The sequence below is a fragment of the Pristiophorus japonicus genome, chromosome 25 (assembly GCF_044704955.1).
Source record: "Pristiophorus japonicus isolate sPriJap1 chromosome 25, sPriJap1.hap1, whole genome shotgun sequence".
NCBI lineage: Eukaryota > Metazoa > Chordata > Chondrichthyes > Pristiophoridae > Pristiophorus > Pristiophorus japonicus.
Genome location: NC_092001.1, coordinates 7,671,716 through 7,743,804, shown reverse-complemented (window position 1 = coordinate 7,743,804; position 72,089 = coordinate 7,671,716). Strand labels below are relative to the sequence as shown.

General features: G+C 45.9%; 1 long non-coding RNA gene across 2 annotated transcripts; it reads left to right on the top strand.

Annotated features, from left to right (window-relative positions):
• The first annotated feature begins 37,763 nt into the window (after positions 1 to 37,763).
• Positions 37,764 to 68,690, top strand: LOC139238072 (uncharacterized). Of its 2 annotated transcripts, XR_011588560.1 has the most exons (5): positions 37,764 to 37,911; positions 40,319 to 40,407; positions 60,069 to 60,232; positions 62,354 to 62,478; positions 68,617 to 68,690. It is a non-coding gene; the product is annotated as an uncharacterized lncRNA (long non-coding RNA). The 2 variants fall into 2 exon arrangements; XR_011588561.1 differs by lacking the exons at positions 60,069 to 60,232; positions 62,354 to 62,478; positions 68,617 to 68,690 and adding an exon at positions 51,641 to 52,329.
• Positions 68,691 to 72,089: the final 3,399 nt, after the last annotated feature.

The window sequence follows — 72,089 nt, the reverse complement described above, 5'->3', positions numbered from 1 at the left end:
GTTCACGGTCACTGAATCACTAAGATCTCCAGGCATGCTTTCCTCCCTCCAGATGAGAGAAAGAAGGTCATGTATTCGCGCCAGCAGTGCCTCACCGCCATACTTTAGTGCCTCAGCAATGATTCCGTCAGCCCCCGTAGCCTTGTTATTTTTTAGCTTTCTTATGGCGTTTTCTACCTCGTGCAGCGTTGGGTTCTCATTGGGGTGGTGGCCGGTAGCATTCTGCGGAATGGAGTCAAGTACACTCATGTCAAGCATTGGATTACATCGGATATACAGCACTGAAACAGGCCATTCGCCTCAGCCAGTCTTTTATGCTCCACTGGAGCCTCCGCTCAACATTCCTCAACAGCCTAGTGCTCTATTTCCTTCTCTCTCATATGCCTGTCCAGCCCCTCCTTAAATACTTCCATACTATTCTCTTCAACCACTCCCTGTGGTACCGAGTTACACAATATCACCACTCTTTGTGTGAATAAGTTTCTTCTGAATTCCCGATTTTGATTTCATGGTGACTATCTTATATTGATAGCGTCCAGTTATTCTGTTTCCCACAAGTTGATACATTCTAACTGAATCCACTCCATCAAAATCTTTCATAATTTTAAATGTCTGTATCATGTCACGCCTCAGCCTTCCTTTTTCAAGAGAAAAGAGACACTGCCTGTTCATCCTTTCCTGATTTGTATACGCTGTCTGTTCTGGTATCATCCTTGTAAATCTTCTCTGCATCCTCTGAAATGCCTTTATGCCCTTTTTATAATATGGCGACCATAACTGTACGTAGTACTCTAAGCGTGATCTAATGAAGGTTAAATACAGGTTTAGCATAATGTCGCTAATTTTCAATTCTGTATGTCTAGAAATAAATCAACGTGTTTGGTTTGCTTTTTATGGCCTTGCTAACTTATGCCGTTATTTTTTAGAGTTTTTATATTTGTACTCCGATATCCCTTTGTTCTTTTACACCACCCAAACTGGCACCTGCCAATAATAAGTGACCTCACTAAGTCTCCTACTTAAATGTAACACCTCACATTTATATGGTTTGAAATTCATTGGCCAATTATATGCCCATTCTGCAAGTTTATTAATGTCCTCTTGTAAGTTGTTGCAGTGTTCCTCCGTATTGACTATCCCTCCTAATTTGGTGTCACCCACACATTTAGAAATGTTGTTTTTGATTCCGAGGTCTAAATCTTTAATATAAATTTTGAAAAACAGTGGTCCCAGCACCGATCCTTGCCTTCTGTGGCTAAGAAACGCTAACTTTTACAGCTACTCTTTGATTTCTGTCTTGAAGCCAGCTAGCTATCCATTCTGCCAGTTGTCACCTGACTCTGCATTCTCTGACCTGGCTTGAGGCTCTTCTTGTTCCGATGTAACAATCTATTTTTTTTATTTTATTAATTCAAGCTTGTCAACATCGCTAGCAAGGGCCGGATTTGTTGCTCATCTCCATCTGCCCTTGTGAAATTGTTGGTGAGTCACTTTACGCAACCGACTGGCTCCACAGGCCATTTGAGAGGTCAGTTAAGAGCCAACGACATTGCTGTGGGTTTGAAGTCCCATATAGGCCCAGACCGGTAAGGACGGCAGAATTATTTCCCGAAAGGAGACAAGTGAACCAGATGAGGAGTTTGTTACAATGGTCATCATTATTGATACTTTTAAAATTCCAGATTTAATTAATTGAATTTAAATTTCCGCACTCTCGTGGTGGGCTATGATTTCTTCTCTCTGGATTATTAGTCCAGTGACATAACCATCATGCTACTATGATTGACCTCCATCTGTGTAATGCGCTCAAGGGCTGAATGACACCTCATATTCCATTGCAACAGATTGAGGGAAGGAATGGTGTGCCCTGTTCCTACGCAACAGGATCGGGAGATTAATTAGCCTCCTCCTGTTCCTGTATAACAGGTTCGTGAATCGCAAATACCTCAACTTCAACCTTTCGAATGGCTAAATGGACTTCTAGTCTTCTTATAGATAAGTCTCAAGGAGCTGAATGGCTTCCGCCAGTCCTCTGCCTCAGGCCCGAGAGGTTAATGGCCTTCCCCTATCCTTGTGCAACAGACTGGAGAGCCTCAATGACATCCTCCTATTTCTGCTCAACAGCTTCGTTGGTTTGGCATTGCCTTCTGGTCAACTATGCGAAAGGTTCGAACGACCGAATGGACTTTACATTTCTTGTAAAACAGGCGCACACAGCTGAATGGCTTCCTCCTGCCCTTTGCAATTGGTTTGAGGGGTTAAGTGACTCATTGGCCTCCACCTGTCCCTGTGTAACAGGCTCGATTGCTTGCATCCGTTACTGTGCAAAATATTCAGATGATACTTGGGAAGGACTGGACCCACTTGTGCAACAGAAAGTGCAGGGACCACAGTTAGCCTTCTCTGAAGTATTGCTTTGATGCAAAGTTCACTGTGCGGCCCAGGCTCAAATCCTGACTCTGGTGGGAGTCGAGCACAAAAACTTTGAATGTTTAATATGCCAAGAATTAAAAATCTAACGTGCTATCCATTGCGCCACAGAGTCGCCAAATTGTGCATCAATACAAAAACAAAATAATGTTGATGCGTAATCTGAACTAAAAAAAATCTGGAAACACTCAGCAGATGAGGCAGAATCTGCGCAGAGAGAAACAGAGTGAATGTTTCAGGTTGATGAAATTTCATCGCCACTGGATCAACCTCCGCCATGTAAAACGGATGCCCTGTCAGACCCGAATCATCATGTTTGAAAGCAATGTTTTGTCATGGACTCGTAGAACCTTTCAGCACGGAAGGAGGCTACTTCGGCCCAGCGTGTCAGCACAGTCCGAAAATTGCTATCCCGCCTTATCCCACTTTCCAACTCTTCTTGTCACCATGTAACAATCTATTTTTTTATTTTATTCTTTCAAGCATGTTGCCATCGCTAGCAAGTGGCTAATGGCCTTCTCCTGTTCTTGTGCAACAGACTGGAGAGGCTCAATTGCCTCCTACTATTTCTGTGCAACAGGTGAGTTGGTTTGGCATTGCCTTCTCGTCATCTATACAACAGGTTTTTGCGATCGAATTTGTTGCAGTCATCCTCATTATTGAATATCCAACTAATTTGGCGTCATCCGCAAATTGAGAAATTGTGTTTTTGATTCCTAGGTAGAAGTCATTAATATAAATTGTAAACAACAGTGGTCCCAGCACCGATCCTTGTGGAACAGCACTACCCACCTTCTGCCACTCTAAAAAGCTAACTTTTACCCCTACTCTCTGCTTTCTGGCTTAAAGCCAGCTAGCTATGCATTTATCTAGTTGTCTCCAGACTCCACATTTTCTGACCTCTCTTGCGGTTCTTCTTTTTCCTGTGTAACAATCTAGAGAACCTTTTGTTTCTTTTATTCATTCTAGCATGTGGACAATTCTAGCAAGGGCAGCCTTTGTTGCACTTCCCTAATTGCCCTTGTGAAGGTGATGGTTAGCAACCTTATGCAAATGAGTTTCTCGCTAGGCCTTTTCAGAGATCCGTGAAGAGCCAACCACATTGCTCTGGATCAGGAGCCACATTTGGGCCCAGACCAGTAAGGACTGCAGATTTCCTTCACTAAAGGAGATTATTGAACGAGATGGGTGTGTTGCGTCAATGGTCTTTTAAAATTCTAGATGTATTTAAATGAATTTAATTTGTCCTACTCTCTTGGTGAACTGTGATTTTCTCTCACTGGATTACTAGTCCAGTTCCACAGGCCTCCGGCTGTGTAATGTGCTAGAGGGGCTGAATGACTCAGGCTGTTCCTGTGCAATTGTTTGAGGGACGGAATGTCATCCCCCGCGTCCTATGTAACAGGTTCTAGGGGTTGATTAGTCTCCACCTGTTTCTGTATAACAGGTCGGTGTGTCTGAAATGCCTCGTCCTAATCCTATGCAACATCTTCTATTAAGGGGAGAGCGGTGTGGGGGAGGGGAGGCGTTGGGGAGGACGGTCGCAATGAAGAGAAATCTAGAATACTAAAGAGAAATGAAAATGAAGCAATGCCGGAAAGGGATTGTTGTAATGTAAGCACATTATGTCAAGAAGGGACAGAGTATACAAACAAAAGAGTGCACTAAAAATAGGATCCTGATAAGAAAAAAAGCGATAAGATAAATCGAGCTATAGTGCAAAAAAATGTTATGATCTCTAATAATGTTAAAAAGACCAATCCAAAAGCATTGTATCTGAATGGACGAAGCATCTGTAATAAGATAGAAGAATTAACAGCGCAAAAAGATGTAAACAGATACAATATCGTTGCAATTACAGACATATGGTTGCACGGTGACCAGTGTTGGGAACTGAATATCAACCATTATCCGGTATTTAGGAAGGACAGGCAAAAAGGAAGAGCGGGTTGTGTTGCGTTGTTGCTAAAGGATGATATCAGCGTAATAATGAGTAAGGTATTCGGCTCAGAAAGACACGATGTAGATTCAGTTGGATGGCGTTAAGGAGAACGAAGGACCAGAAAAGATTGGTGTGAGTTGTCCATCGGCCTCCAAATAGTTGTGGTAGTGTAGAGGATAATATTAACACGAAATTAGAGCTGCATGTAACAAGGGTACTACCTTCATCGAAGGTGACTTTAAACTACATATAAATTAAAGTAATAATAATGTGGCTGATGAATTCCTGGCGTTTGTACCAGTTGTTTTTTTAGCCCAGTATTTTGCAGAGCCTACTAGGGAACAGAATATCCTAGATTGGGTCTTGTGTAATGAGAAGGGGTTAATTAAAAGTCAAGTTGTCTGGGGTCCTTTAGCGAAGAGTGGCAATAACTCGATTAAACTCGTTATTAAGATGGAAAGTGAAGTAGCCCAATCCGAATCTATGGTCCTAAATCTAAGCAAAGGAAACTACCAATGCATGGGGAATGAATTGCATGGGGTATGATAGATTGGGAAGAATCAATAAACGTTATGTTGGTGGATGGGCAAGGACAAACATTTCAGGAACAAATGTATCAATTGCGGCAGTTATACTTTCCTTTCTGGTGTAAAAAAAAGGATGCTGAACAACCATGGTTAACAAAATCAATTAAGGATAGTATTAGATTCAAAGAAGAGTTATACAACGTTGCCAGAAAAAGTACAAGCCTGAGAATGGAGAACAATTTAGAATTCAGCAAAAATGTGCGAAAAGATTGATTGAGAGGCGAGAAATAGAGTATAAGAGTGAACTTGCAAAGAACATAAAAACCGGCTGCAGTAGATTCTACAAGTTCGTAAAAAGAAAAGATTAGTGAAGACAAATGTAGGCCCTTTACAGACAGAAACGGGGGAATTTATAATGTGGAACAAGAAAATGGCAGGACAATTAAATAAATACTTCGGTTCTGTCTTCACGGAGGACATAAATAACATCCCAAAAATGCTTGTGAACCAAAGGTCTAGTGAGCAAGAGGAATTAATGGACATGATTATTTGTAAGAAAATAGCGCTAAGGAAACTAATGGGAATGAAGGCCGATAAATCCCCAGGGTATGATGATCTGCATCCCAGAGTACTAAAAGAGGTTGCAATGTAAACAGTGCATTCATTGGTTGACAACTTCCAAATATCTGTAGATTATGGAACAGTTCCTGCAGTTTGCACTGTGGCAAATGTAACCACACTGTTGAAAAATGGAGGGAGAGAGAAAACAAGGAACTACAGACCGGTTAGCCGAACACCAGTTGTAGGGAAAATGCGAGAATCTATAGTAAAGGATATTATAACGGAATACTTAGATAATACCAAAGGGATTAGACAAAGTCAACATGAATTCATGAAAAGAAAGTAATGTTTGACAAACCTACTCGAGTTTTTGAGGATGTAACTGATAGAAAAGTTAAGGGAGAACCAGTGGATATAGTGTATTTGGATTTTCAGAAGGCCTCTGAAAAAATCTCACGTAAGATGTAGTGTGCAAAATTAAAACATATATGATTGGGGGTAATATACTAGCATGGATTGAAAATTGGTTAATGGACAGGAAACAGGATCGATGGGCAGAGGGACCTGGTGTCCTTGTAAAATAGTCTATTGAAAGCATACATGCAGGTGCAGCAAGCAGTTAGGAAGGCAGATGGTATGTTGGCCTTCATTCCAAGAGGATGTGAGTAAATGAGTAAAGATGTGTTACTACAGTTCTACAGTGCCTTGGTGAGACTGCACCTGGAGTATTGTGTGCAGTTTTGGTTTCGTTAGCCAATAAAGTATATACTTGCCACAGAGGGAGTGCAGCGAAAGTTCAGCAGATGGATTATTGGGATGGCACGACTGTCGTATGAGCAGAGATTGGGTCGACTCGGCCTGTATTCTGGAGAGTTTAGAAGAATGAGAGAGGATCTCATTGAAACGTATACCATTCTGATCGGGTTGAATAGACTGGATGCGGGGAAGATGATTCACCTGATTGGGAAGATTATAACAAGGGGTCACAGTCTCAGGATACGGGGTAGGAAATTTAGGAAGGAGAAGGTGAGATTTTTTTTTCATTCAGAGAGTGGTGCAGCTGTGGAATTCCCTTCCACAGAAGGCTGTGAATGCCGAGTCACTGAATATATTTAAGAGGGAGTTAGATTTCTAGACACAAAAGACATCAAGTGATATGGGGGAAAAGCGTGAATATGGTGTTGAGATAGAGGATTAGGAATGATCTTATTAAATGGCGGTGCAGACTCGAAGGGCCGAATGGACTATTACTGCTCCCGTTTTCTATGTTTCTATGTTCTAGGATCTAAATGGACTTATACTCTTCTTGTAGAGCAAGCTCAAGGAACTGATCGGCTTCTGCCTCTCCTAATGCTCAGATTTGAGGAGTTAATGGCCTCCTCCTTTCCCTGTGCAACAGTGCAGTGCGGCTGAATGGCCTCCAGCTAATTCCGTGTAACAGGAAAGTGTGCCTCCTCGTCATCTATGCAGCAGGTACGAGCGGCCGAAGGCGTTCTACTATTCTTGTATAAAAAGCCCAAGGATCTGAATTACTTCCTCTTGTCCTTTGCAACTGGCTCGAGGGGCTAATGGAACCCTGCTGTCCTTCTGTAACAGGTTCGATCGCTTGCACTTGTTCCAGTGTAATAGACTCAGGTTCTAAGAGAACTCAATGGAAAAGTGGGTGGGATTGGAGCCAGTTGTGTAGCAGTAATTGCAGGGAACGCACTTTCCCTTCTCTGAAGTATTGATTTGCTGCAAAATGCACTGAGCTGCCGAAGAACCACCAGATCATGATCTAAATTCCGACTAAAATCCGGCCTATCCAGACTAATGCCACTTTCCAGCTCTTGGTCAATAGCCTTTTAGGTTACTGGAATTGAAGTGCACATTCAAGGACTTTTAAAAGTGCTGAGGACTTCTGCCTCTAAATCACTTTCAGGAGTGAGTTCCAGACTCTCACCACCCCTGGGTGAAAACAGTGTACCTCAAATTCCGGAAAACCTCCTATCAATTACTTTAAATCTATGACGCCTGGTTGTTGGCCACTCTGCGAAGGGAAATAGATCCTTTCTATGCACTCCATCTCAGCCACTCATAATATTATTCACTTCAATACGGACCCCCTTGGCCTCCTCTGTTCCAAAGAAAACAAACCCAGCCGATGCAATATTTACTCAGAGCTAAATTCACCATCCGCCTAAATCTAACCTGTATGCTCACGTGTGCTGCCTGATCATTCGTGTAATGCGGTGACCAGAGAAGCATGCAATAATCTAGCGGTGGCCCAACCAGAGTTTTATACATTTGAAGCATAACTTCCCCGATCTTATATTCTATGGCTCATCTAATGAAGGCAAGTATTGCGTGTTGCTTCTCAACATAGAAACATCGAAAATAGATTCAGCAGTTCGCCATTCGACACTTCGAGACTGTACCACCACTCAATAAGATCATGGCTGATCATTCCATCAGTACCTCTTTCCTGTTTCCTCCCTACCTCTTGATCCTTTTAGCCTTAAGGGCCACAATAACTCCCTGTTGAATATATCCAAACAACTGGCATCAACAACTCTTTGCGGCAGGGAATTCCACAGGTTAACAACTCTCTGAGTGAGGAAGTTTCTCCTCATCTTCGTTCTAAATGGCCTACACATTATCCTAAGACTGTGTCCCCTGGTTCTGGACTTTCCCAACATTTAGAACATTGTTCCCGCATCTAACCTGTCCAGTCCCGTCGGAATCTTACATATTTCTACGAGATCCCCTCTTATCCTTCTAACCTCCAGTGTATAAAGGCCCAGTTGATCCAGTCTCTTTTCATATGTCAGTCTAGCCATCCATGGAATCAGTCTGGTGAAACTTCGCTGCACTCCATCAATAGCAAGAACTTCCTTCCTCAGATTAGGAGACCAAAACTGAACACAATATTCCAGCTGATGTCTCACCAATGCCCTTTACAACTGCAGTAAGACGACCCTGCTTCGATACTCAAATTCCCTAGCTATGAAGGCCAACATACCATTTGCCTTCTTCACAGCCTGCTGTACCTGCATGCCAACTTTCAATGACTGATGAATCATGACACCCAGGTCTCGTTACACCTCACCTTTTCCTAATCTGTCGCCATGCAGATAATATTCTGCCTTCGGTGTTTTGCCATCAAAGTGGATAACCGCACATTTATCAACATTATACTGCATCTGCCATGTATTTGCCCACTCACCTAACCTGTCCAAGTCAACCTGCAGCCTCTTACCGTCCTCCTCAGGGCTCACACCGCCAGCTAATTTAGTTTCATCTGCAAACCTGGAGATATTACATTCAATTCCTTCATCTGAATCATTAATGTATTCTGTGAAGAGCTGGGGTCCCAGCACTGAGTCCTGAGGCACTCCACTAGTCACTGCCGGCCATTCTGAAAAGGACCAGTTTATCCCGACTCTCTGCTTCCTGTCTGTCAACCAGTTCTCGACACTTTGGTTCTGTCTTCACAAAAGAAGATACAGATCACCTTCCAAATGTAATAGGGGACAGTGGGTCTAGTGAGAATGAGGAACTGAAAGATATCCTCATTAAGTGGGAAATTGTGTTCGGGAAGTTGATGCGATTAAAGGCCGATAAATCGCCGAATTCTGATAGTCTGCATGTTAGAGTACTTAAGGAAGTGGCCCGAGAAATAGTGGATGCATTGGTGATCATTTTCCAGCAAGCTATCGACTCTGGATCAGTTCCTATGGACTGGAGGGTAGCTAATGTAACGCCACTTTTTTTAAATGGAGGGAGAGAGAAAGCAGGTAATTATAGACCGGTTAGCCTGACATCTGTAATGGGGAAAATATTGGAATCAATCATTAAGGAGCCCATTTGGAAAGCAGTGACAAGATCGGACCGAGTCAGCATAGATTTATGAAAGGGAAATCATGCTTGACGAATCTTCTGGAATTTTTTGAGGATATAACCAGTAGAGTGCACAAGGAGAACCAATGGATGTGGTGTATTTTTGCTTTCAAAAGGCTTTTGACGAGGTCCCGCACAAGAGATTGTTGTACAAAATCAAAGCGCATGGTATTGGTGGTAATGTACTGACGTGGATAGAGATCTGGTTGGCAGACAGAAAGCAGAGAGTCGGGATAAACGGATCCTTTTCAGAATGGCAGGCAGTGACTAGTGGAGTGCCGCAGGGCTTAATGCTGGGACCCCAGCTCTTTACAATATACATTAACGATTTGGATAAAGGGATAGAGTGTAATATCTCCAAGTTTGTGAATGACACTAAACTAGCTAGCGGTGTGAGCTGTGAGGAGGGCGCTAAGAGGCTGCACGGTGATGTGGACACATTAGGTGAGTGGGCAAATACATGGCAGATACAGTATAATCTGGATAAATGTGAGGTTATCCATTTTGGGGGCAAAAACACGAAGGCAGAATATTATCTGAATGGTGGCAGACTGGAAAAAGGGGAGGTGCAGCAAGACCTGGGTTTCATGGTTCATCAGTCACTGAAAGTGGGCACGCAGGTACAGCAGGTGGTAAAGATGGCAAATGGTATGTTGGCCTTCGTAGCTCGGGGATTTGAATATAGGAGCAGGGAGGTCTTACTGCAGTTGTACAGGGCCTTAATGAGGACTCACCTGGAATATTGTGTTCCGTTTCGGTCTCCTAGTCTGAGGAAGGAAGGTCTTGCTATTGAGGGAGTGCAGCGAAGGTTCCCCAGACTGATTACTGGGATGACTGGGCTGTCATATGAGGAGAGACTGGATCAACTAGGCCTTTATTCACTGGAGTTTAGAAGGATGAGAGGGGGTCTCAAAGAAACATCTAAGATTCTGACGGGACTGGACAGGTTAGATGCGGGAAGAATGTTCTCGATATTGGGGAAGTCCAGAACCAGGGGAGATAGTCTTAGGATAAGGGGCAGGCCATTTACGACTGAGATTAGGAGAAACTTCTTCACTCACAGAGTTGTGGACCTGTGGAATTCCCTGCGTAGAGAGTTGTTGATGCCAGTTCATTAGATATATTCAAGAGCGAGTTAGATATAATCCTTACGGTTAAGGGGATCAAGGGGTATGGGGAGACAGCAGGACAGCGGTACTGAAGGAATGGTCAGCCATGATCTGATTGAATGCCGATGCAGGCTCGAATGGCCGAATGGCCTACACCTGCATCTATTTTCTTTGTTTCTCTGTTTCTATCCACGTAAGTACATTACCCCCAATACCATGTGCTTTGATTTTGCACACAAATCTCTTGTGTGGGACCTTATCTAAAGCATTTTGAAAGTCCAAATACACCACATCCATTGGTTCTCCCTTGTCCACTCTGCAAGTTACATATTCAGAAAATTCTGGAGCTTGATTTTCCCTTCATAAATCCATGCTGACTTGGACCGACCCTGTCACTGCTTTCCAAATGCGCTGCGATTTCATCTTTAATAATTGATTCCAACATTTTCCCCACGACTGATGTCAGGCTAACCGATCTATAATTACCCATTTTCTCTCTCCCTCCTTTTTTAAAAAGTGGTGTTACATTACCAACCCTCCAGTCCATGGGAACTGATGCAGAGTCGATAGACTGTTGGAAAATGATCACGAATGCATCCACTATTTCTAGGGACACTTCCTTAAGTACTCTGGGATGCAGACTATCAGGCCTCGGGGATTCATCGGTCTTCAATCACATCAATTTCCCCAACACAATTTCCCATCTAATCAGCATATCCTTCAGTTCCTCCTTCGCACTGGACCCTCGGACCCCTAGTACATCCAGAAGGTTATTTGTGTCTTCCATCGTGAATACAGAACCAAAGTATTTGTTCAATTAGTCTGCCTTTTCTTTGATCCCCATTATAAATTCACCTGAATCCGACTGCAAGGGACCTATGTTTGTCTTCATTAATCTTTTTCTCTTCACATATAGATAAAAGCTTTGGCAGTCATTTTTTATGTTTCTGGCACGCTTCGTCTCGTACTCTTTTTTCCCTCTCTTAACGAAACCCTTAGTCCTCCTTGGTTGAATTCTAAATTTCTCCCAGTCCTCAGGTTTGCTGATTTTTCTGGCCAATTTATATAACTCTTCCTTGGATTTAACACTATCCTTAATTTCCCTTGTTAGCCACGGTTGAGCCATCTTCCCCGTTGTATTTTTACTCCAGACAGGGATGTACAATTGTTGAAGTTCATCCATGTGGTCTCTAAATGTTTGCCATTGCCTATCCACCGTCAACCTTTTAAGTATCATTTGCAAGTCTATTCTAGCCAATTCACGCCTCATACCATCGAAATTACCTTTCCTAAAGTTCAGGTCCCTAGTTTCTGAATTAACTGTGTCACTCTCCATCTTATAAAGAATTCTACCATGTTATGGTCACTTTTCGCCAAGGGGTCTCGCACAACAAGATTGCCAATTAGTCCCTTTTCATTTCACATCACCTAGTCTCCGATGGCCAGCTCTCTTGGTGGTTCCTCGAAATATTGGTCTGGAAAACCATCCCTAATATACTCCAGGAAGTCGTCCTCCACCGCATTGCTACCATTTTGTCAGCCCAATCAATATATAGATTAAAGTCGCCCATGGTAACTGCTGTACCTTTATTGCACACATCCCTTATTTCTTGTTTGATGCTGTCCCCAACCTCACTACTACTGTTTGGAGGTCTGTACACAATTCCCACTAGCGTTTTCTGCCATTTGGTATTCTGCAGCTCCCCCCATAACGCTTCCAAATCATCCAAGCTAATGTCCCTCCTTATCATAGCATTAATTTCCTCTCTAACCAGCAACGCCACCTCGCCTCCTTTTCCTTTCTGTCTATCCTTCACAAGCATCTTATCTACCTGCCCTGCTACCGTCAAGGATTCTGTGGACATGCACTCCAAGGTCATTTGCACCTCTACACTCATCAGTGGCCTAACATTTAAAGTTTATTCGCTTTCACTATAAGCACTCCCCAAATGCATTATCTAACACTTCTCCGGGTTGAATTCCATTAAACCCCTGACCAGTTCTTTGATATCTACCTTCAATGTACAGCTTTCTTCCTCATTATCAAGCATACCTGGTTGACCAATATTTTAGTCACCTGCGCTAATTTGTATTTAGTGGCTCGGTGTCAAATTTGTATCGCATAATACTCTTGTGAAGCGCCTTGGACGTTTCGCTAATTTCAAGGTGCTAATTATATCTAAGTTGTTGTTGTTTAAAATGTGTGGTACATAACGTTATATAGAGATTGCATCACAGAAAGAGACAATTGTACCTAACTGGTGTTGCTAGAGTTAATGCTGCACACTACCCTACTTCACTTGATCCGATCAGCATATTATTCTCTTGCTTTCTCAGTCATGTGCTTAGGTAATTCCCTTTAAAATGAATCTGTGCTATTCGCTTCAACTACTGCTCATGTAGCATCTTCCACATTCTAAACACTCTTTGGTAAATAAGTTGCTCTTGAATTGTCTACTGAATTTATCGGTGACCTCCCGTTCTGAACTCCTGCACAATAGCAAACATTTTCTCCACATCAACTCGATCAAATACCTTCATAATGTTAAAAATCTATCTGACTTGTTTTTCGAGAAAGAAGCTCCCCAGACTGTTCAGTTTTTCCCGAAATGTAAATTCTTTCAGTTCTGACCGAAATTTTTCCTTCTTTGCTGTGAGATTCTGTGATTCGACGATTTCATTTTCACATCGTCTGGGAGATCCAATCGGGCAAGCATGCAGGCGGTCTCTGTGATAAATTGCACCGACGATTGGACTATTAAAGCAGCTCTACTGTGTAGCTGCGATGGTCGAGTGGTTAAGGCGTTGGACTCGAAATCCAGGTTCGAACCCTACTCGCAGCGATTCTACAAGTGCTCTTTTTTTATCGACTCACGGGGATCTCATTGGAATCTGATCACAATTCCCTCCACTGCCCTTTATTACACTGATTGACGCGAAGCTCTTGTTCGAACTGGAAACATTAATAGTTTATTAATTGTTGGTTTGTTGGACACTATCTGCAAAAATCAGTGAGCAATATACACAGCATGAAAAAATGCCTTTTAATAAAGATCAGTGCATTGTTTGGGAGGAACTCACCTTTAGTTAATGAGTGCGAACGAGGTTTGGTTTTATAAAGATGAACAAGTTTTGCCAAAATGACCACGGCAGCGTTTGACGTTGCAATTTTCTGATAACATCAGTGTTTGCATCAAAGTAGATGCCTTATCCATTAAGCGACGTGGCCCCTGCAGTTTGCAGCAAACTAATGTACAGCAAAATTCTAAAGGGTCAAAGTGCAATAAAAAGGCAAGCATGAAATCTCGGTGCCGCAATGCAAGGAGTATTCGGAACCCAGAAGATGGCTCTGAGCTAGTTAGAGTGGGTGAGAGCTCAGATCACAGGACCCCAGGAAAAAATGCAAAAGGCAGGAGGCAACAGAGCAGAGTAGCACTGGGGTAAGTGTAAACGACAAGGTGATAGGAAGGGACAATATGTATGAATATAAATGGGCTGCAGGAGGGGTCAAAACTAAAAATCATGGTTTAAAAACTAGTATTAAAACACTCTACCTAACGGCACGCAGCATTCGAAATAAAATTAATGAGTTGATGGCACAAATCATCATAAATGGGTATGATTTGCTGGCTATTACAAAAACGTTGCTGGTTGGTCAGGACAGGGAATTAAACATACAGCGGTATCTGACAATTCGGAAAGATAGACAAGAAGGGAAAAGAGGTGGGGACGCTCTGTTAAGAAAGGATGATATCAGGGCAGTTGTGAGAGACGATATTGGCTCTAATGAACAAAATGTTGAATCATTGTGGGTGGAGATTAGAGATCGTAAGGGGGAAAAGGCACTGGTGGGCGTAGTTTATAGGCCCCCAAATGATAGCTTCATGGTGGGGCGGGCAATAACCAAGGGAATAATGGAGGCATGTGAAAAAGGAACGGCAGTAATCATGGGGGATTTTAACCTACATATCGATTGGTCAAATCAAATCACACTGGGTAGCCTTGAGGAGGAATTCATAGAATGCATACGGGATTGTTTCGAAGAACAGTATGTTACAGAACATACAAGGGAGCAAGCTATCTTTGATCTGGTCCTGTGTAATGAGACAGGAATAATAAACGATCTCCCAGTAAAAGATCCTCTCGGAATGAGTGATCACAGTATAGTTGAATTTGTAATACAGTTTGAGGGTGAGGAAGTAGTGTCTCAAACGAGCGTACTATGCTTAACCAATGGTGACTATAGTGCGATGAGGGCAGAGTTGGCTAAAGTAGACTTAAAACACAGACTAAACGAAGGCACAATTGAGGAACAGTGGAGGACTTTTATGGAGCTCTTTCATAGTGATCAACAAAAATGTATGCCAGTGAAAAAGAAGGGCGGTAAGAGAAGGGATAACCAGCCGTAGATAACCAAGGAAATAAAGGCGAGTATCAAAATAAATACCAATGCGTATAAGGTGGCCAAGGTTAGTGGGAAACTAGCAGATTGGAAAATTTTAAACGACAGCAAAAAATTACGAAGAAAGCAAGGAAGAAAGGAAAGATTGATTACGAAGGTAAACTTGCACAAAACATAAAAATACTTAGTAAAAGCTTTTACCGATATATAAAACGGAAACGAGTGACTAAAGTAAATGTTGGTCCCTTAGAAGATGAGAAGGGTGATTTAATAATGGGAAATGTGGAAATGGCTGAGACCTCAAACAATTATTTTGCTTCGGTCTTCACAGTGGAACACACAAAAACCATGCCAAAAATTGCTGGTCACGGGAATGTGGGAAGGGAGGACTTTGAGGCAATCACTATCACTATGGGGGTCGTGCTGGACAGGCTAATAGGACTCAAGGTAGACAAGTCCCCTGCTCCTGAAGAAATGCATCCCAGGGTATAAAAAGAGATGGCGGACGTTCTAGCAGATGAATTCGTTATAATCTACCAACATTCTCTGGACTCTGGGGAGGTACCAGCGAATTAAAAAGCAGCAAATGTAACGCCTCTGTTTAAAAAAGTGGGCAGGCAAAAGGCATGTAACGATAGGCAGGTTAGTTTAATATCTATAGTGGGGGAAATGCTTGAAGCTATCATTAAGGAAGACATAGCGGGACATCTAGATAGGAATAGTACAATCAAGCAGACGCAACATGGATTCAGGAAGGGGAAAGCATGTTTAAATAATTTATTGGAATTCTTTGAGGATATAACGAGCATGGTGGATAGAGGTGTACTGATGGATGTGGTGTATTTAGATTTCCAAAAGGCTTTCGATAAGGTGCCGCACAAAAGGTTACTGCAGAAGATAAAGGTACGCGGAGTCATAGGAAATCTATTAGCATAGAAAGAGAATTGGCTTGCTAACAGAAAGCAGAGAGTCGGGATAAATTGGTCCTTTTCGGGTTAGAAATCGGTGGTTAGTGGTGTGCCACAGGGATCGGTGCTGGGACCACAACTGTTTACAATATACATAGATGACCTGGAACAGGGGACAGAGTGTCGTGTACCAAAATTTGCAGATGACACAAAGATTAGTGGGAAAGCGGATTGTGTAGAGGACACAGTGAGGCTGCATTGAGAATTAGATAGGTTAAGCGAATGGGCTAAGGTTTTGCAGATGGAATACAATGTCGGAAAATGTGAGGTCATCCACCTTGGGGGAAAAAACAGTAAAAAGGAATATTATTTGAAAAGGGAGAAATTACAACGCGCTGCGGTGCAGAGGGACCTGGGGGTCCTTGTGCATGAATTCAAAAATGTTGGTTTGCAGGTGCAGCAAGTAATCAGGAAGGCGAATGGAATGTTGGCCTTCATTGTGAGAGGGATGGAGTACAAAAGCAGGGAGATCCTGCTGCAAATGTACAGGGTATTGGTGAGGACGCACCTGGAGTACTGCGTGCAGTTTTGATCACCTTTCTTTAGGAAGGATATACTAGCTTTGAAGGGGGTACAGAGACGATTCACTAGGCTGATTCCGGAGAAGAGGGGGTTACCTTATTATGATAGTTTGCGTAGACTGGGTCTTTACTCGTTGGAGTTCAGAAGGATGAGGGGTGATCTGAAAGAAACATTTAAAATAATGAAAGGGATAGATAAGATAGAGGCAGAGAGGTTATTTCCACTAAGGGAGACTAGAACTAGGGGGCACAGCCTCAAAATACAGGGGAGCCAATTTTAAACCGAGTCGAGAAGGAATTTCTTCTCCCAGAGAGTTGTGAATCTGTGGAATTCTCTGTCCAAGGAAGCAGTTGAGGCTAGCTCATTGAATGTATTCAAATCACAGATAGATACATTTTTAACCAATAAGGGAATTAAGGGTTAAGGGGAGCGGGCGGGTCAGTGGAGCTGAGTCCATGGCCAGATCAGCCATGATCTTGTTGAATGGCGGATCAGGCTCAAGGGGCTAGATGGCCTACTCTTGTTCCTAATTCTTATGTACTTATAATGAGGGATTACGCAGTGGAATTGTATTTAGATCAGTTCCATACTTTGCACTACAAACCAATCAGCGGCAGTGAGCCTTTCACTGATTGAAATACGAGAAGTCACAAATCCCCGGAGGATATGGAATTGTTCATTTAATGCTGGAAATACTCCGCAGGGCCACCAGATCTCGGCCGAACTAATGGTTTGCAGCATTGCTTCAATGTATTACAGGTTTGGTGTGAGTTTCGTCCCTGAATGTTAAAGCTGCTCTAAAATACTTGCAGCCCAGCCGCACCACCAAAAATAAAATAAATGGCCCGTAATGGGTTCGAACTCGCCAATTTGGCGTTAGTAACACCAAGCGCTAACCAAGTGAGGCAACCGGCCTTCATGCTATGTACTTTCTTATGGCACTCTTACATTAAAATGATAGCATTCCTATAGCGACTTTCACTTCAGCACTTCCCAAAGCGGTTCAGAGCAAATTAATTACTTTTAAATTGTGATCACTTTGCAGTGTAGGAAATTCAAAAATGTACAGCATGGCAGGAGGCCATTTCAGCCAATAGTGCCCGAGGAGGCCGATCAAGGGCTTTCCAGCCTAATTCCCACTTCCCAGCTCTAAGTCCATCCTATGGGTTACAGCAATTTAAGTGGCATTCAAGTATTTTTAAAATGTGTGAGGATTTCTGCCGCATTGAGGCATTGAGTTCCCGACCACCATGACGCCCTGGGTAAAGACATTTATCCTCACAGCTCGCCTAACTCTCCCCCTAATTCATCATCATAGGCTGTCCCTCGGAATCGAGGAAGACTTGCTTCCACTCTTAGCATGTGTTCTTAGAGGGCTGTACAGTTCAATACGGGAACCACAGTCTCTGTCACAGGTCAGACAGACCGTCGTTGAGGGAAAGGATGGGCAGGGAGCCTGGTTTGCCGCAGCTCCTTCCGCGGCCTGCACCTGATTTCTGCATGCTCTCGGCGACGATACTCGAGGATCTCAGCACACTCCCGCATGCACTTCCTCCACTTAGGGCGATATATGGCCAAGTACTCCCAGTTCACAGTGGGGATGTCACACTTCATCAGGGAGGCTTTGAGCTTGTCTTTGTAACGTTTCCTCTGTCCGCCTTTGGCTCATTTGCCGTGACCTCAAAGAGCTCAACGCCCTCCCGGATGGATTTTCTCCACCTCGGGCGATCTGCGGCCAGGGTCTCCCAGGTGTCAGTGGTGATGTCGCACTTTACCAGCGAGGCTTTGAGGGTGTCCTTATAACGTTTACGCTGTCCTCCTTTGGCTCGTTTACCATGAAGAAGCTCCGCATGAAGCATTGCTTAGAGAGTCTCACATCTGGCATGCGTGCTATGTGGCCTGCCCAGCGAAGCTGATCGAGTGTGGACAGTGCTTCAAAAGTGGGGATGTTACCCTGGTCGAGGACACTGATGTTGATGCGCCTGTCCTCCCAGGAGATTTGCAGGATCTTGCGGAGACATCGTTGGTGATATATCTCCAGCGGCTTGAGGAGCCTTCTGCACATCGTCCATGCCTCAGATCCATACAGGAGGGCGGGTATTATTACAGCCCTGTAGACCATGAGTTTGGTGGTAGATTTGAGGGCCTGGTCTTCAAACAGTCTTTTCCGCAACCAGCCGAAGGCTGCACTGGAGCACTGGAGGCGATGCTGAATCTCCATATCAGTGTCTGCCTTTGTTGATAAGAGGCACCCTCTCATTTCCAATGGAATTCTTCCAGTCACACAGCCTTCGTTCAATCAAAAAATATCTAGATTATGAATCAATTATTTATTTATTTAAAACAAATCAAATTAAATTTTTTTTAAATAAAATTTAAATGTATTTATTTTGTTAAAATGTTAAATATATATATATTTGTAAATTGGCTGTCAGTCTGGGCTGGTTTTACGTCCCTCCCTCCCTCCTTCCTGCCTGTGGCTATCACCTGTGGCTTCAATAACTGTCTCTGCCCCGCGTGGTCCTGAGCCCCACTGCACAATTGCCTTCAGTGATGATAGAAATCTCACTTTATTCATTTAAAAGGGAACTGCGGTCAGTCAAGGGTGATTCTGCATCTGGGTAAAAGGGATGTTCTTGCAGTCCCCGATCATTTTGTATCTCTTTAAAAGGGCTGGTTGTCAGTTCCGGTTCATAATCTTTCCCTTTAAAACGGATTTTCTCATAAACCCGGGTCATCCTGTATAGTTTGAGAAGGTGTATGATTTCAGCTGCAATGACCGAATTGTTAAACTGTTGTGTTCCAATTTATATTGGGGTTTCCTTTGCCGGGTGCGCACCCAGATCGCAGTGCATCTGGTCATTTACTCGAAATATGCTCATCTTTTCCTCAATCCACTCCTTGATTTTGCTCGCAATATACACAACAACACATTGGGTGATGGGGGCAGCGGCCGCGTGGTCTAATGGATACAGCGTCTGACTTCGATTATAACCGCGAACTTATCAAAACATTACAGAGTCGTATCTTGCCGCGGTCAATTAACTCGCTGCCTGAAATTTTATATTCGTTGTTGTGATTCTGCCGAGAAACCAACCATCACTTCGAGTCACTCACCTGAAGTAAATGCAGGCTGTTTGCTTTAGGAATCCAATGGCACGTTTTCATCATTGCCGATCTGCATGCACGGGCGCAGCAAGCTGTGAAGTGGACTTTCTTGCACATTATTTCTGTTGGGTTACAAAAAGCAGGAGATTGAAAGGCTGACGCTTGGCTGAATACGAGACGAGGTGGCCGAGAACTTAAGGTGATGAACTACTAATCAATTTTGTTCTACACGCATGGGTTCGAATCCCATCCTCGTCGTATTTTGTTCAGCTTTGACTCCCCTGGTCACTTTGTCAATCACATTAACCTCATCGCCGAGTTTCCCTTTCACTGACAAGGATGCTGCACTTTGCTCATGTTGTGTCTCAAATTAATAATATATTCGTCAAAAGGATAACATTTGTAGGACTGCGGAGAGGGGGACTAATTAGATAGGTCTCTGAGGGACAGCACAAGCACCATGGGCCGAATATCTTTTCTCACTACCGTCAGAATCTGAGAGCTGCGCTTTTCACTGTCGGCGGCTCGTTGGTCTCGGGGTATGATTCTCGCTTAGGAATGATCACATTTGAAATGCGAGAGGTCTCGGGCTAAATCCTGAACGAGCCCGGCATTTTTTATTCAAAGTTCCGCTTCTCACAGCCGCTTGACATGTGAGAAAACAGACATATTTCACATTAAAACGTGTAATTTGCGCCGATTGTTCCCACAGCGTCCAAATCCCAGAGCAAAGTGAAAGTCACACAACTGAGTAAAGTTAAAGTATCTCAGAGGTACTCGGCTCTGTGACTCGTTGGATAACCTAAACCCGTGTTTAGTTCCGGCCAATAATTGATCAGTATATCCTCCTTTCTGTCCGCATACATTCAGCGTTAATCTCCACCTCTGCCCTGAATATGAAGGCGTCTTGTTTCTCTAGAGCTGAAAAGATGTGAGAAGCTAGCTTTTGAATTAGTCTCTTGGTTGACGGATTCAGAGCGGACAGGAAATCAATCCGGGGTGGCCAAGCTACCTGGTCTGATGAAAAGGCGTTGACACCTAATATTGCAGGCATGTTATAGTCTTCTGGCCTCAACATTAGATTCAACGTATCGGGTGATAAGCACCGCTCCCATTGTCTGGTAATGGTTCTGCTATTCCCACTAACACCTCCTCTGGACCATCCTTTGTAACCTTATTACCCGATTACCACCCACTTTGCCTTCTCCATTGTGCCATTTATTATTTAATCACTCCTGCGTTCCACTATATCACAGACATTCCCATTTGACCTTTCTTGCTGCTTATTATTTCCAGGCGCTATTTTTGTTGAAAAAAATCTGTAATCTTGAAATGTTTCCTAAAATATAGAAATATCCGATAGAACGTGAAACCGGGTTCGTCATCCACAGAATCTGCACGACCTGCTGAGTTTTACATATTTATCTGTTTTTATTCATTCTATTTCCGTGTCCCTTTTAAGGGGATGTGCTGTCTGTCCGAGATCATTCTCTGTCTGTTTAAAATGGTGTGCTATCAGACCCGCATCATTCTGTGTCTGTTTAAAAGCGATGTGCTGTCTGTCCCGGAGTTCACATTTCAAATTTCAAAAACTGCCTTTAGAGGGTGCAGGAATTTTAGTTTGTTTGTGTGTTTGTGTAAGCCAGAGTGTGTGCAAACGTGCTGTGCGATCGTACTGTCATGTGAGAAAAATGCATTACATGCAGCTTGAAACCGTACTGATTTGATTGAACACTCCTTCGTGGATTCTCGGACGGTAGAAGAATCTGCTGTGGGATTTTGCTATTCCACATCTAAAAGAAGGGAAAATACACAAGTTAGAAATATAGCGATTTCATCGAGGGCTTGCGTGTGGGCTGTGTGACATGATGACATCCTCCACCCTTATTTTCAAATTCAAATCAAATCAATTAAAATCAAGAAAAGACGAGACAAGACAAGACATGACAGACTGACTGACTTTGTATATTTAAATATATGTTTATTTATATCCAATCCCAACTTTTTAACTTCCAAAATAAATGTACTTTTTCTGTTCTGCCTGCACGGGGCTCGATTACATTTGACCTCTTTCACAGCACAAGCAGCTGCTGTCAGATCCAGCAGAAAGACACACGCGACACATACTGGATCAGTCTAAAGAGCAATTGCAGTGGCTAAATTTTACTCATATTTAGCACAGTGGTACTGAGGACAACTATAACCCGTGAATTGCTGCCTTGGCTGAGATCAACTAACAGCCCAGATCAAGGACCGAACTTGGCACCTTCCCAGTCAGTATTGCCGAGTATTCTAAAATTTGGGAGCTGAGGGAGGGTGAGAAAGAATACTTTGAAACAAATTTTACTCTACCTTTAAACAAAACCTTTGTCAAACGGCACAATTCTGAAATTTTGACAAATAAGACTAGCAAGTCAAATGGATTATAAAAACAATGTGACATTTTAGAAAGGCTCAAATCACTGAAATAGACAGCTTTACAATCACAGCACAGTACAGAAGGGAGCGAATGGTAATGGTAGCTCGGTTCGTGAAGTCCGCCAACACTCTGAGATGAACTGGACTGTTCCTTTAAGTTTAAATAGGCAGAGAAATGAGAGTCCCTGTCCGTTTAAATAGCTACCCGATTCCCCCGGGCAGTGGGAGGAGCAACTGCGCGCTATCTCTTGAGATACTGAAACAGCAAACACCGCCTGATGGCTTCCCGCGGTTCCTAAAGTCCGAAGAAATAAAATTGCATCAGGTTAAGTCGAACAACTGAAAAGAATGCACACAGAGTCATTGCTGTGTGTGTGTGTAAATAAAACACATCATTCTTAATGTTTGATAGAGATAAGCTATTATCTGCAACAGTTATTTTCCAGCATTTTATTTCCTATTATTTACAATGTAATTGAAGAGTGTTCAATTCATTTACCATTTATTGATGACGCATTGTCTTGTGTGCTATTGGATAGAAAGTGATGTCACAATGACCATTCCGTTACAAAGGTGACCGTCTGTCCAGAGTATTCAGTGGGAAAGGGGATTAACTATCACCGAGGGTAATGAGCAGCCATCCATCAGTCTCTGCACTTTATTGTCCAGTGATCACCTCACCATCACACAGAAGATCCTAGATTTACCTCCAGTGTAGATGACTTGTGTAAGTGATGTTGAAAATGAAACTGTAGGGATGAAAGAGGAGTTGGAGGAGGTGGGTTTGGAGAGTAGGGTGAAAGAGGAGTTGGGGTGAAGGTTTGAAAGAAATGGGGTGATAGAGGAGTTGGGGTGAGGGGTTTGGTAAGTAGGGGTGAAAGATTAGTTGGCGAGGGGGAGTTGGAGAGTAGGGGTGAAGGAGGTGTATGAATCAGTGGGATTTACTGCCCATTAATTGCTTTTGTTGAACTATGATGGGTTTATTTTTCTTTTAAAATGTTTTGCACTGTGTTCCACTGAAGCGAAATGCGGGGCAGCAGTTCCTTGAAGGCACTGGGCTGTTTCTGGTGAATTAGTATGGGTAGTGTTAATTGGGAATAGATTTTAATGATATTTTTCTGTGCTGAATGCGCTGCAGGGCTGCAGGTTTGTCATCAGTCCCAATGACGAGGTGCTGTTGACAACAAATCCAAGATTCCCTTACATTGTGACACCAAATCCAGGGACCACAGGAACAGAGGCATCAAATCCAGGGACCCCTTACACTGAGGCATCAAATCCAGGGAGCCCTTACACTGAGGATCAAATCCAGGGACCCCTTACACTGAGGCACCAAATCCAGGGACCGCTCACACTGAGACACCAAATCCAGGGACCCCTTACACTGAGGCATCAAATCCAGGGAACCTTGAAACTGAGGCACCAAATCCAGGGACCCCTTACGCTGAGGCATCAAATCCAAGGAACCTTTACACTGAGGCATCAAATCCAGGGATCCCTTACACTGAGAGACCAAATCCAGGGACCTCTTAATCTGAGGCACCAAATCCAGGGACCCCTTACAATGAGACACCAAATCCAGGGACTCCTTGCTCTGAGGCACCAAATCAATGAACCCCTTACACTGAGGCACCAAATATAGGGACCCCTTACACTGAGGCATCAAATCCAGGGACCCCTTACACTGAGGCACCAAATACAGGAAACCCTTACACTGAGGCACCAAATCCAGTGAGCCCTTACACTGAGACACCAAATCCAGGGAGCCCTTACACTGAGACATCAAATGCAGGGGCCCTCACACTGAGACATCAAATCCAGGGAGCCCTTACACTGAGGCACCAAATCCAGGGAACCTTTTACACTGATGCACCAAATCCAGGGACCCCTTCCACTGAGACACCAAATCAAGGCAGCCCTTACACTGAGACATCAAATCCAGGGACCCGTTACACTGAGACATCAAATCCAGAGACCCCTGACACTGAGGCATCAAATCCGGGGACCCCTTACACTGAGACACCAAATCCAGGGACCCCTTACACTGAGGCACAAATTCTAGGGACACCTTACACTGAGTCACGAAATGCAATGACCCCTTACACTGAGGCATCAAATCCAGGGACACCTAACACTGAGGCATCAAATCCAGGGACCCCTTACACTGAGACACCAAATCCAGGGACCCCTTACACTGAGGCACCAAATCAAGGCAGCCCTTACACTGAGACATCAAATCCAGGGACCCGTTACACTGAGACATCAAATCCAGAGACCCCTGACACTGAGGCATCAAATCCAGGGAACCTTTAGACTGAGGCACTAAATCCAGGGACCCTTTACACTGAGGCATCAAATCCAGGGACACCTTTAACTGAGGCACCAAATTCAGGGAACATTTATACTGAGGCACCAAATCCAGGGACCCCTTACATTGAGACACCAAATCCAGGGACCCCTTACACTGAGGCATCAAATCCAGGGACCCCATTACACTGAGACATCTAATTCAGGGACCCCTTACACTGAGACATCAAATCCAGGGAGCCTTACACTGATACATCAAATCTAGGGACCCCTTATACTGAGGCATCAAATCCAGGGACCCCTTACACTGAGGCACCAAATCTAGTGACCCATTACACTGAGGCATCAAATCCAGGGACCCCTTACACTGAGACATCAAATCCAGGGACCTCTTACACTAAGGCATCAAATCCAGGGACCTCTTACACTGAGACATCAAATGCAGGGACCTCTTACACTGAGGCACCAAATCCAGGGATCACTTACACTGAGACATCAAATCCAGGGAGCCCTTACACGGAGACACCAAATCCAGGGACCCATTACACTGAGGCATCAAATCCAGGGACCCCTGACATTGAGACATCAAATCCAGTTACTCTTCACACTGAGACATCAAATCCAGGGAGCCCTTACACTGAGACACCAAATCCAGGGACCCCTTACACTGAGACATCAAATCCAGGGACCCCTTACACTGAGACATCAAATCCAGGGACCCCTCACAATGAGACATCAAATCCATGGACCCCTTACACTGAGACATCAAATCCTGGGACCCCTTACACTGAGACATCAAATCCAGGGACCCCTTACAATGAGACATCAAATCCAGGGACCCCTTACACTGCGGCATCAAATCCAGGGACCCCTTACACTTAGGCATCAAATCCAGGGACCCCTTACACTGAGGCATCAAATCCAGGGACCCCATTACACTGAGACATCTAATTCAGGGACCCCTTACACTGAGACATCAAATCCAGGGAGCCCTTACACTGAGACATCAAATGCAGGGGCCCTTACACTGAGACATCAAATCCAGGGAGCCCTTACACTGAGGCACCAAATCCAGGGAACCTTGTACACTGATGCACCAAATCCAGGGACCCCTTCCACTGAGACACCAAATCAAGGCAGCCCTTACACTGAGACATCAAATCCAGGGACCCGTTACACTGAGACATCAAATCCAGAGACCCCTGACAGTGAGGCATCAAATCCGGGGACCCCTTACACTGAGACACCAAATCCAGGGACCCCTTACACTGAGGCACAAATTCTAGGGACACCTTACACTGAGTCACGAAATGCAATGACCCCTTACACTGAGGCATCAAATCCAGGGACACCTAACACTGAGGCATCAAATCCAGGGACCCCTTACACTGAGACACCAAATCCAGGGACCCCTTACACTGAGGCACCAAATCAAGGCAGCCCTTACACTGAGACATCAAATCCAGGGACCCGTTACACTGAGACATCAAATCCAGAGACCCCTGACACTGAGGCATCAAATCCAGGGAACCTTTAGACTGAGGCACCAAATCCAGGGACACTTTACACTGAGGCATCAAATCCAGGGAAACCTTTAACTGAGGCACCAAATTCAGGGAACATTTATATTGAGGCACCAAATCCAGGGACCCCTTACATTGAGACACCAAATCCAGGGACCCCTTACACTGAGGCATCAAATCCAGGGACCCCATTACACTGAGACATCTAATTCAGGGACCCCTTACACTGAGACATCAAATCCAGGGAGCCCTTACACTGATACATCAAATCTAGGGACCCCTTATACTGAGGCATCAAATCCAGGGACCCCTTACACTGAGGCACCAAATCTAGTGACCCATTACACTGAGGCATCAAATCCAGGGACCCCTTACACTGAGACATCAAATCCAGGGACCTCTTACACTGAGGCATCAAATCCAGGGACCTCTTACACTGAGACATCAAATGCAGGGACCTCTTACACTGAGGCACCAAATCCAGGGATCACTTACACTGAGACATCAAATCCAGGGAGCCCTTACACGGAGACACCAAATCCAGGGACCCATTACACTGAGGCATCAAATCCAGGGACCCCTGACATTGAGACATCAAATCCAGTTACTCCTCACACTGAGACATCAAATCCAGGGAGCCCTTACACTGAGACACCAAATCCAGGGACCCCTTACACTGAGACATCAAATCCAGGGACCCCTTACACTGAGACATCAAATCCAGGGACCCCTCACAATGAGACATCAAATCCATGGACCCCTTACACTGAGACATCAAATCCAGGGACCCCTTACACTGAGACATCAAATCCAGGGACCCCTTACAATGAGACATCAAATCCAGGGACCCCTTACACTGCGGCATCAAATCCAGGGACCCCATACACTGAGGCATCAAATCCAGGGACCCCTTACACTGAGGCATCTAATTCAGGGACCCCTTACACTGAGACATCAAATCCAGGGAGCCCTTACACTGAGACATCAAATGCAGGGGCCCTTACACTGAGACATCAAATCCAGGGAGCCCTTACACTGAGGCACCAAATCCAGGGAACCTTTTACACTGATGCACCAAATCCAGGGACCCCTTCCACTGAGACACCAAATCTAGGGACCCCTTACAATGAGGCAACAAATCCAGGAACCCCTTACACTGAGGCACCAAATACAGGGAACCCTTACACTGAGGCACCAAATCCAGGGACCACTTACACTGAGGCATCAAATCCAGGGAGCCCTCACAATGAGACATCAAATCCACGGACCCCTTACACTGAGACATCAAATCCAGGGACCCCTTACAATGAGACATCAAATCCAGGGACCCCTTACACTGAGACATCAAATCCAGAGACCTCTCACAATGAGACATCAAATCCACGGACCCCTTACACAGAGGACATCAATCCAGGGACCCCTTACACTGAGACATCAAATCCAGGGACTCCTTACACTGAGACATTAAATCCAGGGACCACTTACACTGCGGCATCAAATCCAGGGACCCCTCACACTGAGGCATCAAATCCAGGGATCCCTTACACTGAGACACCAAATCCAGTGACCCCTTACACTGAGACACCAAATCCAGGAACCCTTTACACTGAGGCACCAAATCCAGGGAGCCCTTACACTGAGGCATCAAATCCAGGGACCCCTTACACTGAGGCATCAAATCCAGGGACCCCATTACACTGAGACATCTAATTCAGGGACCCCTTACACTGAGACATCAAATCCAGGGAGCCCTTACACTGATACATCAAATCTAGGGACCCCTTACACTGAGACATCAAATCCAGGGAGCCCTTACACTGAGGCACCAAATCCAGGGAACCTTGTACACTGATGCACCAAATCCAGGGACCCCTTCCACTGAGACACCAAATCAAGGCAGCCCTGACACTGAGACATCAAATCCAGGGACCCGTTACACTGAGACATCAAATCCAGAGACCCCTGACAGTGAGGCATCAAATCCGGGGACCCCTTACACTGAGACACCAAATCCAGGGACCCCTTACACTGAGGCACAAATTCTAGGGACACCTTACACTGAGTCACGAAATGCAATGACCCCTTACACTGAGGCATCAAATCCAGGGACACCTAACACTGAGGCATCAAATCCAGGGACCCCTTACACTGAGACACCAAATCCAGGGACCCCTTACACTGAGGCACCAAATCAAGGCAGCCCTTACACTGAGACATCAAATCCAGGGACCCGTTACACTGAGACATCAAATCCAGAGACCCCTGACACTGAGGCATCAAATCCAGGGAACCTTTAGACTGAGGCACCAAATCCAGGGACACTTTACACTGAGGCATCAAATCCAGGGAAACCTTTAACTGAGGCACCAAATTCAGGGAACATTTATATTGAGGCACCAAATCCAGGGACCCCTTACATTGAGACACCAAATCCAGGGACCCCTTACACTGAGGCATCAAATCCAGGGACCCCCATTACACTGAGACATCTAATTCAGGGACCCCTTACACTGAGACATCAAATCCAGGGAGCCCTTACACTGATACATCAAATCTAGGGACCCCTTATACTGAGGCATCAAATCCAGGGACCCCTTACACTGAGGCACCAAATCTAGTGACCCATTACACTGAGGCATCAAATCCAGGGACCCCTTACACTGAGACATCAAATCCAGGGACCTCTTACACTGAGGCATCAAATCCAGGGACCTCTTACACTGAGACATCAAATGCAGGGACCTCTTACACTGAGGCACCAAATCCAGGGATCACTTACACTGAGACATCAAATCCAGGGAGCCCTTACACGGAGACACCAAATCCAGGGACCCATTACACTGAGGCATCAAATCCAGGGACCCCTGACATTGAGACATCAAATCCAGTTACTCCTCACACTGAGACATCAAATCCAGGGAGCCCTTACACTGAGACACCAAATCCAGGGACCCCTTACACTGAGACATCAAATCCAGGGACCCCTTACACTGAGACATCAAATCCAGGGACCCCTCACAATGAGACATCAAATCCATGGACCCCTTACACTGAGACATCAAATCCAGGGACCCCTTACACTGAGACATCAAATCCAGGGACCCCTTACAATGAGACATCAAATCCAGGGACCCCTTACACTGCGGCATCAAATCCAGGGACCCCATACACTGAGGCATCAAATCCAGGGACCCCTTACACTGAGGCATCTAATTCAGGGACCCCTTACACTGAGACATCAAATCCAGGGAGCCCTTACACTGAGACATCAAATGCAGGGGCCCTTACACTGAGACATCAAATCCAGGGAGCCCTTACACTGAGGCACCAAATCCAGGGAACCTTTTACACTGATGCACCAAATCCAGGGACCCCTTCCACTGAGACACCAAATCTAGGGACCCCTTACAATGAGGCAACAAATCCAGGAACCCCTTACACTGAGGCACCAAATACAGGGAACCCTTACACTGAGGCACCAAATCCAGGGACCACTTACACTGAGGCATCAAGTCCAGGGAGCCCTCACAATGAGACATCAAATCCACGGACCCCTTACACTGAGACATCAAATCCAGGGACCCCTTACAATGAGACATCAAATCCAGGGACCCCTTACACTGAGACATCAAATCCAGAGACCTCTCACAATGAGACATCAAATCCACGGACCCCTTACACAGAGGACATCAATCCAGGGACCCCTTACACTGAGACATCAAATCCAGGGACTCCTTACACTGAGACATTAAATCCAGGGACCACTTACACTGCGGCATCAAATCCAGGGACCCCTCACACTGAGGCATCAAATCCAGGGATCCCTTACACTGAGACACGAAATCCAGGGACCCCTTACACTGAGACACCAAATCCAGGAACCCTTTACACTGAGGCACCAAATCCAGGGACCCCTTACACTGAGGCATCAAATCCAGGGACCCCTTACACTGAGGCATCAAATCCAGGGACCCCATTACACTGAGACATCTAATTCAGGGACCCCTTACACTGAGACATCAAATCCAGGGAGCCCTTACACTGATACATCAAATCTAGGGACCCCTTATACTGAGGCATCAAATCCAGGGACCCCTTACACTGAGGCACCAAATCTAGTGACCCATTACACTGAGGCATCAAATCCAGGGACCCCTTACACTGAGACATCAAATCCAGGGACCTCTTACACTGAGGCATCAAATCCAGGGACCTCTTACACTGAGACATCAAATGCAGGGACCTCTTACACTGAGGCACCAAATCCAGGGATCACTTACACTGAGACATCAAATCCAGGGAGCCCTTACACGGAGACACCAAATCCAGGGACCCATTACACTGAGGCATCAAATCCAGGGACCCCTGACATTGAGACATCAAATCCAGTTACTCCTCACACTGAGACATCAAATCCAGGGAGCCCTTACACTGAGACACCAAATCCAGGGACCCCTTACACTGAGACATCAAATCCAGGGACCCCTTACACTGAGACATCAAATCCAGGGACCCCTCACAATGAGACATCAAATCCACGGACCCCTTACACTGAGACATCAAATCCAGGGACCCCTTACACTGAGACATCAAATCCAGGGACCCCTTACAATGAGACATCAAATCCAGGGACCCCTTACACTGCGGCATCAAATCCAGGGACCGTTTACACTGAGGCATCAAATCCAGGGACCCCTTACACTGAGGCATCAAATCCAGGGACCCCAATACACTGAGACATCTAATTCAGGGACCCCTTACACTGAGACATCAAATCCAGGGAGCCCTTACACTGAGACATCAAATGCAGGGGCCCTTACACTGAGACATCAAATCCAGGGAGCCCTTACACTGAGGAACCAAATCCAGGGAACCTTTTGCACTGATGCACCAAATCCAGGGACCCCTTCCACTGAGACACCAAATCTAGGGACCCCTTACAATGAGGCAACAAATCCAGGAACCCCTTACACTGAGGCACCAAATACAGGGAACCCTTACACTGAGGCACCAAATCCAGGGACCACTTACACTGAGGCATCAAATCCAGGGAGCCCTCACAATGAGACATCAAATCCACGGACCCCTTACACTGAGACATCAAATCCAGGGACCCCTTACAATGAGACATCAAATCCAGGGACCCCTTACACTGAGACATCAAGTCCAGAGACCTCTCACAATGAGACATCAAATCCACGGACCCCTTACACAGAGACATCAAATCCAGGGACCCCTTACACTGAGACATCAAATCCAGGGACCCCTTACACTGAGACATCAAATCCAGGGACCACTTACACTGCGGCATCAAATCCAGGGACCCCTTACACTGAGGCATCAAATCCAGGGATCCCTTACACTGAGACACCAAATCCAGGGACCCCTTACACTGAGACACCAAATCCAGGGACCCTTTACACTGAGGCACCAAATCCAGGGACCCCTTACACTGAGGCATCAAATCCAGGGACCCCTTACACTGAGGCATCAAATCCAGGGACCCCATTACACTGAGACATCTAATTCAGGTACCCCTTACACTGAGACATCAAATCCAGGGAGCCCTTACACTGATACATCAAATCTAGGGACCCCTTATACTGAGGCACCAAATCCAGGGACCCCTTACACTGAGGCATCAAATCCAGGGACCCCTGACACTGAGGCATCAAATCCAGGGACCCCATTACACTGAGACATCTAATTCAGCGACCCCTTCCACTGAGACATCAAATCCAGGGAGCCCTTACATTGATACATCAAATCTAGGGACCCCTTACACTGAGGCACCAAATCCATGGACCCTTACACTGAGAGACCAAATCCCGGGACCCCTTACACTGAGACATCAAATCCAGGGACCCCTTACAATGAGACATCAAATCCAGGGACCCCTTACACTGCGGCATCAAATCCAGGGACCCCTTACACTGAGGCATCAAATCCAGGGACCCCTTACACTGAGGCATCAAATCCAGGGACCCCATTACACTGAGACATCTAATTAAGGGACCCCTTACACTGAGACATCAAATCCAGGGAGCCCTTACACTGAGACATCAAATGCAGGGGCCCTCACACTGAGACATCAAATCCAGGGAGCCCTTACACTGAGGCACCAAATCCAGGGAACCTTTTACACTGATGCACCAAATCCAGGGACCCCTTCCACTGAGACACCAAATCTAGGGACCCCTTACAATGAGGCAACAAATCCAGGAACCCCTTACACTGAGGCACCAAATACAGGGAACCCTTACACTGAGGCACCAAATCCAGGGACCACTTACACTGAGGCATCAAATCCAGGGAGCCCTCACAATGAGACATCAAATCCACGGACCCCTTACACTGAGACATCAAATCCAGGGACCCCTTACAATGAGACATCAAATCCAGGGACCCCTTACACTGAGACATCAAATCCAGAGACCTCTCACAATGAGACATCAAATCCACGGACCCCTTACACAGAGGACATCAATCCAGGGACCCCTTACACTGCGGCATCAAATCCAGGGACCGTTTACACTGAGGCATCAAATCCAGGGACCCCTTACACTGAGGCATCAAATCCAGGGACCCCAATACACTGAGACATCTAATTCAGGGACCCCTTACACTGAGACATCAAATCCAGGGAGCCCTTACACTGAGACATCAAATGCAGGGGCCCTTACACTGAGACATCAAATCCAGGGAGCCCTTACACTGAGGCACCAAATCCAGGGAACCTTTTGCACTGATGCACCAAATCCAGGGACTCCTTCCACTGAGACACCAAATCTAGGGACCCCTTACAATGAGGCAACAAATCCAGGAACCCCTTACACTGAGGCACCAAATACAGGGAACCCTTACACTGAGGCACCAAATCCAGGGACCACTTACACAGCGGCATCAAATCCAGGGACCCCTTACACTGAGGCATCAAATCCAGGGATCCCTTACACTGAGACACCAAATCCAGGGACCCCTTATACTGAGGCATCAAATCCAGGGACCCCTTACACTGAGGCATCAAATCCAGGGACCCCATTACACTGAGACATCTAATTCAGGGACCCCTTCCACTGAGACATCAAATCCAGGGAGCCCTTACACTGATACATCAAATCTAGGGACTCCTTACACTGAGGTACCAAATCCATGGACCCTTACACTGAGAGACCAAATCCAGGGACCCCTTACACTGAGGCATCAAATCCAGGGACCCCTTACAATGAGGCACCAAATTCAGGGACCCCTTACACTGAGACACCAAATCCAGGGACCCTTTACACTGAGGCATCAAATCCATGGTCCCCTTACACTGAGACATCAAATCCAGGGACCCCTTACAATGAGGCACCAAATCCAGGGACCTCTTACACTGAGGCATCAAATCCATGGTCCCCTTACACTGAGACATCAAATCCAGGGACCCCTCACAATGAGACATCAAATCCATGGACCCCTTACACTGAGACATCAAATCCAGGGACCCCTTACAATGAGACATCAAATCCAGGGACCCCTTACACTGCGGCATCAAATCCAGGGACCCCTTACACTGAGGCATCAAATCCAGGGACCCCTTACACTGAGGCATCAAATCCAGGGACCCCATTACACTGAGACAGCTAATTCAGGGACCCCTTACACTGAGACATCAAATCCAGGGAGCCCTTACACTGAGACATCAAATGCAGGGGCCCTTACACTGAGACATCAAATCCAGGGAGCCCTTACACTGAGGCACCAAATCCAGGGAACCTTTTACACTGATGCACCAAATCCAGGGACCCCTTCCATTGAGACACCAAATCTAGGGACCCCTTACAATGAGGCAACAAATCCAGGAACCCCTTACAATGAGGCAACAAATCCAGGAACCCCTTACACTGAGGCACCAAATACAGGGAACCCTTACACTGAGGCACCAAATCCAGGGACCACTTACACTGAGGCATCAAATCCAGGGAGCCCTCACAATGAGACATCAAATCCACGGACCCCTTACACTGAGACATCAAATCCAGGGACCCCTTACAATGAGACATCAACTCCAGGGACCCCTTACACTGAGACATCAAATCCAGAGACCTCTCACAATGAGACATCAAATCCACGGACCCCTTACACAGAGGACATCAATCCAGGGACCCCTTACACTGAGACATCAAATCCAGGGACTCCTTACACTGAGACATTAAATCCAGGGACCACTTACACTGCGGCATCAAATCCAGGGACCCCTTACACTGAGGCATCAAATCCAGGGACCCCTTACACTGAGGCATCAAATCCAGGGACCCCATTACACTGAGACATCTAGTTCAGGGACCCCTTACACTGAGACATCAAATCCAGGGAGCCCTTACACTGATACATCAAATCTAGGGACCCCTTATACTGAGGCATCAAATCCAGGGACCCCTTACACTGAGGCACCAAATCTAGTGACTCATTACACTGAGGCATCAAATCCAGGGACCCCTTACACTGAGACATCAAATCCAGGGACCTCTTACACTGAGGCATCAAATCCAGGGACCTCTTACACTGAGACATCAAATGCAGGGACCTCTTACACTGAGGCACCAAATCCAGGGACCCCTTACACTGAGACATCAAATCCAGGGACCCCTCACAATGAGACATCAAATCCACGGACCCCTTACACTGAGACATCAAATCCAGGGACCCCTTATACTGAGACATCAAATCCAGGGACCCCTTACAATGAGACATCAAATCCAGGGACCCCTTACACTGCGGCATCAAATCCAGGGACCGTTTACACTGAGGCATCAAATCCAGGGACCCCTTACACTGAGGCATCAAATCCAGGGACCCCAATACACTGAGACATCTAATTCAGGGACCCCTTACACTGAGACATCAAATCCAGGGAGCCCTTACACTGAGACATCAAATGCAGGGGCCCTTACACTGAGTCATCAAATCCAGGGAGCCCTTACACTGAGGCACCAAATCCAGGGAACCTTTTGCACTGATGCACCAAATCCAGGGACCCCTTCCACTGAGACACCAAATCTAGGGACCCCTTACAATGAGGCAACAAATCCAGGAACCCCTTACACTGAGGCACCAAATACAGGGAACCCTTACACTGAGGCACCAAATCCAGGGACCACTTACAATGAGACATCAAATCCAGGGACCCCTTACACTGAGACATCAAATCCAGGGACCCCTTACACTGAGACATCAAATCCAGGGACCCCTCACAATGAGACATCAAATCCACGGACCCCTTACACTGAGACATCAAATCCAGGGACCCCTTACACTGAGACATCAAATCCAGGGACCCCTTACAATGAGACATCAAATCCAGGGACCCCTTACACTGCGGCATCAAATCCAGGGACCGTTTACACTGAGGCATCAAATCCAGGGACCCCTTACACTGAGGCATCAAATCCAGGTACCCCAATACACTGAGACATCTAATTCAGGGACCCCTTACACTGAGACATCAAATCCAGGGAGCCCTTACACTGAGACATCAAATGCAGTGGCCCTTACACTGAGACATCAAATCCAGGGAGCCCTTACACTGAGGCACCAAATCCACGGAACCTTTTGCACTGATGCACCAAATCCAGGGACCCCTTCCACTGAGACACCAAATCTAGGGACCCCTTACAATGAGGCAACAAATCCAGGAACCCCTTACACTGAGGCACCAAATACAGGGAACCCTTACACTGAGGCACCAAATCCAGGGACCACTTACACTGAGGCATCAAATCCAGGGAGCCCTCACAATGAGACATCAAATCCACGGACCCCTTACACTGAGACATCAAATCCAGGGACCCCTTACAATGAGACATCAAATCCAGGGACCCCTTACACTGAGACATCAAGTCCAGAGACCTCTCACAATGAGACATCAAATCCACGGACCCCTTACACAGAGACATCAAATCCAGGGACGCCTTACACTGAGACATCAAATCCAGGGACCCCTTACAATGAGACATCAAATCCAGGGACCCTTTACAATGAGACATCAAATCCAGGGACCCCTTACAATGAGACATCAAATCCAGGGACCACTTACACTAAGACTACAAAATTACACAGAAATGAGCCATTCGGTCTAACCAGTCCATGCCGGTGTTTTTGCTCTGCTCGGGAATTAGAGTGCTTCAGTATGGGGAAGGGTTATGCCGGTGAAAGCAGCTATACTTAGGGGGAAAGGTGGTTAATGAATGAAGAGACGACGGGGGAATCAGACGGTGACTGGTGAGGCCTGGTGACAGATTATTGTCAGAAGTCCTTTTCAGGCAGGCTGATGATTAGATGTAACCAGCGCAACAAATGTATCCATCTGTTATTGGCCCAAAATACCCAAATCTAATGTCACTCATTTATTTTTCCATGAGAAATGTCGAGATTACGATGTGCTGTTGACAGAAAGGAGCGAGTAAATGAGGCTTGCACTGAAAAGAAGGTTACTTGAATGAAGACATTGTGAGGCTGTTTTGTGACTCGGCACTGTGAGGTTAAAAATTTGAAATGGAAAAGGGCATGTCCAGTAACACTTATATTGGCAATAGTTCTTTCTAAGTTCATAATTATATCCTAAGCCAAATATCCCATTGACTATCCCAATCACTAATCCCAATCCTAACAAATAACCACAAACCACAACCACTAAACCTTCATCTAAACCCAGCCCGGTTACCAAGGCTAATAACATCTGAACTAGGATTAGCAGTGGGCCATCTGGCCCCTTGAGCCCACCCCGCCATTCAATAAGATCTTGGCTGATCTGATCTTGGCCTCAATTCCACTTCGCTGCCCTTTCCCCATAAACCTTGACTCCACCATCTTTCAAAAATCACTCTATCTGCAACTTAAATATTTTCAATGACTCAGACTCCACTGTTCTCTGGGGTAGAAAATTTCAAAGATTCACGACCCTCTGAGAGAAGAAATTCCTCTTCATTTCATTTTAAATTGGGCGCCCCCTTATGCTCAGGCTTTGCAACCTAGTTCTCGATTCCCCCACAAGAGGAAACAGAGATCAGTGGGGAAGCTAAAGACCTGATAAAGGAAGTAGTTAAACAATTATTTTGATGCAAAAAATACTGCAAGGTATGTTAGTAACAAGAAATTGTAATCAACTAACCCATCAAAATAAGCAAAGGTAATTACAAAGGTCAGAACATTTCAAAGTTGATCACAAGCAGTATGTGTGGAGATCTATTAACCGCATTCAAAAATCGTTAAATACAGGAAATAACAGATTTACAGTCTTACGAAAGATAGTTCTTTCAAGGGTTGGTTGAAAGGAACGTTAAATGAGTGTAAAGTGAGACACGCCGGTTCAGTCTGAGACATCCACAAGCCGGATACTCAAATGAAACAAGTTTGGGATTTGATGTGGTAAAAGATAAATTACGTGAGAAGTGAAATAATCTAGAGTAAGAAAAAGCCCCAAAATGGAAGTGACGGGAACATTAATGAGTCTATTTTTATGGAGAAATCCAATATTGGACACAGGGTGTTTGAAACAATCCTGAGACAGAACATTACTGTCCAGCTCAGGGACAGGGTTATACAGAGCAGCAGGAACAATGACTGAGTGCCAGAATGAACATGTTCAGTGCCCAATGGGGGCCCAGTAAATCCTGTCCCAGTCACTAAAGTGGTCTTGGGTATTTACCCAGCATTCCTCGCGATGGAGAATGTGCCGAGCCCAGACTACAGGGGCCCGGTGCGCAGGCGCGAGACCTGGCTGTATTTGGAGCATGCGCGGTGCGTGTAATGGCGGAGCGGTTGTGGTGAAATGTGTTCCGCAAAACAGCTCCTACTCCGCGGGGCGGAGGTGAGTAAAGGACCAGCGGGGAGCCGGGGAGGCTTCAGAAACACCTGGTGCCCGCCGGAAGCCCGGAATAACAACCGGAATATCGGCGGCTGCAGCCTCGATGCTTTATCCCGGTCACAGGCCCGGGGTAACGGCGGCCACCTTTGTACAGGAAGGCAGGGTCAGTCCTCCGCCATCTTTGTTCAGTGAGCAGTAATGCGCATGCGCGGCCATCTTGGTAAAGTAAGAGCTGAGTTATTTTATTCTCACACCTCGGATTTCTCTCATTGTTCTGAACTCCAAAGTGTATCGTCCCAACCTTCTCAACCTGTCCTCATCAGAGAACCCCCTCCTCGCCGGAATCAACCTCTGAACAGCCTCCAGTGTAAGTATATCCTTCCTTAAACACACAGTATTCCAGGTGTGGTCCCACCAATACCCTGTACACTTGGAGCAGGACTTCTCTGCTTTTTATTCTCTCCCCCTGACAATAAAGGCCAACATTACATTTACCTTCCTGACTACTTCCTGAACCTGCAGACTAACTTTTTGTGTTTTATGCACAAACACCCTCAGGTCTCTCTGTCCTGTAGCACTTTGCAATTTTGTCTCCATTTAAATTATAATTTGCTTTTCTATTATTTCTGCCAACGTGGATAACCTCACATTTTCCCATATTATACTCCATGTGACAAATTTTTGCCCACTCATTTACCCTGTCTGTATCCCTTTGCAAATTTTGTTTGTCCTCAATTTGCTTTCCCACCTATCTTTGTATCATCAGCAAACTTGGCTTATTAAACTCGGTTATTTTATCCAAGTCATTAATATAGATTTAAAATAGTTGAGGACCTAGCACCGATTCCTGCGGCACCCCACTAGTCACCATTTGCCAACCAGAAAAAGACCCATTTATGCCGACTCTCTGTTTTCTGTTAGTTAGCCTATCCTCTCTAATATACTGCTCCCAACCCAGTGAGCTTTTATCTTGTGCAGTAACCTTTTATGTCCCACCTTATCAAATGCCTTCTGGGAATCTAAATACACCACATCCACTGGTTCCGCCTTATCCATCCTACTCATTATATCCTCAAAGAACTCCAGCAAATTTGTCAAACATGATTTCCCTTTCATGAAGCCATGCTGACTCTGCTTGATTGAATCAAGCTTTTCCAAATGTCCCACTACTGCTTCCTTAATAATGGTCTCCAGCACTTTCCCAATGACAGATGTTAGGCTAACTGGTCTTTAGTTTCCTGCTTTTTGTCTGCCTCCTTTTTTAAATATAGGCGTTACATTTTCGGTTTTCCAATCTGTTGGGACCGCCCCAGAATCCTGGGAATTTTGGTAGATTACAACTAATGTGTCCACTATCTCTGCAGCCACTTCTCTTAAGATCCTACGATGTAAACCATCAGGGCAACGTGACTTCTCTGCCTTTAGTCCCATTATTTTACCGAGTACTACTTCATTATGAATCGTTATTGTATTAAGTTCTTCCCTCACTATAGCCCCTTGATTATCCACTTTGGTATTACTCTCAGTGACTGAGTGTTTTACTGTAATTAAACTAATCTTGGACTGTTTCTGTCAGATATTAACTCCGGCACGGTCCCAGCAAACACTCCCACTCCCTCGTCCCTCTGATGTTTCTGCAGAATTGCTTTGTGAAGACGGGCTCATGGAGAGAAACACCCTGCATGGAATGATCCCAAATTGAGCATCTCCAAGGGACAAGGCTCCCAGCTTTACTCATTCTCTGTCCTTTCCCCCCAGGCCCAGTTCCTTTGCTCAGATTCTGATAAAAGTAAATTGGGAAAAGTGCACTTTGATTTTTACAGATTGAATTATTGCAGAGAGCTGCGCATGCGCGGTTCAGCCCCACCCTCTGTGTCGTTCCCAGTGAGCAGAAGAGCACATGTGCCCTCCCCTCCCCCAGCCCTGCCTGTGATCGCCATTCACTCAGTGAGCAGAAGAAGATGGTTTAAAACAGCCAGGAATGGAGGCACCGCGGCCCCAGGGTAAGGCAGCGTGCTGCAGCCTCCTTACAGCAGCGCAGCGCTTTGGGAGTGTGTCCGCAGATGGGCTCAGAGATCGGCATTGAGTCCGGGGGGAGTTCAGGGGGAGTCGGGGGCTGTGTGTAAGAGGCAGAGCGGACCAAGAATCAGTGTCAGTGCATGGTGTGAGTGGGGGAAGGGAGAGGCCATTCTCGGGCTGTGTGTGGATAGCGTGTGTGCAGGGTAAGGGAGACAGAATGGGCAGAATCTGCTGTTTACAATCTGCTGCTTTCTCTCTCCAAACCAGGAGTGAACGTTCCTGGTTTAGTTCCCTCGGGGGCTGTGTCTAAGAGGCAGAGTGGATCAGGAACGAGTTCCGGAACATGGTGTGAGTGGGGGAAGGGAGAGGCCATTCTCGGGCTGTGTGTGGACAGTGTAAGGTAACAGAGAAAGTAAATCACCTCGCTCTTTCCAATCATTGCTGCTTTCTTTCCCTAAATCAGTCGTGAATGTTCCTGATTCAGTTCCAATCTCACCGTGTCTGTTGTTCTTGGGCAGTGAGCAGTGGAAACACACCTGTCAGTGAGGATGTGAGGAGTTTCACAAAGTGCATCTATTGCAGGCACCAGGAGAGGAGTGTGGGAGAAGATATTTTAAAGACCAGTTATATTGTTTCGGTGAGCTGAGTTCTCCAGAACCATGTTGCTGGTGGTTGAGAGATACATTGTCGCTCCCTCATATTCTCCCCGCATCCATCTCTTAGAACTAATAATGTTCTCGTATTATTATTCTCAGAGCAAAATTCTTCAACCAGCCAGAACAAATGTGAGCTTTCCTCCACCCGGAACACAAGGAACAGTGCAGGCAGCTCCTTCTCACACACAGTAAGTAGATTATCACTCACAGAGCGCAGAGACTCAGAACTGGCCTCAATCCTATTGTCACAGACAGCAGAAGCTGTCAGTCCCACAGTGATCCGAAGTTGCAGAGTTACATTGTGAATCTTACAGCCACATGGAGCAGTAGAATCACATGCTGTTTCACCATTGAAACAGATCACACTGACAGGTACATTAAACACACACACTCACTTGCCAGAAACTGGCAGGTAGAGAATAAAAGACAATCATCTATCAGAAAAAATGTCCAATGGAATGTATAAACCACACTCGCATATCAGAAGCTGATGGTTACAGAGCAAAAGCCATATTCATGTTTCAGAATCTGACGGATTCAGTATTTAAACCCCCCGAACATACCAGAAGATGACAGGTGCAGAATAAAACCCACATTCCCGTAGCATAGACTGACAGATACACACACCCACATATATGAAAGTGACAGTAACTAAATAAAATCCCCACTTGCATACCAGAGATTGACAGGTAAAGTGTAAATCCCATGTGCACATGTCGGAAAACTGAAAGGCAGTAAGTAAAATTGTTACTTGCATCTCAGAAACTGATCGGGGCTGAGTAAAACCCACACACACACATCAGAAAAAATGACACAGAGAAGGCAAAATCTTTATTCACATATCAGAGAAATACAGGTTAAAAGTAAAATTAATTCTCACGTTCACATACTAGAGACTAGCTGATACAGAGTAAATTCCACACTCACATAGCAGGAACTGACAGGTACTGTCTAAAACACAATCAAGTAGCAGGAACAAATAGGTACAGTCGAACATAGCAGAAACTGAGAAGCACAGATTATACCTGAACACACAACAAAACCTGACAGTTACAGAAAAATACACACACTTGAATATCAGAGACTGAGTGATACGGTATAAAACCCACACTCACATATGAGCGACTGAGTGATACAGTATAAAACCCACACTCACATATCAGAGACTGAGTGATACAGTATAAAACCCACACTCGCATATCAGAGGCTGACATATTACAATCCATATTCCCTTAACACAAATTGACATACAGTGACATGCCCAGACTCACGAACCAGTAATTGACAGGTACAGGGTAAAGATCTCTCTTTCATTCCAGAAACTGACAGGGACAAAGGAAAGTCCACTCACAATTAAGCAGAAACTGGCAGTTATAGAGTGAGGCCCACAATCACATGTCAGAACGTGACGGGTACAGAATAAAACCCAGATTCCCATAACAGAAATGGAGAGATACAGAGAAAGGACCACACTCATAGCAGAGACAGATAGATATAGAGTAAAACTCAGACTCATTTACCACAGACCGACCGAGTCAACATAAACACTCACCTCCATAACACAAATTGACAGTTAAAAAGAAAAACGAATACTCTATCAGGAATTGGTGGTACACAGTAAAACAATACTAACATACTGGAGAATGACGGGTATGGAGTAGAGCTCACATTCACATAACAGATGGATAGATACAGCGCAAAATACACATCACACACCAAGAATGGAAAGAAACATAGAAAATAGGTGCAGGAGCAGGTCATTTGGCCCTTCGAGCCTGCACCGCCATTCAATATAATCATGGTTGATCATGCAACTTCAATACCCCACTCCCACTTTCTCTCCCTATCCCTTGATCCCCTTAGCCCTCAGGGCCACATCTAACTCCCTCTTGAATATATCCAACGAACTGGACTCCACAACTTTCTGTGATAGAGAATTGCACAGGTTTACCACTCTCTGGGTGAAAAAGTTTCTCCTCATTTCAGTCCGACATGACTTACCCCTTATCCTTAGACTGTGACCCCTGGTTCTGGACTTTCCCAACATCAGGAACATTCTTCCTGCATCTAACCTGTCCAGTCCTGTCATAATTTTATATGTTTCTATGAGATCCCCTCTCATTCTTCTAAATTCCAGTGAGTGTAAGCCTAGCCGATCCAGTCTTTCTTCATATGTCAGTCCTGCCATGCCGGAAATTAGTCTGGTGAACCTTCACTGCACTCCCTCAATAGCAAGTACGTCCTTGCTCAGATTAAGAGACCAAAACTGCACATCATACTCAAGGTGTGGTCTCACCAAGGCCCTGCACAACTGCAGTAACACCTCCCTGCTCCTACACTCAAATCCTCTCGCTATGAAGGCCAGCATGCCAGTTGCTTTCTTTACTGCCTGCTGGACCTGCATGCCTACCTTCAGTGACTGATCTACCATGACACCCAGGTATCTTTGAACCACCCATTTTACTAATCTGTCACCATTCAGGTAATAGTCTGCCTTCCTGTTTTTGCCACCAAAGTGAATAACCTCACATTTATCCACATTTTCCTGCATCTGCCATGCAATTGCCCACTCACCTAACCTGTCCAATTCACCCTGCAGCCTCTTCGCATCCTCCTCACAGCTCACACTGCCACCCAGCTTAGTGTCATCTGCAAACTTGGAGATATTACTTTCAATTCCATCGTCTAAATCATTAATATATATTGTAAATAGCTGGGGTCCCAGCACTGAACCTTGTGGCACCCCACTAGTCACTGCCTGCCATTCTGAAAAGGATCTGTTTATTCTCACTCTTTGCGTCCTGTCTGCCAACCAGTTCTGCCTCCACGTCAGTACATTACCCCCAATACCATGTGCTTTAATTTTGCACACTAATCTCTGGTGTGGGACCTTGTCAAAAGCCTTTTGAAATTCCAAATACACCAAATCCACTGGTTCTCCCTTATCCACTCTACTAGTTACATCCTGAAAAACCTCTAGAAGATTTGTCAAGCATGATTTCCCTTTCATAAATCCATGCTGACTTGGACCGATCCTGTCACTGCTTTCCAAATGCTCTGCTATTACATCTTTAATAATTGATTCCAGCATTTTCCCCACCACTGATGTCAGGCTAACCGGTCTATAATTCCCTGTTTTCTCTCTCCCTCCTTTTTTAAAAAGTGGGGTTACATTTGCTACCCTCCAATCCATAGGTACTGATCCAGAGTCCATGGTATTTTGAAAAATGACCACCAATGCATCCATTATTTCTAGGGCCACTTCTTTAACTACTCTGGGATGCAGACTGTCAGACCCTGGGGATTTATTGGCCTTCAATCCCATCAGTTTCCCTCCAAGCATTTCCTGACTAATAAGGATTTCCCTCAGTTCCTCCTTCCCGCTGGACCCTCGGTCCCCTTGTATTTTTGGGAGGTTATTCATGTCTTCTTTACTGAAGACAGAACCAAAGTATTTGTTCAATTGGTCTGCCATTTCCTAGTTCCCCATTATGAATTCACCTGATTCTGACTGCAAGGGGCCTATATTAGATTTCACTAATCTTTTTCTCTTCACATATCTATAGAAGCTTTTGCAGTCAGTTTTTATGTTCCCTGCAAGCTTACTCTCATATTCTATTTTCCCCCTCCTAATTACACCCTTAGTCCTCCTCTGCTGAATTCTAAATTTCTCCCAGTCCTCAGGTTTGCTGCTTTTTCAGGCCAATTTCTATGCCTCTTCCTTGGATTTAACACTGTCCCTAATTTCCCTTGTTAGCCACGGTTGAGCCACCATTCCTGTTTTATTTTTTACGCCAGACAGGGATGTACAATAGTTGTAATTCATCCAAGTGATCTTTAAATGTCTGCCATTGCCTATCCACCGTCAACCCTTTAAGTATCATTCGCCAGTTTATCCTATCCAAATCACGTCTCATACCATCGAAGTTTCCTTTAAGTTCAGGACCCTAGTCTCTGAGTTAACTGGGTTGCTCTCCATCTTAATGAAGAATTCTACCATATTATGGTCACTCTTCCCCAAGGGGCCACGCAAGACCAGATTGCTAATTAATCCTCTCTCGTTACACAAAACCCAGTCTAGGATGGCCTGCTCTCTCATAGGTTCCTCGACATATTGGTCTAGAAAACCATCCCTTATACACTCTAGGAAATTTTCCACCACAGTATTGCTACAAGTTTGGTTAGCCCAATCAATATGTAGGTTAAAGTCACCCATGATAACTGCTGTACCCTTATTGCACGCGTCCTTAATTTCCTGTTTGATGCAATCCCCAACCTCCCTACTACTGTTTGGTGGTCTGTACATAACCCCAACTAACATTTTTTGCCCTTTGATGTTTCGCAGCTCTACCCATATAGATTCCACATTATCCCAGCCAATGTCCTTCCTTACTATTGCATTAACCTCCTCTTTAACCACTAACGCTACCCCACCTCCTTTTCCTTTCTGGCTATTCTTCCTGAATATTGAATACCCCTGGATGTTATGTTCCCAGCTTTGGTTACTCTGAAGCCATGTCTCTGTAATCCCAATGACATCATATCCGTTAACAGCTATCTGCGCAGTTAATTCATCCACCTTATTACAATTGCTTCTCGCTTTGAGACTCAGAGCCTTCAGGCTTGTTTTTTTAACACTCTTTGTCCTTTTATAATTATGTTGTAATGTGGCCCTTTTTGATACAGAATGAAACCCACAGGCAATTACCAGAAATTGACATGTACAGGATAAAATCAACCTCTCGTATCAGAAACTAACAGAGTAAAACCCTCATCCACATACCAGAGGTGGCCAGATAGAGTCAAATCCACACTCCCATACCAGACACCACTATATAAGAAAATAAGAACATAAGAATTAGGATCAGGAGTAGGCCATACGGCCCCTCGAGCCTGCTCCGCCATTTAATACCATCATGGCTGATCCGATCATGGACCCAGCTCCACTTCCCTGCCCGCCCCCTTATCGGTTAAGACACTGTCTATCTCTGTCTTAAATATATTCAATGTCCCGGCTTCTACAGCTCTCTGAGGCAGCGAATTCCACAGGTTGACAACCCTCTGAGAGAAAAAAATTCCTCCTCCTCTCAGTTTTAAATGGGGGGGGCCCTTATTCTAAGTTTATGCCCCCTAGTTCTAGTCTCCCCTATCAGTGAAAACATCCTCTCTGCGACTACGCTGTCAAGCCCCCTCATAATCTTATACGTTTCGAGAAATCACCTTTCATTCATTCTTCTGAATTCAATGAGTAGAGGCCCAACCTCCTCAACATTTTCTCATAAGTCAAGCCCCTCATCTCTGGAATCAACCAACTGAACCTTCTCTCAACTTCCTGCAAAGCAAGTATATCCTTTCATAAATATGGAAACCAAAACTGCACGCAGTATTCCAGGTGTGGCCTCACCAATACCCTGTGTAAATGCAGCAAGACTTCCCTGCTTTTATACTCCAGCCCCTTTGCAATAAAGCAAAAGATTGCATTGGCCTTCCTGATCATGTGCTGTACCTGCATTCTAACCTTTTGTGTTTCATGCACAAGTACCCCCAAGTCCCGTTGGACTGCAGCACTTTGCAATCTTTCTCCATTCAAATAATAACTTGATCTTTGATTTTTTTTCAGCCATAGTGCATCACTTCACACTTTCCAACATTATACTCCATCTGCCAAATTATTGCCCACTTACTGAGCCTATCTGTATCCTTTGGCAGATTTTTTGTGTCCTCCTCACACATTGCTTTTCCTCCCATCTTTGTATCATCAGCAAACTTGGCTACTTACATAGAAACAAAGAAAATAGGTGCAGGAGTAGGCCATTCGGCCCTTCTAGCCTGCACCACCATTCAATGAGTTCATGGCTGAACATGCAACTTCAGTACCCCATTCCTGCTTTCTCGCCATACCCCTTGATTCCCCTAGTAGTAAGGACTTCATCTAACTCCTTTTTGAATATATATAGTGAACTGGCCTCAATAACTTTCTGTGGGAGAGAATTCCACAGGTTCACCACTCTCTGGGTAAAGAAGTTTCTCCTCATCTCAGTCCTAAATGGCTTACCCCTTATCCTTAGACTGTGACCCCTGGTTCTGGACATCCCCACCATTGGGAACAATCTTCCTGCATCTAACCTGTCTAAACCCATCAGAATTTTAAACATTTCTATGAGGTCCCCTCTCATTCTTCTGAACTCCAGTGAATACAAGCCCAGTTGATCCAGTCTTTCTTAATAGGTCAGTCCCACCATCCAGGGAATCAGTCTGGTGAACCTTCGCTGCACTCCCTCAATAGCAAGAATGTCCTTCCTCAAGTTCGGAGACCAAAACTGCACACAATACTCCAGGTGTGGCCTCACCAAGGCCCTGTACAACTGTAGCGACACATCTTTGCCCCTGTACTCAAATCCCCTCGCTATGAAGGCCAACATGCCATTTGCTTTCTTAACCGCCTGCTGTACCTTCAATGACTGATGTATCATGATACCCAGGTCTCGTTGCACCGCCCCTTTTCCTAATCTGTCACCATTCAGTTAATAGTCTGTCTCTCTCTTTTTACCACCAAAGTGGATAACCTCACATTTATCCACATTATACTTCATCTGCCATGCATTTGCCCACTCACCAAACATATCCAAGTTGCTCTGCAGCCTCATAGCATCCTCCTCGCAGCTCACACTGCCACCCAACTTAGTGTCATCCGCAAATTTGGAGATACTACATTTAATCCCCTCTAAATCATTAATGTACAGTGTAAACAGCTGGGGCCCCAGCACAGAACCTTGCAGTACCCCACTAGTCACTGCCTACCATTCTGAAAAGTACCCATTTACTCCTACTCTTTGCTTCCTGTCTGACAACCAGTTCTCAATCCATGTCAGCACACTACCCCCAATCCCATGTGCTTTAACTTTGCACATTAATCTCTTGTGTGGGACCTTGTCGAAACCCTTCTGAAAGTCCAAATATACCACATCAACTGGTTTTCCCTTGTCCACTCTACTGGAAACATCCTCAAAAAATTCCAGAAGATTTGTCAAGCATGATTTCCCTTTCACAAATCCATGCTGACTTGGACCTATCATGTCACCTCTTTCAAATGCGCTGCTATGACATCCTTAATAATTGATTCCATCATTTTACCCACTACTGATGTCAGGCTGACCATTCTATAATTCACTGTTTTCTCTCTCCCTCCTTTTTTAAAAAGTGGGGTTACATTGGCTACCCTCCACTCGATAGGAACTGATCCAGAGTCTATGGAATGTTGGAAAATGACTGTCAATGCATCCGCTATTTCCAGGGCCACCTCCTTAAGTACTCTGGGATGCAGTCCATCAGGCCCTGGGGATTTATCGGCCTTCAATCCCATCAATTTCTCCAACACAGTTTCCCGACTAATAAGGATTTCCCTCAGTTCCTCCTTCTTACTAGACCCTCTGACCTCTTTTATATCCGGAAGATTGTTTGTATCCTCCTTCATGAATACCGAACCAAAGTACTTGTTCAATTGGTGTGCCATTTCTTTGTTCCCCTTTATGACTTCCCCTGATTCTGACTGCAGGGGACCTACGTTTGTCTTTACTAACCTTTATCTCTACTAACCTTTATCTCTTTACATATCTATAGAAACTTTTGCAATCCGCCTTAATGTTCCCTGCAAGCTTCTTCTCGAACTCCATTTTCCCTGCCCGAATCAAACCCTTTGTCCTCCTCTGCTGAGTTCTAAATTTCTCCCAGTCCCCAGGTTCACTGCTATTTCTGGCCAATTTGTATGCCACTTCCTTGGCTTTAATACTATCCTTGATTTCCCTTGATAGCCACGGTTGAGCCACCATCCCTTTTTTTCTTTTTACGCCAGACAGGAATGTACAATTGTTGTAGTTCATCCATGCGGTCTCTAAATGTCTGCCATTGTCCATCCACAGTCAACTCCTTAAGTATCATTCGCCAATCTATCCTAGTCAATTCACGCCTCATACCTTCAAAGTTACCCTTCTTTAAGTTCTGGACCATGGTCTCTGAATTAACGGTTTCATTCTCCATCCTAATGTAGAATTCCACCATATTATGGTCACTCTTCCCCAAGGGGCCTCGCACAACGAGATTCCTAATTAATCCTCTCTCAACACAACATCCAGTCTAAGATGGCCTCCCCCCTAGTTGGTTCCTTGACATATTGGTCTAGAAAACCATCCCTTATGCACTCCAGGAAATCCTCCTCCACTATTGCTTGCAGTTTGGTTAGCCCAATCTATGTGCATATCAAAGTCACCCATTATAACTGCTGCACCTTTATTGCATGCACCCCTAATTTCCTGTTTGATGCCCTCCCCAACATCATTACTACTGTTTGGATGTCTGTACACCACACCCACTAACGTTTTTTGCCTTTTGGTGTTCTGCAGCTCTACCCATATAGATTCCACATCATCCAAGCTGATGACCTTCATAACTGTTGCATTAATCTCCTCTTTAACCAGCAATGCTACCCCACCTCCTTTTCCTTTTATTCTATCCTTCCTGAATGTTGCATACCCATGGATGTTGAGTTCCCAGCCCTGATCATCCTGGAGCCACGTCTCTGTAATCCCAATCACAACATATCTGTTAACATCAATTTGCACAGTTAATTCATCCACCTTATTATGGATACTCCTTGCATTAAGACACAAAGCCTTCAGGCTTGCTTTTTTAACACACTTTGTCCTTTTAGAATTTTGCTGTACAGTGGCCCCTCGGTCCCTTCTTCCAAGTCGTTAATATAGATTGTAAATAGTTGGGGTCCCAGCACTGATGCCTGCGGCACCCCACTCATTACTGATTGCCAACCCGAGAATGAACCATTTACCCAGATTCTCTGTTGTCTGTTAGTTAGCCAATCCTCTATCCATGCTAATATATTACCCCCAGCCCCGTGAACTTTTATCTTGTGCAGTAACCTTTTATGTGGCACCTTGTCAAATGCCTTCTGGAAGTCCAAAAACACCACACCCACTTTATCCACCCTGGCCCATGATGTGAAGTGGAACATAATTCATTGAAAGCACCTCTGACAGTGTTGAGCAGAAACTGACCAAACAAATGTGAAAAATGAATTCCTGAATGTTTGGTATTGTACAAGACAAAAATAGAAAGAATGCATTTCTTCCAAATGTCCAGGCCTGGTCTGAATGATGGATTAGTGATTTTGAGATGAGATAAAATTATAACTTTCGCAAACTGTTTAAAAATAGACTGATATTTGAGGACAAAAATATTTCATTTCAGAATTTTTTTCAACATGGTACAAGCAGAGAAGGAGTTTGATGACGTATGCCATTGCCTAATAGAGAACTGATTTAGTTGGCTACTATTGCATATTTTCTTCTAATTTTTTTAAGTTTTGATTTGCTGTGTATTTCCACCTGTTTTGAATAACACCAAAAATGAAAATAATCATTGCATTTAGGATAAGGGGTAGGCCTTTTAGGACTGAGATGAGAGAAACTTCTTCACTCAAGAGAGTTGTTAACCTGTGGAATTCCCTGCCGCAGAGAGTTGTTGAGGCCAGTTCACTGGATATATTCAAGAGGGAGTTAGATATGGCTCTTACGGTTAAGGGGATCAAGAGGTATGGAGAGAAAGCAGGAAAGGGGTACTGAAGGAATGATCAGCCATGATATTTAATGGCGGTGCAGGCTCGAAGGGCCGAATGGCCTTCTGCACCTATTTTTCTATGTTTCTCTGTTCGTTACATGCTGAAACAGTTCCAGCAAATTTGTCAAACTTAACTTCCATTTCATAAATCCATGCTGACTCTGCCTGACCGAATTATGTTTTTCCAAATGTCATGGTAATGCTTCTTTAAGAATGAACTCTTCAACATTTTCCCAACCACAGATGTTAGGCTAACTGGGCTATAGTTTCCTGCTTTTTGTCTGCCTCCTTTTTAACCGAGCGTGGCTCTCCGTCCCCGGGCAACACCGAGTGTGGCTCTCGGTCCCCGGGCAACACCGAGTGCGGCTCTCGGTCCCCGGGCAACACCGAGTGCGGCTCTCGGTCCCCGGGCAACACCGAGTGCGGCTCTCGGTCCCCGGGCAACACCGAGTGCGGCTCTCGGTCCCCGGGCAACACCGAGTGCGGCTCTCGGTCCCCGGGCAACACCGAGTGCGGCTCTCGGTCCCCGGGCAACACCGAGTGCGGCTCTCGGTCCCCGGGCAACACCGAGTGCGGCTCTCGGTCCCCGGGCAACACCGAGTGCGGCTCTCGGTCCCCGGGCAACACCGAGTGCGGCTCTCGGTCCCCGGGCAACACCGAGTGCGGCTCTCGGTCCCCGGGCAACACCGAGTGCGGCTCTCGGTCCCCGGGCAACACCGAGTGCGGCTCTCGGTCCCCGGGCAACACCGAGTGCGGCTCTCGGTCCCCGGGCAACACCGAGTGCGGCTCTCGGTCCCCGGGCAACACCGAGTGCGGCTCTCGGTCCCCGGGCAACACCGAGTGCGGCTCTCGGTCCCCGGGCAACACCGAGTGCGGCTCTCGGTCCCCGGGCAACACCGAGTGCGGCTCTCGGTCCCCGGGCAACACCGAGTGCGGCTCTCGGTCCCCGGGCAACACCGAGTGCGGCTCTCGGTCCCCGGGCAACACCGAGTGCGGCTCTCGGTCCCCGGGCAACACCGAGTGCGGCTCTCGGTCCCCGGGCAACACCGAGTGCGGCTCTCGGTCCCCGGGCAACACCGAGTGCGGCTCTCGGCCCCCGGGCAACACCGAGTGCGGCTCTCGGCCCCCGGGCAACACCGAGTGCGGCTCTCGGGGCCCCCGGGCAACACCGAGTGCGGCTCTCGGGGTCCCCGGGCAACACCGAGTGCGGCTCTCGGCCCCCGGGCAACACCGAGGGCGGCTCTCGGGGTCCCCGGGCAACACCGAGTGCGGCTCTCGGTCCCCGGGCAACACCGAGTGCGGCTCTCGGTCCCCGAGTCAGAGCCACCGGGCCCGGCACCAGCAATCCACGGGGGCAGCAACTCCACCACACCAGGAATACAACAACTTACATTTATATAGCAGGCCCAGCAATTCCCAGCCGCTCTGTATCAGGTGGGAGCTGGATGTGGAAGTCACTCACTGGCCTCCTGTGTGGGTCTGTTTGTTACATCAGTTTGAGCTGGATGGAGAGGGGGTAGAAGTTGCTGGGTTTCACCCCCAGTACTTCTGGGCCCAGTGGGAACAACAATTTCCCATGTGGGTCTGCCGAGGGAGGTGGGTTCCATTCCCTGAAGGACAGTACTGACCCAGATGTGTTTTTACGACAATCCGGCAGCTTTCATGGTCACTTTTTTCTCGTGCCGGCCCCACAAATGACCAGATTCATTAAGCTCCATTTCACAACCTGCCTTTGTGTTTTTGTGGGTTCTCTCTCACACTCCCTTTTCCTGTTTGAAATTCACTTTACAGGGTGTTAAACGGGGAGGATTTGTCGACTGGAAGCTCAAACCAAACATCACCTCAAGATCTGACAGTCACTCGCTACATCGGGACTGGAATATCATCAGCTTTTGACCATGGAAGCAGAAGGCACCGTTCACAGTGGGGAGAAACGGTACACGTGCTCTGTGTGTGGACAAGGCTTCAGCCAATCATCCAAACTGGAGAGACACAAGTGCAGTCACACTGGGGAGAAACCGTGTAAATGTGGGGATTGTGGGAAACGTTTCAACTACCCGTCCCAGCTAGAAACACATCGGTGAGTTCACACTGGGGCGAGGCCGTTCACCTGCTCCGACTGTCGGAAGGGATTCACTACATCATCCGACCTGCTGAGACACCAGCGAGTTCACACTGGGGAGAAGCTGTTCAGCTGCTCCGACTGTGGGAAGGGATTCATTGCATCATCCCATCTTCTGAGACATCAGCGAGTTCACACTGGGGAGAGGCCGTTCACCTGCTCTGAGTGTGGCAAGGGATTCACTCTGTCAGGCAACCTGCTGAGACATCAGCGAGTTCACAAGTGACTGCAGGGGTTGGATTCTGCTGTTATTCACATGCCGGACTGAATCGTGTTCATTCTGACAGTTGGGGTTTATAACTCCTGTAACACTGATGGTAATAACTCCTGAAATCGACTGGAGTTTAATATTTGTGATATAGACATATAAATTAGTGTTGCTTTCAACACATTGCTGTGGATTTTTGTCTTTCTCACCTGAGTGTTTTGCATCACCTGGCTGGAGCTGAGAAAGGACAATCTGTGGGGAGGATCTTACAGGGAGATCAGAATTTCAGCCTGGACACTGACCTTCAGGGCCGCAGTAAGATCACCACATTCTTCTGAACTCCAATATGTTTAGTCCAACCTACTCAACCATAAGTCAATCCCCTCATCTCTGGAATCAACTCTGGAATCTGCAACAGACATGAGCAAGGACCTGAGGCTAATTAAATGACACATATTTCATTACAGACAAGGTTACACTGGGAGAAATGTTCAGTTAGAAAATAATAAATAGGAGCTGGAGTAGGTCATTTGAACACTCAGGCCTACTCCGCCATTCAATAAGATCATGGCTGATCTGATCATGGACTCAGTTCCACTTCCCTGCCCACTCCCCATAAGCCTTTACTCACTTATCGCTCAAAAATCTGTCTATTTCCGCCTTAAATATATTCAAAGACCCAGCCTCCACAGCTCTTCTGGGCAGAGAATTCCATGGATTTACAACCCTCAGAGAAGAAATTCCTCGTCTCAGTTTTAATAGGGTGGCCGCTTATTCTAAGACTATGTTCCCAGTTTTAGTTTCCCGTGTAAGTGGAAATATCCTCTCTGCACCCACCTTGTTGAATCACCTCATTATCTTATATTTCGATAAAATCACCTCTCATTCTTCTGAACTCCAATGTGTTTAGGCCCAACTTACTCAAGATATCTTCATAAGTAAATCCCCTCATCTCCGGAATCAACCTAGTGAACCTTCTCTGAACTGCCTCCCATGCAAGTATATCCTTCCTTAAATACGGAGACCAAAATACGGAGTCCATTACAGGCAAAATGTCAATTAAGCCAGCAGCACACTGGCACCTTAACAGTGTCTCATTGGCTGACAGGCTTTTCTTAAATAGATTTGCTGAGTGGATATAAACTTAAACCAGGTTTACAGGCGTGATGCTCTATTCACATATTGAAGGTAGAAGAGATGCTGTGGGGCACATGCGAAGTCCAGTAGCTGAAAGTGATTAACAGACTGGGTTTTGTGTTTAGTGATCCCAGGCGTTTTACCAATACCAGCAAAATCAAAGCCCATGGAATAACGGGGACAGTGGCAGCATGGATATGAAAGTGGCTAAGTGACACAAACAGAGTAGTGGTGAATGGTTATTTTTCAGACTGGAGGAAGTGGTATTCCCCAGAGGTCGGTATTGGGGCCACTGCTTTTTTTGATCTATATTAATAACCTAGACTTGGATGTACAGGGCAAAATTTCCAAATCTACAGCTCACACAAAACTTGGAAGTACAGTGAACAGTGAGGAGGATAGTGATAGACTTCAGAAAGTCTCACAGACTGGTGGAATGGGCAGACATGTGGCAGATGAAACTTAACGTAGAAAAGTTTAAAAGTGATACATTTTGGTCGGAAGAAAGAGGAGAGGAAATATAAACTAAAGGGTACAATTGTAAAGGGGTGCGTGAACAGAGAGACCCAGGAGTATGTGTACACCAATCACTGAAGGTGGCAGCACAGGTTGAGAAAGTGGTTATAAAGATTTACAGGTCCCTAGGCTTCATGAATAGAGGTATAGAGTACAGAAGTGTGGATATTATGTTGAACCCACGTAAAACTCTGGTTCGGCCTCAACTGGAGTATTGTGTGCAATTCTGGGTCATCATCATCATCATAGGCAGTCCCTCGGATCGAGGAAGACATGCTTCCAATCTATAAATGAGTCCTTAGGTGGCTGAACAGTCCAATACGAGAGCCACAGTCCCTGTCACAGGTGGGACAGATAGTCGTTGAGGGAAGGGGTGGGTGGGACAAGTTTGCCGCATGTTCTTTCTGATGCCTGCGGTTGATTTCTGCATGCTCTCAGCGATGAGACTCGAGGTGCTCAGCGCCCTCCCGGATGCTCTTCCTCCACTTAGGGCGGTCTTTAGCCAGGGACTCCCAGGTGTCGATGGGGATGTTGTACTTTATCAGGGAGGCTTTGAGGGTGTCCCTGTAATGTTTCCTCTGCCACACCTTTGGCTCGTTTGCTGTGAAGAAGTTCTGAGTAGAGTGCTTGCTTTGGGAGTCTCGTGTCTGGCATGCGAAAAATGTGGCCTGTGCAGCGGAGATGATCAAATGTGGTCCGTGCTTCTATGCTGGGGATGTTGGCCTGGCCGACGACACCAACATTGGTGCATCTGTCCTCCCAGGTAATTTGTAGGATCTTGCGGAGACCTCGTTGGTGTTATTTCTCCAGAAACTTGAGGTGTCGACTGTACATAGTTCATGTCTCTGAGGGTGGGTATTACTACAGCCCTGTAGACCATGAGCTTAGTGGTAGATTTGAGGGCGTGGTCCTCAAACACTCTTTTCCTCAAGAGGCCGAAGGCTGCACTGGAAGCGGTGTTGAATCTTGTCATCTATGTCTGGTCTTGTTGATAAGAGGTTCCCGAGGTATGGGATATGGTCCACGTTGTCCAGGGCCGTGCCATGGATCTTGATGACTGCGGGGGGTGGGTGGAGGGAGTGCTGTGCGGCGAGGACAGGCTGGTGGAGGACCTCGGACTTTCAGATGTTTAGTGTAAAGCCCATGCTTTGGTACGCCTCAGTAAATACGTTGACTATGACTTGGAGTTCAGCCTCTGTGTGTTCGCAGACGCAAGTATTGTCCGCGTACGGTAGCTCAACGACAGAGATTGGGGTGGTCTTGGACCTGGCCTCGAGACGATGAAGGTTGGACAGGTTCCCACTGGTTCTGTCGTTTAGTTCCACTCCAGCGGGGAGATTGTTGACTGAGCTGGAGCAATTCTGGCTTCCGCATTTTAGTAAGTATACAAAGGCCTTTTGAGAGCGTGCAGAAATATTCCACGGATGAGGGACTTCAGTTACGTGGATAGTCTGGAGAAGTTGGGGTTGTTCTCAGAACAGAGAAGATTGAGAGGGGATTTGACAGAGGTGTTCAAAATCATGAGAGGTCTGGACAGAGTAGCGAGAGTGGGATTAGTAGAAGCTCTTGCAGATAGACGGCATGGGCTCGACGGGCCAAATGGCCTCCTTCCATGTTGTAACCAGTCTCTGTTTCTATGATGATTAAAAATGTGTTGCCCAGGATGCTCCATCTCCCGGGCACTGGGACCCAGTTGGGAACAGAGACCCTGAAGCCCCGCCCACTCTCTGTCCCCAAACCAAGATGTACCCTGATCCCGCCATGTGCAAGATGGCGGCCAGTGACCCCGCTCACCCGGGCCTGTCAGCACGGGGCCTCTGGGCTCTAATTCAGAGCCTGAGATTTATTCTGTATCTAAGCCGTGCTGCACCTGCTCTGGGATTGTTTGACGAGAAAGTCTAGAGGGAGCTTTACTCTGAATCTAATCAGTGCTGTACCTGCTCTGGTCGTGTTCGACAGGACAGTGGAGGGGAAACGTTTTAATACATACGATAAATGACGGACAGGTAAAGACAATCTGGTCCATCAAGCCTGTCCCACACAATTGCAATATATCACAGCGTATACATTCCACTCCACCCGAGTCCATGTGATCTCCTGGGAGAGGCAAAAATACAGATTTTAAAAAAAACCTCGGACAATTTGGGAAAACAAAATCTATGAAATTCCTCTCCAAGCCATCTAAGTGATCGAAACCAGTCCAGTAGATCACTCTGGCCATTAAACTCCCTGCAGTACCTACCTTCTGTAAGTGTTAATCTCCACCGCAGCCAGAAACAAATCCAGCTTTTACTTGAAGGAATTCAGTGAGTCTGCATCCACCACATGAGAGGGCAGCGTGTTCCAGAGGTCTACTGTTCTCTGGGAAAAGAACCATCTCCTGATGTCTAACCTAGATCTAGCCTTGTACAACTGAAATTTGTATCCCTGGTCCTGTCTAACCTACTTAATTGAAATAAACTGTCAGCTGGAACACTCTCTTCCACCTTCATTATCTTATAAACCTCAATCATATCACCCTAAGTCGACACTGCTCTATGGTAAAGAGTCCCAACTCTTTTAACCTATCTTGGTAACTAAGATGCTTCAGACTTGGAATTAGTGGAGTGGCCCTTTCCAGAACCTCAATATCACCCACCATGTGAGGAGACCAAAACTGGACACAGTATTCCAAGTGTGGCCTGACTAAGGTCTTGTATAAGGACATAACAGTACACCTCACCTTATACTCAATTGTCCTATGGATACACCCCAACACCCTATTTGCTCTAACTGTCGCTACACTGCATTGCTCGTGTACCTTTAAGGATGTATTCACTAGAATGTCTAAATCTATTTCTATCTCCACTATCTTTAATGCCTTTCCCTGGAGGGTGTATGAATGTTGAGCATTTGCCCTGCCCATATGCATAACACTGAACTTATCGAAGTTATACATAATTTTCCAGTCATGAGGCCAGTGTCCCAACACATTAAGATCTATCTGAAATAGATGAGCTTCTTCTACAGTTCGAGCACTCGCACAGATCTTGGTATAATTTCAAAATTTGCAAATTGTGCCCCCAACCCCAAAATCCAGATCATAAATAAAAATAGTGAAAAACAACGGTCCCAAAACTGATCCCTGCAGGACACCACTGGTGACTGGTGACCGGTCTCCAAACAGATCCTAATCCATCTACAACTGCTCTTTACCTGCATCCTGCAGCCAGTTCTGTATCCAGCTCAATATATTATCAGTACCAGAGGCTCCGATCTTATAGAGAAGCCTCTTGTGTGGTACACTGTCAAAAGGTTTTTGGAAATCTAAGTAGACAATGTCTACTGGGCTTCCCTCATCCACCAACTTTGTACCTTCTTCAAAAAATATAATTGGAGTTGTGAGACAAGAACTCTTTATAATGGGTTGTGGTGTCCCTAATATGTCCCTCCCTATCCAAGTATTTAGATATTGCATCCCTTATGATTCTTTCAATCATCTTACCTATTACTGATATTAATCTGATGGGTCTCTGGTTACCCGGGTCTGCCTTGTCACATTTTTATTAAAATGGGAACTTCATTAGCCTCCTTCCAATCTGTAGGAACTATTTCAGAGTGAGCTATTAAACATACATGCCAGGGGCTCGCACAACACAAGTCCCATCGCCCAGAGAACCCTCACACAGCACATGTCCCATCGCCCAGAGGACCCTCACACAGCACATGTCCCATCCCCCGAGGGGGCTCAAACAGCACATGTCCATTTCCCGGAGGACCCTCACACAGCACATGTCCATCTCCCGGAGGACCCTCACACAGCACATGTCCATCTCCCGGAGGACCCTCACACAGCACATGTCCATCTCCCGGAGGACTCTCACAGCACATGTCCCATCTTCCGGAGGACCCTCACACAGCACATGTCCATCTCCCGGAGGACCCTCACACAGCACATGTCCATCTCCCGGAGGACCCTCACACAGCACATGTCCCATCTCCCGGAGGACCCTCACACAGCACATGTCCATCTCCCGGAGGACTCTCACATAGCACATGTCCCATCTCCCGGAAGGGCTCACACAGCACATGTCCCATCTCCCGGAGGACCCTCGCACAGCACATGTCCCATCTCCCGGAGGACCCTCGCACAGCACATGTCCCATGTCCCGGAGGACCCTCGCACAGCACATGTCCATCTCCCGAGGGGCTCACACAGCACATGTCCCATCTCCCGGAGGACCCTCACACAGTACATGTCCCATCTCCCGGAGGGGCTCACACAGCACATGTCCCTTCTCCTGGAGGACCCTTGGATGGATATCCTCTGGCCCGGCTGCTCTATCTATTTTTAAGTTCTGAATGTTTTCTAAAACAATATGTTTATCTATGTTAATGTTACTGATAAAACTATTATTATTAATAAATTCTAATATTTGGGATGATGTTAAAGGGTGAAGACTGATGCACAGTACTCACTAATATTCCCACCATACTCAGTGAGTCCTGTGTAACCTGTCCTTGAACACCCTTCAGTGGCCCAATACAGACTTTGATAGTTCTCGGACTCTCCACACAACTGAAAAAGCTCTGCCCATGACGGCCAGTTGTCTCCAATCCTTTTATTCGGTCCGTGTCGCAGGGTCTCAGTCCCTTTGGTTCTCCCGGCCAATCGGGACGGTATAATGTGATCAGTGTTGCCCAGATATTCCCCACACGCAGGCCTGATCCGAGATCAGGCTCACTACTAAACACCAGATCCAATCTCTGGGTTTTCCCCAGTTACTGCATTAACATGTTGTGTCAGGAAACAGTGCTGTATATTGTCACTCAATCTTTCAGCTGCACTGCCCCCAGCAGCAGGTAAAGGCCCGTGGCCCTGAATGTCAGGCCAATGACAATGATCTTCCCTCAGCTCCATTCTCTCTCTCTGTCCCCCCACACACACTGCCTGAGCTCTCAGTCTGACTGTTCCCAGCACCTTCTCTCTTTATTCTCTCACATTGCTGGGCTTAGGGGCTGTGTGGGCGGGGCCCCGACCTCTCACACGGTGGGCGGGGCCATGACCCGCGCGTTGAGTGGGCGGGGCTGTGACCTCACGCACAGTGGGTGGTCCCTCTCCAGATGTGGCGGATACTCAGACAGGAATTGAGAGCTTCATTGTTGTCTCTCCGGACACAGAGAGAGCCCCAGACAGTGGGAGGGAGATAGCCCTTGTTAATCAGTGTCATTAAAGCTGGCCAACGCTCCAGGGAAGTTGCTGAGTTGTGTGAGCTGAATATATTGTCTGTCAGCTCTCTCTCTGCCTGAGGTGTCCCTGAGAGAAAGCAAAACACGGGAGAAAGACAGACAGGTGGATGCTGGGCGTGTGTATCCTGGATGGGCTTCAGCCAGGAATATAAAGGAATGGGCAGTGATTGTAGATAGCAGAGAAAGCATGCTGTCCTTCATAGCGAGAGGATTTGAGTATAGGAGTAGGAAGGTCTCACTGCTATTGTACAGGGCCTTGGTGAGACCACGCCTGGAGTATTGTGTGCAGTTTTAGTCTCCTAATCTGAGGAAGGACATTCTTGCTATTGAGGGAGTGCAGCGAAGGTTCACCAGACTGAGTCCAGGGATGGCAGGATTGACATATGAGGAAAGACTGGATCGGCTAGCCTGAAACTCACTGGAATGTAGAAGAATGAGAGGCGATCTCATAGAAACATATAAAATTCTGACGGGACTGGACAGGTTAGATGCAGGAAGAACGTTCCCGATGTTGGGGAAGTCCAGAACCAGGGGACATAGTCTTAGGATAAGGGTTAAGCCAATTAGGACCGAGATGAAGAGAAACTTCTTCACTCAGAGAATTGTGAACCTGTGGAATTCTCTGCCACAGAAAGTTGTTGAGGCCACTTCATTGGATATATTCAAAAGGGAGATAGATGTGGTCCTTTAGGCTAAAGGGATCAATGGGTATGGAGAGAAGGCAGGGGTGGGGTACTTTGGTTCAATGATCAGCCATGATCTTATTGAATGGTGGTGCAGGCTAGTACGGCTGAATGGCCTGCTCCTGCACCTATTTTCTATGTTTGTATCTTTAATATGTGACCTACTCCTGGAAAATGCACGGCCGGTATATGAGGAGTCTCTAACCGCGGAATATGGAATTATTTTTACATCAATGTTTTGTTTCGACCAGTAACTACAAGGTAGGTTAAAATCGCACTCTATTTCACACCGATAATATTGGTCTCATTTTCTGTCCTGATTAGATGTCCCGGTGAATGTAGGAGTGCTTGAGAAAATTCCAGCTGTGGACCTAACAGGGATTGTAGACTGAGGAACAACACCAGGTGAACCAGCCCAGGATTGTGCGCGCACTAAACAGAGAAAACTATTGATTCAAAGAGCTTCCATACATCGATAGGGGCGAAAGGTAAGCAAGAGTCCCATTGACTCAGATACACACTGGTCCTGGGGATAGACTGGGGAGAAAGGTCAGAGAGTCCCATTGACTCAGATACACACTGGTCCTGGGGGTCTGGGGAGAAAGGTCAGAGAGAGTCCCTTTGACTCAGATACACACTGGTCCTGGGGATAGACTGGGGAGAAAGGTCAGAGAGAGTCCCATTGACTCAGATACACACTGGTCCTGCGGGACTGGGGGGAAAGGTCAGAGAGAGTCCCATTGACTCAGATACACACTGGTCCTGGGGGACTGGGGGGAAAGGTCAGAGAGAGTCCCATTGACTCAGTTACATACTGGTCCTGGGGGACTGGGGAGAAAGGTCAGAGAGAGTCCCAATCTACGTCACTTTATCAATATTTATCTAATTTTCTGTCTTGCATAATTCGATCTCGGGTAAATGATGGAGTGATAGAGAAAGGTCCACAGCTGGATGTGAACAGGGGTTCCAGACTGAGGAACAACAGCAGGTGAACCATCTATTGCTGAAAACCTTATCTCTGCCTTTGCTACCTCCAGACTTGAATATCCCATCATTCTCCTGGCCGGTGTCCCTTCTTACACCCTCCCGTAAACTTGCACTCATCCAAAACCCTGTTGTTCACTTCCTAACTCCTCACAAATTAATGCCAGAGAATAACTTCAACAACTGTTTGAAGAAATTCCTGATCCGAGACTGAATCGCTTGCATTTCCACTGTGGGGAAAGGAAAGGATGCTGAGAGTTAACGTGCATGAGCGTGTGTCTGCACACGCACAAGTGGAGAATTGTGATTGTAAAACAGCAGCTAACTCTACAAATTATATATTTATGGTGTCTTGAGATTGTAAGACACCTAAAGATAATTTAACAAATCAATGTTATGTATCCCCTGACTGTGAAGGTACACAATTCATTCTACATTATATTATCAGTGGGACAGTGGGAAATGTCCTCACCCCCTAAAGTGCTCATTCATCATCATCGCAGGCAGTCCGTCAGAATCGAGGAAAACTTGCTTCTACTCTAACAGTGAGTCCAATATGAGAACCACAGTCTCTGGCACAGGTGGGACAGACAGTGGTTGAGGGAAGGGGTGGGTGAGACTGGTTTGCCGCACGCTCCTTCCGCTACCTGAGCTTGATTTCTGCATGCTCTTAGCAACGAGACTCGAGGTGCTCAACGCCCTCCCGGATTCACTTCCTTCACTTAGGGTGGTCTTTGGCCAGGGACTCCCAGGTGTCGGTGGTGATGTTGCATTTCATCAAGGACGCTTTGAGGGTGTCCTTCAAACGTTTCCTCCGTCCACCTTGGGCTTGTTTGCCGTGAAGGAGTTCCGAGTAGAGCGCTTGCTTTGGGAGTCTTGTGTCAGGCATGTGAACAATGTGGCCCGCCCAGTGGAGTTCATTAGTCAGGTGCTGACACCAGGAGATATGGTCAATATATTTAAATAGAAGCAGAAACCAGTTCACATCTCCCTGAACACACGGACAATATCACTGCCCATAGAGACCAGAGGAATTACACCCAGCTATATGTTGAGTATGTGGATAGATATAATATTCATAAAATGCCATAAATTAATATCCCAACTCAAAAATATTAAACACACATCTGTGAATAAAAATAATACAATACCGCCATTAAATGGCGGAGCAGGCTTGAGGGGCCAGATGGCCTACTCCTCTTATTTCTTATGTTCTTATGCCAGATTATGTAAAACTGAGTAAAGGATCATTTAATCCATCAATGATCACCCGCTCCACATTTCCCTGCTGAATATTCCCTACCTCGGCAATAATGGTTTGGGCCTGCACCGTGAGTAAATCTCACCAATGGGCACTCCCAGTGCGGAGTCTCGGCCAACGGGAGCCCGTCTGGAACTGGGTTGTGGAGATCAGTGGGACTCACTGGATTTCATTGGACAGCTGTCTGTGTCACACCTGATGTGGAGAGTTGATCGTAACACTTGGGAAATGCTCGATCCCAGAGCTAACCGCTGTTGTACTGGTGGGGGAGGAGGGACTGAGTATCATGTTTAACAAGGCAATGTCCTCCTTCCCATTTTAATATTTCCCTCTAACCCTCCTATTAATATTATATTTATTACAGAGCATCACAACCTGGGAACGCCTGTCATCGCCATGGCTGAAGGTCCAAACAGGGGAGAAGATCCAACATCTTCAACAAGAATGAGAATGGACACAGCGCGGTTCACATGACCACTCCCAGAGCAGGTACATCACAGGTTATATATGGAGTAAAGCTCCCTCTGCACTGTCTCATCAAACACTCCCAGAGCAGGTACAGCACGGGTTATATACGGAGTAAAGCTCACTCTACGCTGTCCCATCAAACACTCCCAGAGCAGGTACATCACAGGTTATATATGGAGTAAAGCTCCCTCTGCACTGTCTCATCAAACACTCCCAGAGCAGGTACATCACAGGTTATATATGGAGTAAAGCTCCCTCTGCACTGTCTCATCAAACACTCCCAGAGCAGGTACAGCACGGGTTATATACGGAGTAAAGCTCACTCTACGCTGTCCCATCAAACATTCCCAGAGCAGGTACAGCACGGGTTAGCTACGGAGACTAGCTCCCTCTGCACTGTCCCATCAAACACTACCAGAGCAGGTACAGCATGGGTTAGATACAGAGTAAAGCTCCCTCTACACTGTCCCATCAAACACTACCAGAGCAGGTACAGCACGGGTAAGATACAGAGTACAGCTCCCTCTACACTGTCCCATCAAACACTCCCAGGGCAGATACAGCACGGGTCATATACAGATAGCTCTGTCTACAGTAGGCCATTAGATACGCTCAGCACAGGAACAGCACGGGTTAGATATAGAGTAAAGCACCCTCTACGCTGTCCCATCAAACATTCCGAGGACAGGTGCAACATTGGTTAAATGCGGAGTAAAGCTCCCTCTGCACTGTTGCATCAAACAACCCCAGGGCAGGTACAGCACGGGTTAGATATAGGGTAAAGCTCACTCAATGCTGTCAAACCAACCAACCACAGGGTAGTTGCAGCCTGGGTTAGATACAGAGTAAAGCTCCCTCTGCACTGTCCCATCAAACACTCCCAGGCAGATGCAGCACGGGTTAGATAGAGATTAAAGCTCCCTTTATACTGTCCCATCAGACACAGCCAGGGCAGCTGACACATGGGTTACATACATAGTAAGGCTCTATCTGCACTGTCGCATCAAAAACTGCCAGTACAGGTACAACATGGGTTAGATACAGAATAAAGCTCCCTCTAAACTTTCCCATCAAAAACTCCCAGGGCAGGTACAGCAGGGGTTAGATATAGAGTAAAGCTCCCTCTACACTGTCCCATCAAACACTCACATGGCAGGAAGTGCTCGGGTTTGGTACAGAGCTCTGTCTACACTTTACGATGAATCACTCCCAGACCAGGTATAACACTGGTTAAATACAGAATAAAGCTCCCTCGTCGCTGGCCCATCAAACAATCCTAGGGCACCTACCGCAAGGGTTCCGTGCATAATTAGGCTCCCTTGACACTGTCCCAGCGAATACTCCCAGTACAGGTACAATATGGGTTAGATACAGAGTATAGTTCCCTCCACATTATCCCAACAATCACCCCCAGGGTAGATACAGCACGGGTTAGATGCAGAGCAAAGCTTCCACTGCACTGCCCATCAATCACTCCCAGGGTAGGTACAGCACGTTTCACATACAGAGTAAAGCTCGCTCTAAACTGTCCTGTCAAACATTCCCAGGACAGGAACAGCACGGATTAGATACACAGTTAAGCTCCCTCTGAACTGTACCATCCAACAGTCCCACGGCCGGTACAGCACGGGTTAGATACAGAGTAAAGCTCCTCTACACTGTCCCATCAAACATTCCCAGGACAGCTACAGCACGGGTTAGATACAGAGTAAAGCTCCTCTACACTGTCCCATCAAATACTCCCAGGGCAGGTACAGCACGGGTTAGATACAGAGTAAAGTTTCCTCTAAACTTTCCCATCAAACAGTCTTAGGGCAGGTACAGCACCTGTTCGATACGGAGTAAAGTTCCCTCTACAGTGTCCCATTAAACACTCCCAGGGCAAGTACAGCACGTGTTCGATACAGAGTAAAGCTCTCTCTACAATGTCCCATCAAACACTCCCAGGCAGGTACAGCACGGGTTAGATATAGGGTAAAGCTCATTCAATGCTGTCAAACCAAACAACCCCAGGATAGTTGCAGCCTGGGTTAGATACAGAGTAAAGCTCCCTCTATACTGCCCCATCAAACACTCAGGCAGGTACATCACACGTTGGATATAGAGCAAAGCTACTTCTGCACTGTCCCACTAAACACACTCAGGGGCAAATACAGCTCAGGTTGGATACAGAGTCAAGCTCCCTCTACACTGTCCCATCAAACACTCCCAGGGCAGGTACAGCACGGGTTAGGTGCAGAGTAAAGCTCCCGTTATACTGTCCCATCAAACATTCCCAAACACATACAGCAGAGGTTACATGCTGAGTGAAGCTCCCTCTACAATGCCCCATTAAACAATCTCGGGACACCTACCACATGGGTTAGATACAGAATAAAGCTCCCTCTACACTGTCCCATCAAACACTCCCAGTACAGGTACAACACGGGTTAAATACAGAATAATGCTCCCTGAAAAGTAGTAATCTCAGGTTTGCTACCAGTGCCACTTGCTAGTCAGAGTAGGAATCTCAGGATAGCTCAGATGAATACGTGGCTTGAGGAGTGGTACAGAAGGGAGGGAATCAAATTCCTGGGACATTGGAACCAGTTCTGGAGGAGGTGGGACCAGTACAAACTGGACGGTTTGCACCTGGGCAGGGCTGGAACCAATGTTATAGGGGAAGTGTTTGCTCGTGCTGTTGGGAAGGAGTTCAACTAATATGGCAGGGGGATGGGAACCTATGCAGGGAGACAGAGAGAAGTAGAATGGGGGCAGAAGCAAAAGATAGATAGAAAGAAGAAAAGTAAAAGTGGAGGGCAGAGAAACTGAAGGCAAAAAGGGCCACATTACAGCAAAATTCTAAAGGGGCAAAGTGTGTTAGAAAGACAAGCCTGAAGGCTCTGTGCCTCAATGCGAGGAGTATTCGGAATAAGTTGGACGAATTAACTGCGCAGATAGCAATTAACTGGTATGATGTAATTGGCATCACGGAGACATGGCTCCAGGGTGACCAAGGCTGGGAACTCAACATCCAGGGGTGTTTAACATTTAGGAAAAGTAGACAGAAAGGAAAAGGAGGCAGGGCGGCATTGTTAGATAAAGAGGAAATTAAAGCAACAGTAAGAAAGGACATTTGCTTCGATGATGTGGAATCGGTAGGGTGGAGCTACGGAATACCAAAAGGCAGAAAACACTAGAAGGAGTTGTATACAGACCGCCAAACAATAGTAGTGAGGTTGGGGACAGCATCAAACAAGAAATTAGGAATGCATGCAATAAAGGTACAGCAGTTATCATGGGCGACATTAATCTAAATATAGATTCGGCTAACCAAACTGGTAGCAATGCGGTGGAGGAGGATTTCCTGGAGTATATTAGGAATGGTTTTCGAGACCAATATGTTGAGGAACCAACTCGGGAGCTGACCATCCTAGACTGGGTGATATGTAATGAGAAAGGACTAATTAACAATCTTGTTGTGCGAGGCCCCTTGGGGAAGAGTGACCATAATATAGTAGAATTCTTTATTATGATGGAGAGTGACACACTTAATTCAGAAACTAAAGTCCCGAACTTAAGGAAAAGTAACTTCGATGGTTTGATGCGTGAATTGGTTCAAAAAGACTACTTAAAGGTTTGACGGTGGATAAGCAATGGTAAACATTTAAAGATCACATGGATGAACTCCAGCAATTGTACATCCCTGTCTGGAGTAAAAATAAAACGGGGAAGGTGGCTCAACCGTGGCTAACAAAGGAAATTAACGATAGTGTTAAATCCAAGGAAGCGGCATATAAATTGGCCAGAAAAAGCAGCAAACCTGAGGACTGGGAGAACATTAGAATTCAGCAGAGGAGGACAAAGGGTATAATAAAGGGGGGGGGGGAAATTGAGCTTGCCGGGAACATTAAAAACTGACTGCAAAAGCTTATATAGATAGGTGAAGATAAAAAGATTAGTGAAGACAAACGTAGGTCCCTTACAGTCGGATTCAGGTGAATTTATAATGGGGAACAAAGAAATGGCAAACCAATTGAACAAATACTTCAGTTCTGTCTTTACGAAGGAAGACACAAATAACCTTCTGGAAGTACTAGTGGACAGAGTGCCTCGTGAGAAGGAGGAACTGAAGGATATCCATATTGGGTTGGACATTGTGTTAGGGAAATTGATGGGATTGAAGTCCGATAAATCCCTAGGGCCTGATAGTCTATATCCCAGAGTATTTAAGGAAGTGTCCCTAGAAATAGTAGATGCATTGGTGATCATTTTCCAATAGTCTATCGACTCTGGATCAGTTCCTATGGACTGGAGGGCAGCTAATGTAACACCACTTTTTAAAAAGGGAGGGAGAGGGAAAGTGGGTAATTATAGACGGGTTAGCCTGACATCAGTAGTGGGGAAATTGTTGGAATCAATTATTAAAGATGAAATAGCAGCGCATTTGGAACACAGTGACAGGATCAGTCCAAGTCAGCATGGATTTATGAAGGGGAAATCATGCTTGACAAATCTTCTGTAATTTTTTGAGGATGTAACTACTAGAGTGGACAAGGAGAACCAGTGGAAGTCATGTATTTGGATTTTAAAAAGGCTTTTGACAAGGCCCCACACAAGAGATTGGTGTGCAAAATCAAAGCACATGGTATTGGGGGTAATATACTGACGTGGATAGAGAACTGGTTGGCAGACCGGAAGCAGAGAGTCGGGATAAACGGGTCCTTTTCTAAATGGCAGGCAGTGACCAGTGGAGTGCCGCAGGGCTCAGTGCTGGGACACCAGCTCTTTACAATATACATTAATGATTTAGATTCAGGAATTGAGTGTAATATCTCCAAGTTTGCAGATGACACTAAAGTGGGTGGCAGCGTGAGCGGTAAGAGGGACGCTAAAAGACTGCAGGTTGACTTGGACAGGTTAGGTGAGTGGGCAAATGCATGGCAGATGCAGTATAATGGTATATGAGGTTATCCATTTTGGGGGCAAAATCGCGAAGACAGAATATTATCTGAATGATGGCAGATTAGGAAAAGTGGAGGTGCAACGAGACCTGGGTGTCATGGTTCATCAGTCATTGAAAGTTGGCATGCAGGTTCAGCAGGCGATGAAGAAGGCAAATGATATGTTGGCCTTCATAGCTAGGGGATTTGAGTATAGGAGCAGGGAGGTCTTACTGCAGTTATACAGGCCCTTGGTGAGGTCTCACCTGGAATATTGTGTTCAGCTTTGGTCTCCTAATCTGAGGAAGGGTGTGCTTGCTATTGCGGGAGTGCAGCGAAGATTCACCAGACTGATTGCCGGGATGGCAGGACTGACATATGAGGAGACAATGGATCACCTGGGCCTTTATACATTGGAATTTAGAAAGATGAGAGGGGATCTCATAGAAACATATAATATTCTGACAGGACAGGATAGATGCGGATAGAATGTTCACAATGTTGGGGAAGTCCAGAACCAGAGGACACAGTCTTAGGATAAGGGGTAGGCCATTTAGGACTGAGATGAGGAGAAACTTTTTCACTCAGTGAGTTGTTAACCTGTGGAATTCCCTACCGCAGAGAGTTGTTGATGCCAGTTCATTGGATATATTCAAGAGGGAGTCAGATATGGCCCTTACGGCTAAAGGGACCAAGGCGTATGGAGAGAAACCAGGAAAGGGGTACTGAGGGAGTGATCCGCCATGATCTGATTGAAGGGTGGTGCAGGCTCGAAGGGCTAAATGGCCTAATCCTTCACCGATTTTCTATGTTTCTATGAATGAGAGGTGATCTTATAGAAACATATAAGATTATGACGGGGCTTGACAAGGTGGTTGCAGAGAGGATGTTTCCACTGATGGGGGAGACTATAACTAGATGGCTTGATCTTAGAATAAGGGGCCGCCCATTTAGAACTCAGAAGACGAGAAATTTCTGCTCTCAAAGGGTTGTGAATCTGTGGAATTCATTGCCTCAGAGAGCTGTGGAAGTTGGGACATTAAGAAACTGTCTATTTCTGTCTTAAATGTATTTAAACGTTAAGGGGATAAGGGGTTATGGGGAGCGGGCAGGGAAGTGGAGCTGAGTCCATGATCGGATCAGCCATGATCTTATTGATCGGCGGAGCAGGATCAAGGGGCCTTATCGCCTACTCCTGCTCCTATTTCTTATGTTCTTATTTATTGAAAATATACAGGAATGTTTCCTGACTCAACATGTTAATGAAGGAACTTGGAAAATTATATATTGGATGTGCTGTTTAGCAGTGAGCCTGACCTCCTATCAGGCCTCCATTTGGGGGAACATCTGGGCAACAGTGATCACATTGTCGGGTCCCAATTGGCCAGAAGAACCAAAGTGACTGAGAACCTGCAACTCGCACCGCATTTCATAAGGGCAAACTTCTCCAAAATGGCAGAGGACTTGCAACAGGTAAATTGGCCAACCCTACTCGGTGGTGATGTGATCGATGTTGAATATAAATGGAACGTATTCCAGAATTGAAATGTGGAAAACTAACCTCGCCAAAATTTAAAGATACAAATGTGGTAAGAAAAAGCCAAGGTGGCTGACTGGCTCTGTACAAAGACAAATAACATGTAAACAGAAATGTCTCTATAAATTAAAGAAATTTAACACTCAAATAAATAGCGTTGAATACAAAGAACTAAAGAAAACGGAAGCTGCTATTCGATCGGCAAAAAGGTTATTTTGAAAAAAGAATTGTAGGCAACTGTGGCAGTCATGGGAAAAGCCTTTTTTATTTATGTAAAGAGTCAGAGAACTATTAATGACTGTTTTGGGACACTGAAGGGTGTTCAAGGATAGATTACAAAGTACTCACTGAGTATGGCGGGAATATTAGTGAGTACCTTGCATCAGTCTTTACCCTTGAAGATCATGCTCAAATATTAGAATTTAATAACCCTAGTTTTTCTCAGTAACATTAACATAGATATGAATATTGTTTAAGAAAAAATTAAGAACTTAAAAATATATAGAGCAGCCACCCGAGGGTCCTCCGGGAGATGGGACATGTGTTGTGTGAGGATCCTCCGGGAGATGGGACATGTGCTGTGTGAGGGTCCTCCGGGAGATGGGACATGTGCTATGTGAGGGTCCTCCGGGAGATGGGACATGTGCTGTGTGAGGGTCCTCCGGGAGATGAGACATGTGCTGTATGAGGGTCCTCCGGGAGATGTGACACGTGCTGTGCGAGGGTCCTCCGGGAGATGGGACATGTGCTGTGTGAGGGTGCTCCGGGAGATGGGACATGTGCTGTGTGAGGGTCCTCCGGGAGATGGGACATGTGCTGTGTGAGGGTCCTCCGGGAGATGGGACATGTGCTGTGTGAGCCTCTGGCATGTATGATTAATAGCTCACTGCACTCTGGAATGGTTCCTACAGATAAGAAGGATGCTAGAGTCGTCCCCATTTTTAAAACAACGTGACAAGGCAGACCTGGGTAACTATAGGCCCATCAGCTTAATATCAGCAATAGGTAAGATGCTGGAAAGAATCATAAGGGATGCAATATATGAATACTTGGATAGGGAGGGATATATTAGGGAAAGCCAACATGGCTTCATTTAAAAAAAAGTTCATGTCTCACAATTCTAATTGTATTTTTTGAAGAAGTTACAATGTTAGTGGATGAGGGAAGCCCAGTCGACATTGTCTATTTAAATTTCCAAAAACCTTTTGACAAAGTACCACACAAAAGGCTTCTCTATAAGATCGGAGCCTCTGGTATTAGTGAAATATATTGAGCTGGATACAGAACTGTCTGGCATGATGTCAGTAAAGAGCAGTAAAAGATGGATTTGGATCTGTGTGGAGACTGGTCACCAGTGGTGTCCTGCAGGGATCAGTGTTGGGACTATTGCTTTTTACTATTTTTATTAATGATCTGGATTTTGGTGTCGGGGCACAAATTTGAAATGATACCAAGATCTGTGCGAGTGCTCGAACTGTAGAAGAGGCTCGTCTGATTCAGGCAGATCTTAAAGTGTGGGGACACTGGCCTCATGACTGGAAAATGATGTCTAACTTAGATAAGTTGAGTGTTATGTATGTGGGCAGGGCGAATGCTCAACATTCATACACCCTCCAGGGAAAGGCATTAAAGATGGTGGAGATAGAAAGAGATTTAGACATTCTAGTGAATACATCCTTACAGGTACACGAGCAATGAAGTGTAGCGACAGTTAGAGCAAATAGGGTGTTGGGTTGTATCGAAAGGACAATTGAGTATAAGACGAGTACTGTTTTGTCCTTATACAAGACCTTAGTCAGGCCACACTTGGAATACTGTGTCCAGTTTTGGTCTCCTCACATGGTGGGTGATATTGAGGTTCTGGAAAGGGTCACTCGACTAATTCCAAGTCTGAAGCATCTTAGTTACCAAGGTAGGTTAAAAGAGTTGGGACTCTTTACCTGAGAGCAGCGTAGACTTCGGGCGATATGATTGCGGTTTATAAGATAATGAAAGTGAAAGAGAGTGTTCCAGCTGACCGTTTATTACAATTAAGTAGGTTAGGCAGCACCAGGGGACACAAATTTCAGTTGTACAAGGCTAGATCTAGGTTAGACATCAGGAGGTGGTTCTTTTCCCAGAGAACAGTAGACCTCTGGAACAAGCTGCCCTCTCATGTGGTGGATACAGACTCACTGAATTCCTTCAAGTAATAGCTGGATTTGTTTCTGGCTGCGGCGGAGATTAACACTTACAGAAGGTAGGTACTGCAGGGAGTTTAATGGCCAGAGTGATCTCCTGGACTAGTTTCCATCACTGAGATGGGTTGGTGAGGAATTTCCCAGATTTTATTTTCCCAAATTGTCCTAGGTTTTTTTTAAATCTGTTTTTTTTGCCTCTCCCAGGAGATCACATGGACTCGGGTGGAGTGGAGTGTATATGCTGTGATATACCGCAATTGTGTGGGACAGGCTTGATGGACCAGATGGTCTTTACCTGTCCGTCATTTTTCGTATGTATTAAAACGTTTCCTCTACACTGTCCCATCGAACACTACCAGAGCAGGTACAGCACGGCTTAGATTCAGAGTAAAGCTCAGGCCCCGAATTAGAGCCCACAGGCCCCGTGGTGACCGGCCCGGGTGAGCGGGTCACTGGCGTCCATCTTGCACATGGCGGGATCAGGGTGCATGCACGGCCATCTTGGTTCAGGAACAGAGAGTGGGTGGGGCTTCAGGTTCTCTGTTCCCAACTGGGTCCCAGTGCCCGGGAGATGGAGCATCCTGGACAACACATTTTTCATCATCTTAGAATCAGAGACTGGTTACAACATGGAAGGAGGCCATTTGGCCCGTCAAGCCCATGCCGGCTATCTGCAAGTGCTTCGACTAATCCCACTCTATCTACTCTGTCCAGACCTCTCATGATTTTGAACACCTCTGTCAAATCCCCTCTCAAACTTATATTTTTTGAGAACATCCCAACTTCTCCAGACTATCCACGTAACTGAAGTCCCACAGCCCTGGAATCATTCTCGTAAATCTTTTCTGCACGCTAACAAGAGGCCTTCGCATACTTACTAAAATGCGGAAGCCAGAATTGCTCCAGCTCAGTCACCAAGCTCTCTGCTGGAGTCGAACTAAACTACAGAACCAGTGGGAACCTGTTCAACCTTCGTCGTCTCCAGGCCAGCTC